The sequence below is a fragment of the Triturus cristatus genome, chromosome 11 (assembly GCF_964204655.1).
Source record: "Triturus cristatus chromosome 11, aTriCri1.1, whole genome shotgun sequence".
Classification (NCBI taxonomy): domain Eukaryota; kingdom Metazoa; phylum Chordata; class Amphibia; order Caudata; family Salamandridae; genus Triturus; species Triturus cristatus.
In genome coordinates, this window is record NC_140594.1 from 1,037,595,509 (window position 1) to 1,037,667,597 (window position 72,089).

General features: G+C 40.7%; 13 non-coding genes and 3 pseudogenes across 13 annotated transcripts; all 16 read right to left on the reverse strand.

Annotated features, from left to right (window-relative positions):
* Positions 1-399: 399 nt before the first annotated feature.
* On the reverse strand, positions 400-457 carry LOC146785881 (U7 small nuclear RNA). Its single transcript, XR_014971317.1, has one exon. It is a non-coding gene; the product is annotated as a U7 small nuclear RNA (small nuclear RNA).
* Positions 458-14,816: 14,359 nt separating this feature from the next.
* On the reverse strand, positions 14,817-14,874 carry LOC146785882 (U7 small nuclear RNA). Its single transcript, XR_014971302.1, has one exon. It is a non-coding gene; the product is annotated as a U7 small nuclear RNA (small nuclear RNA).
* A 3,262-nt stretch (positions 14,875-18,136) lies between these two features.
* LOC146785883 (U7 small nuclear RNA) lies at positions 18,137-18,195 on the reverse strand. The gene has a single exon (XR_014971310.1). It is a non-coding gene; the product is annotated as a U7 small nuclear RNA (small nuclear RNA).
* Positions 18,196-20,829: 2,634 nt separating this feature from the next.
* Positions 20,830-20,887, reverse strand: LOC146785884 (U7 small nuclear RNA). Its single transcript, XR_014971312.1, has one exon. It is a non-coding gene; the product is annotated as a U7 small nuclear RNA (small nuclear RNA).
* Positions 20,888-23,524: 2,637 nt separating this feature from the next.
* On the reverse strand, positions 23,525-23,582 carry LOC146785885 (U7 small nuclear RNA). Its single transcript, XR_014971313.1, has one exon. It is a non-coding gene; the product is annotated as a U7 small nuclear RNA (small nuclear RNA).
* A 2,623-nt stretch (positions 23,583-26,205) lies between these two features.
* Positions 26,206-26,263, reverse strand: LOC146785886 (U7 small nuclear RNA). Its single transcript, XR_014971307.1, has one exon. It is a non-coding gene; the product is annotated as a U7 small nuclear RNA (small nuclear RNA).
* A 2,623-nt stretch (positions 26,264-28,886) lies between these two features.
* On the reverse strand, positions 28,887-28,938 carry LOC146785887 (U7 small nuclear RNA; annotated as a pseudogene).
* Positions 28,939-31,566: 2,628 nt separating this feature from the next.
* Positions 31,567-31,624, reverse strand: LOC146785888 (U7 small nuclear RNA). The gene has a single exon (XR_014971306.1). It is a non-coding gene; the product is annotated as a U7 small nuclear RNA (small nuclear RNA).
* Positions 31,625-34,258: 2,634 nt separating this feature from the next.
* Positions 34,259-34,316, reverse strand: LOC146785889 (U7 small nuclear RNA). Its single transcript, XR_014971315.1, has one exon. It is a non-coding gene; the product is annotated as a U7 small nuclear RNA (small nuclear RNA).
* A 2,633-nt stretch (positions 34,317-36,949) lies between these two features.
* On the reverse strand, positions 36,950-37,007 carry LOC146785890 (U7 small nuclear RNA). The gene has a single exon (XR_014971316.1). It is a non-coding gene; the product is annotated as a U7 small nuclear RNA (small nuclear RNA).
* Positions 37,008-39,640: 2,633 nt separating this feature from the next.
* On the reverse strand, positions 39,641-39,698 carry LOC146785891 (U7 small nuclear RNA). Its single transcript, XR_014971318.1, has one exon. It is a non-coding gene; the product is annotated as a U7 small nuclear RNA (small nuclear RNA).
* Positions 39,699-42,330: 2,632 nt separating this feature from the next.
* Positions 42,331-42,388, reverse strand: LOC146785892 (U7 small nuclear RNA). Its single transcript, XR_014971303.1, has one exon. It is a non-coding gene; the product is annotated as a U7 small nuclear RNA (small nuclear RNA).
* Positions 42,389-45,016: 2,628 nt separating this feature from the next.
* Positions 45,017-45,074, reverse strand: LOC146785893 (U7 small nuclear RNA). The gene has a single exon (XR_014971314.1). It is a non-coding gene; the product is annotated as a U7 small nuclear RNA (small nuclear RNA).
* Positions 45,075-47,704: 2,630 nt separating this feature from the next.
* On the reverse strand, positions 47,705-47,758 carry LOC146785894 (U7 small nuclear RNA; annotated as a pseudogene).
* Positions 47,759-51,052: 3,294 nt separating this feature from the next.
* Positions 51,053-51,106, reverse strand: LOC146785895 (U7 small nuclear RNA; annotated as a pseudogene).
* A 3,294-nt stretch (positions 51,107-54,400) lies between these two features.
* LOC146785896 (U7 small nuclear RNA) lies at positions 54,401-54,458 on the reverse strand. Its single transcript, XR_014971304.1, has one exon. It is a non-coding gene; the product is annotated as a U7 small nuclear RNA (small nuclear RNA).
* Positions 54,459-72,089: the final 17,631 nt, after the last annotated feature.

Here is a 72,089-nt window from a genome sequence, read left to right on the forward strand (position 1 = left end):
AGAAGTCCATGTTCTTGTGTTAACATGGGCTTCTATTGGAATTCTCCAGGGCATATTATCAAGCCCATTCCTGCCGCTAAACCGGCGATAACTTTATCGCCGTCCTTGATAATATGCCCCTTATTTATTTGGTCTGTTCACTTCTTATCATAGTTGGTTGACCTTTTCTCCTAATAGCAGTGGCTTTTATAAAAAAAAAACATATATCTTAACCATGTATAAATAGGTAAGTTGCAAAACAGGAGATCCATGAAGTGAAAGAAAAAACATACACGCACAATAATAACAACAAGAACAAAAACAAGACATACCTTAGTAAAATAAAGAAAAATATTTTAAAATATAATACTAAAAAGCATTTAAAACAAAGTACCACAACATTTGTTATTAACAAATACAATAGGCTCATCAATTAAGAGGAACCTGCTAGACAAATTGCAAAAAAGCTTAGTTATCTAACTAGCCACTTGTCAATCCTATAATCCAATTCCAAGGATTTCCTATCACAATGATGATGGCAATGAACTGATACTGCAATCATATGTAGGATCTCAAGAAATAATCTAGAATAGCCAACATCTGAGAAAAGCATTTGATTTGCCTAATTCTGGCTCGCCAGAGTATAGATAGATCACAAAAATGTACGAGACTTGCATATGCTAATTTAGAGAAAGAGGCTACACCTCACAGCTAGAGTACCTTGAAGAGGATGTACAATGTTATTACTTGCAAGGTAGATGGCATGATCTCTCTTCTAGCACTTTCTAGCAGTGGCTGCTCTTGCTCACCTTATTATTTCAAACTGGTAACACAATTTTGAAAAAACTGTTCCTTCAAAATAGTGATAGCTATGTTATGTATCAGGCACTTGAGCATTTATTGTCACAGTACCAAATGATGATGTCAAGAGAATACAAGCAAGCAAAACATTGAAGGAAGAAATGGTAGTAAACTGTTATGTACCACTTTGTTTAGGAAGGATACTGCAATCTCTTTAAAAATGTATCTATTTCCAATTAACTGTCAACCCATGCACTTCAGTCTCTGTCTTGTACTGAAATGTATTTGTTCTACAACAGTCACTTTGTGTCGTTTGTTCCCTTTGTGAGAATATGTTACTCGCTTTGTTCCCTTGTAATCTCAATTTCTTGTTACTGTCTGCCATTGTTATTTGGAAAACCTTTCACTGATTTTGTTTCGTTCTCTATAATTAGCCAATTCCCAAAACAAGAATCATATCTGTGAGAAGTTGGCCTGATATGTAGTGCTCACTATTCTAGTGATCACTGTGTATCATTCCAAACAACCCTTATTGATGATTGGTTGTAAGTCAACCTTGTAGACCAGCTATCCTAGTAGCGTGGACAAGAGCAGTCTTTAGGGTAAACTCTAGAGGACGTGTTAAGCCAGCTGTTTACCATCACATATACCCCTTGAACACCAAGTGAAAGGACACCACACAAGTTGTTATGAAAATAAAGGATATTTATTTATAACAAGACTACCCTGGCTCTTTATGAGTCAGGGAGCTAAGCACAATACAAAACTCTTGGGAAAATACTTCTAGTTGCACAATTTACACAAATGCCCGAAGGGCACGAAACCATTTACACTGTAAGTGGAATGGGAGAGGTTAGAGAGTCTAAAGTTACTGATTCCGGAGGAATCCGATCAGTTGGACTAACGGAAAAGGAGCTGGACACTTGTAGAGTGAACCTACGATGGAGCACCGAGGTGCTCGAGTTACCTAGCCCAGAGGCTGCGGCTGCGTGGGGTTCAGCAAGATGTCGGGAGTCCTCGTTGTAGTCTCGGGAGCCTGAAAGAAGAAGTTGCTGGCAGGCGACCAGTGTCGATGTTCAGCGAGATCCAAGCCTGGATCGGTGATGAAGGAAACCTGAAAGCAGAGGGGACTCAGTTCTCAACCGCTAGCCAGCGATCGTGTGGGCACCGGGAAGGTACCGGATGAAGTCACCTCGACCAGGTGAGTGGGTGACGTCGGACTCGGCTGTTCCTCGGACCAGGAGGCGCGGCGGCGACCAGGATGGAGGGCGAGCTATCCCACGAAGGTGTCTGCTGTCGATGATGCTGGGCCCAGGAGTGGGGCAGCAGGTTTTGGCAGAGGCAAGCCCACGCGGTGGAGTCAAGATGGCGTCTGGAGTGGACCAGGAGGGTCCGAGGTACTCCTCTGTTGAAGGGGAGCAAGGGCCAGTCTGGAGCAACCAGACCAGTGATAAAAAACTGTCGTGGTGCGTCGTGAAGAGGGCCACTAGCCGACGGCGAGTGGCCGGACAACGCGGTGAGCAGCAAGGAGCAGAAGGGCCCCCACGCAGATCTCGTGGATGCTGGAGACGCAGGCTTTGGTGCTGGAGCTGCTCAGGGTTAGGGCTTCTCAAACCCTAGGTGCACTCACTCGAGGGTCCCTCGGTGGTTGTGCTAGATAAGCGTCGTGCAGGTTCTGAAGATGGCCGGTCCCGCAGGTCTCGTCACACCTATGAATCTCAGCTGGGCTGACGATGTAGGTAGAGGTCAGAGATGGCGGGGAATCCGGGTCTCGTCGAGCTGGGCAGTCTTGATCCGTTGGAGAGACGTACAGCAAACCGCAAGCGCTTAGGTGGTGCCTGCTGGTGCAGGGTGGCTACTCCTTAGCCACAAGGGAGAGTCTTCAGAAGAAGTCAAGAGTTCCTTTCGTGGAAAGTAGTTCAAGATTCAGAATTATCCAATTTGGGAAGGGGACTCGCTCCTACCTTTATACTAGGAAAAGGGGCTGGCCCGTGAATAGGTCCTACCTATGGGTGGGACCAGGAGGGGGGTGGTTACACCCCTATCCTTTGTCCGGCTTCGCCCCAGCTCAGGGGCTGGGGTGCCCCCGAAACTGGTTTGAGCCGGGCTATGCACAGTGAGCACCGGGGTGCCACTTGCAATCACCTTCCTTTCAGCCCTGCCTACCTGGGATACACAAACCCTGTCTGGGATGGTGCTAACACCGCCCTCGACAGGAAACCCTTTGTCCAAGCTCCACTCGCTGGAAGGTCTCCCAGCAGCAGGAGGTCAGACTTGTGTCTGGTGGCAGCATCCATTTTGTGATGCTGAGGCTTGAGTCAACTTTAACCGGGGTTCAAGGTTACTTCCATGTCGTGTCCCTCTAGAAGGGCGGAATGCTAACCCCGCCGCCAGAATTGGCGAGGGGTTCGTATTCCAATTCGTATGACACCTTACTCGACATGTGTGGGTGATGCGATGCCATAGTTAGCAAATAACCGCGAGGATTATAATGCATTTTAAGGTAGATGGCAAGCGTCACTATGGAACAGCTATTAGGACTTGGTTCCGCAAGCCGTCGACGGGCTCAGCTCGCGCCAGAGCACCATCTCACATGATTCCCAGCACTCTGCCTTCAGGATTGATAAGGCCTGCCATAGGAGTGACTGATAGGAATCCATGTGTCCATCTTAGGGTTAGGTATAGGAATACTACACCTACAGCAACGGGCGATTACACCACCTTGCCCCAGCTGTCGTGCAGCCAGTTGTGTCAGATTTGGGTGGCCATCCAGGGGTGGCATAATACATGCTGCAGCCCCTGGTAGGCCCTGTGTACGCCAATGCCCTGGATACCTGTGGTATGCTGATACAGGGACTGATAAGGCGGCCCAGTTCCAATTAGTGGATGCACCTAATGTACATGTGTGTTAATCTGGAGAGAGAACAGCTAGGCTGTGGGTCTGATTGGCAGACCCACAGCCAGGGAAAGTCGTAAACCAATGAAGCAAAAGCAAAAAATCTGGGTGATCATAGGATTGCAGACCCTACTCTCCTACATGACCCCCCCCCAAACTTTGGGACAATAAGCTAACCTTGACCAGGTGAGTCTTCTTGCTCTAAGTGGAAATACCTGGAGAGCCCATCTGCATTGCCATGATCAGTGCCAGGTCTATGCTCCACTGTGAAGTCCATCCCCTGTAGGGAAATGGACCACCTAAGTAGTTTGGGGTTTTCACCCTTCATTTGATTTAGCCACAAGAGGGGCTTATGGTCGGTCTGAATCTTGAAGTGAGTGCCAAACAAGTATGGCCTCAACTTCTTCAGGGCCCAAACCACAGCAAAGGCCTCCCTCTCAATAGCTGACCAATTCTTCTCTCTGGGGGTCAGCCTCCTGCTCATAAAAGCTATGGGCTGGTCATGACCATCAAAATTCAGCTGAGATAGAACAGCTCCCACACCCAACTCCGAAGCGTCTGTTTGGACAATGAATGTTTTGGAGTAGTCTGGACTCTTTAGGATAGGTGCTGTGCACATGGCCTGCTTTAGGTCATCGAATGCCTTTTGACAGCTTGCTGTCCACTGAACTTTTTTTGGCATCTTTTTACTTGTCAGATCGTTTAGCGGGGTCACCATGGATCCATAATTTCTGACAAATTTCCGGTAATAACCAGTCAGGCCCAAGAAAGCTCGAACCTGAGTCTGGGTGGTTGGAGGAGCCCAGTCCTGGATGGCCTGTATCTTGCTCTCCAATGGCTGAACCTGGCCTCCACCTACAAGGTGGCCCAGGTATACAACCTGTGTCTGCCCTATCTGGCACTTAGTGGCCTTGATAGTGAGGCCTGCCTTTTGCAGAGCCTCTAACACTTTCCTCAGGTGGACCAGGTGATCCTCCCAGGTGGAGCTAAAGACAGCGATATCGTCCAGATACGCCGCACAGAAGTCGTCCAACCCAGTGAGAACTTGATTCACCAGCCTTTGGAAGGTGGCAGGTGCATTTTTCAAACCAAAGGGCATTACCACGAACTGATAATGCCCACCCGGGGTACAAAATGCGGTTTTGGGCTTGGCCTCCTCAGCTAACCTGATTTGCCAATACCCAGCTGTCAGGTCAAATGTACTTAAGTAGTTGGCCGAAGCCAACCGGTCTATAAGTTCATCTGCTCTTGGTATCGGGTGGGCGTCAGTCTTAGTGACTGCATTGAGGCCTCTGTAGTCCACGCAAAACCTCATTTCTTTCTTACCGCCCTGGGTGTGAGGTTTTGGCACGAGAACTACTGGACTAGCCCAGGGGCTGTCCGAGGGCTCAATGACTCCCAGCTCCAACATTTTCTGCACCTCTGTCTTGATGCAGTCTCTGACATGATCAGGCTGTCGATAGATTTTACTCTTTACGGGCAGACTGTCCCCAGTGTCGACCTCATGGGTGCACCAATTGGTCTGACTGGGTGTCAGAGAGAACATATGTCGGAAGGATTGAAGAACCTGTTTACAATCCTTTTGTTGATGTCCAGAGAGGCTGCCACAAAAGACAACACCATCTACTGACCCATCGTCAGGGTTCTGAGAGAGCAGGTCCGGGAGAGGGTCACTCTCCTCCTCCTGTCCCTCATCTGTGGCCATGAGCAAGCCCATGCCCTCCCTGTCGACATATGCCTTGAGCCTGTTTACATGGAGCACCCTGTGGGGGCTCCGGGGAGTTCCCAGGTCTACCAAGTAGGTGACCTCTCCCTTTTGCTCAATGATCGCGTGGGGCCCAGACCATTTGTCTTTGAGTGCTGCTGGGGCCACTGGCTCCAGCACCCACACCTTCTGTCCAGGCTGATACACAGTCAGGACAGCCTTTTGGTCGTGCCAAGCTTTTTGTAATTCTTGGCTCGCCTCAAGGTTTTTAGATGCCTTTTCCATGTACTCAGCCATCCGCGAGCGGAGACCGAGCACATAGTCCACAATGTTTGATGCCGGCTTTTTGAGAGGTCTCTCCCATCCTTCCTTTACCAAACAAAGGGGTCCCCTTACAGGATGTCCGAACAGAAGCTCAAAAGGGCTGTAGCCAACCCCCTTCTGCGGGACCTCTCTGTAGGCGAACAAGAGGCAGGGTATCAGGACATCCCATCTCCGCCAAAGCTTTTCAAGTAGTCCATGAATCATCCCTTTCAGGGTCCTGTTGAATCTCTCAACAAGCCCATTGCATTGTGGGTGATAGGGTGTGGTGAACTTATAGTTGACACCACACTCTTTCCACATGGCAGTCAGATATCCCGACATGAAGTTTGCACCTCTGTCAGAGACAACCTCCTTAGGGAAGCCCACTCTGGAGAACACTCCAACTAGGGCTCGTGCCACAACAGGTGCTGTAGTGGTCCTAAGGGGAATAGCTTCAGGATACCTGGTGGCGTGGTCCACCACCACCAGTATAAACTTGTGCCCTGATGCTGTCTGGTGTTCCATTGGTCCGACAATGTCGATCCCCACTCGTTCAAAGGGTACCCCCACCACCGGCAGTGGCATGAGGGGGGCCTTTGTCGTGCCACCTGACTTACCACTGGCTTGGCAAGTGACACAGGAGCGACAAAACTCCTTCGTATCTTCGGACATGTGGGGCCAGTGAAAGTGTGGAACAATTCTGTCCCAAGTCTTATTCTGGCCTAAGTGACCTGCAAGGGGAATCTCGTGGGCCAAGGTAAGAAGGAAACCTCTCAGAGACAAGGGGATGACCAGCCTCCTGGTCGCGCCAGGCTTGGGGTCTCTTGCCTCGGAGTACAGGAGTCCATCGTCCCAGTACACTTTGTGGGTACCTGTGGCGTTCCCTGCAGCCTCAGCAGCAGCCTGCTGTCTGAGGGGTTCAAGTGAGGGGCAGTCTAACTGTGCCTTCCCCAGGTCTTCCCTAGAGGTCCCCCTGAGCCCAGAAACTCAACCTGACTAGGTTCAAGCTCTTTTGGCTCAGTTTCCCTCAGTTCTTTAACCCCTTCCATGCTCATGACGGAACGGTTCCGTCATGAGCCACGGTTGAGCTGTGCTCATGACGGAACCGTTCCGTCATGAGCCCGCCCGCGCTCGAACCCTTCAGCACCGCGGCGGAATTCGCCCAGCGCTGAAGGGGTTAAGGTCAGACTCCTCAGAGACTTGATCCACGACCTGGGGCAAGGGGGAAGGCGAGGCCTTACCCTTACTGCTCCTTTTCTTGGATGGTGTCTGGTCCGTTCTTCCAGGATCCAGCACCTGTTCAGTGGGGCATCTTTTGGCCTGTGACCTGGTCACCGCAAGGACATGTGCTGGCAAGCCTAACATTTCCATGTGAGTCCTCTGCTCCACTTCTGACCATTGTGACGTTTCCAAATCATTGCCCAACAGACATTCTACGGGGAGGTCTGAACTAACCACAACTTTCTTTGGGCCACTTACCCCTCCCCAGGAGAAATCAACAACTGCCATACTGTGATTGGTAGTGACATTGCTGGCATTGGTCACTAGGTAATCGGTACCTAGCATGATCTGTCCAGGGTCCACAAAGTTAGGCGTCACCATTGTGACACTGGCACAAGTGTCCCTGTAGGCCTGAGCCACTTTTCCATTGATCAAAGGCATTTGCCTGTATTTGCCCAAAGTATTGGGACTGGCATCAGGGGACATAGCCATATCCCCTGTACAGACAAGGACGGCCTGAGTGAGCGTGCCAACTAAGTCGTCACACCCCTCAGTTCCCAAGGTTAACCCAACTAATGCCTTGGGAGGCGCACTACCACTGCTGACTGTACTAGGGGGTGCTGTCACGGCTCAGAACTCCTCAGGATCCGGACGATGATATAGGGGTCCACCTCCCGACCACCCCGGACTCCAACCAAAGGTTTACAGAGCCCAGAGGGGATCAGGGGAGGGAAGGATAGGGGAAGGGGTCAGCAGGGATTTAGGCTCTGAAATGACAAAACACCATATTCTATCATTAGTACAGTCTACACTCATTTGGTCTCGCTAAGTATTTAAGCTAGAAACGAGCTAGCAGTATCTCTACACCCATGCAGTCTCACTACAGCACTAGGAAACGTGTACGCAGGACACTCTACACTCCTGCGTTCTCGCTATAGCACTAGGACACGTATAAGCAGTACACTCTACACTCATGCGTTCTCGCTATAGCACTAGGAAACGTGTAAGCAGTACACTCTACACTCATACGTTCTCACTAAAGCACTGTAGGCAAAAACGTGTTGACAGTAAACTCTACACTCATTCGGTCTCACTACATCACTTAGGAAACGTGTACTCTGTACATCCTATTCTCCCTCCGACAGGGGATAGGCGCTCTTTCAGCGCAGGAAGTCTCGAGTATTACGGCTCCTCCGAGCCGATACAACTAATCAGGAAGCGTAATCACCGCCACCGATAATCGGCTGGCGAGTTTACGAGGAAGTCAAATAGCGCTTTAACCGCGCTGAATGCTGGTCTGACCGCTTGCTCCTCTGAGCCGGTCAATGCTCTATAGCGAGTCCTGAAACGGGGACGCGCTCTTATAGCGCGGGAATAATCCGGCTTGTCCAAGCCGATGTGTCCAGAAAACAGGGACCAATACGGAAAGTCAGGGTCCACCCCTTGTACACCGCAGCGTGCTCAGCCGAACACCGCCACGTCTCACCTGCCTCCTCGGCGTACTCCGTAGTTCCCCAGCCGCTCCCCGCCTGGTCGCCAAGCTCCGAGGGACGGGGGCGCGGAATCCTCAGGAAATATCTCCTTCGGTGCTTTTGGAATCCTTAAGCTCGCCGGAACGCCAACTCCGATCGACGAACGGGTTCCTCTGAATCAAAATAACGCACGTCTTCTGACGTGCGTGACGTCCTTATAAGGACGCCCATTTCCTGGGTACAGGGTTGCTGGGATTTGTAGTTTTAGATGCTAGGTAGGCGCCTCAGGGCCCGTTTCCTCACAAGTGCAGGTGCCTTAGGGGCTGCAGTGGCAGGAGTTTGCCCTCCTTTCTTGGTGCACTCACTAAACCAGTGAGTCTTACTTTTACAGTATTGGCACCACCTTTTTGACTGGCCTTCTTGAGTCTTCTTCTTCTGTGAAGCCTGACCCCCACCCTCTTTGGTTTGTTGGGGACCTGTCGAAGACTTCTGGTCATTTTGTTCATTCTTGTTACTACCCTTTTGGTCTGCTTTCTTCTGACCACCCTGGTTCTGAGTCTGGTTCTGCTTGACCCTTGTTCTGACCCATCTGTCTGCCTTCTTTTCCAATTCTTGGGGAGAGGTCAGCTCCGAGTCGACAAGGTGCTGATGCAACAATTGGTTCTGACAGTTGTTTAAAATCTGTTCTCTCATGATAAGATTGTACAATCCTGTGTAATCAGTAACCTTGCTACCCAGCAACCAGCCTTCCAAAGCCTTAGTGGCACAATCGACAAAGTCAGTCCAATCCTGAGACTGAATTTTCTGGGTGTCTCTGAACAGCAACCTGTACTGCTCAGTGGTTAAGCCGAACCCATCAATCAGTGTATTTTTCAGGACTTGGTAGTTGTTAGCATCCTCAGCTCTCATAGTGAGGAGCTTGTCCCGTCCTTTACCTTCAAAGGAGAGCCACAGTATAGCTGCCCACTGACTTGGGGGGACGCACTGGACAGTGCAGGCCCTCTCCAAAGCAGTTATCTACTTGTGGATGTCGTCCCCTTGTTTAAAGGGGGGCACTATTTTACTCAGGTGTCTAGTGTCTATACCCCTGTCTTTCTCTCTAATGAGAATGCTGCCACCAGTGGGGTCTAACCCACTCAATTTCTGCTCTCGGGCCAAGGCAAGTCTTTCTTTGGCGAGGGCAAGTTCTTCCTGCTCGATCCTCAGATTGACTTCCCTCATCTTCGCTTCGTGCTCCCTTCTCTGAGGGGACGTCATTCCTCTCTGAGAAGATGCCTGAGAGACATGTGTTCGAACAGATCTGTTAGAGCCTCTCGAGAGAGACCTAGCTCGTCCGTTCCCAAGGTTAAGCCTGCTTGAGCGTGGGCCCGGGGCTCCCCCAGTTCCATTCTCATGCCTGCTTAAGTTGGTCCTCGTGAGCCTGCCGACTACTACTGGACCTTTGTCTGCCTCGTCTCCTGATAATTCCTCCTCTTCCTCCTCTGTATGGAGGCCGAGGTCTGGGTCACCAAGGGTTCCCTCTAAGGGGGGCATGCTCCCATCTGGGTTAGAGGGGCCTACGTTAAGAGCCCTTCTAGCATCATAAGTCTCTAAGAGACCTATCAGGAATGGGACGGTAGGGTTAGAACCCTGTTTTAACTTCCTGGAGGCACACAGTTGTCTCATCTCCGTGAAGCTAAGAGCTGCATATCGTGACATGACCTGTGGAGGGTCAATGACCACTAAGGGAGTCTCTGCAGACTCTCCGCGGACCGACATGCTTTCTAGTGAGGTGTAAGTGATGCACCTACCTACACTATGTGTTTCCCTACTGATCCCTTGCTAAGAGTTATAGTCAAGGTGTGCTAGTCCCTGTTTCACTATAACAGCTGGTTCAGTAGAACTCCGAGTATTCTAAGTTAAGTTATATGTACCTGGGTACTTATGTGATCTTTAAACTTGATATTCTTAGGATACGTGTGTGGTAAAACAACAGCAAGCTCAAATCCCGACCGCTGCTCACCAATGTGAGAAGTTGGCCTGATATGTAGTGCTCACTATTCTAGTGATCACTGTGTATCATTCCAAACGACCCTTATTGATGATTGGTTGTAAGTCAACCTTGTAGACCAGCTATCCTAGTAGCGTGGACAAGAGCAGTCTTTAGGCTAAACTCTAGAGGGCGTGTTAAGCCAGCTGTTTACCATCACATATACCCCTTGAACACCAAGTGAAAGGACACCACACAAGTTGTTATGAAAATAAAGGATATTTATTTATAACAAGACTACCCTGGCTCTTTATGAGTCAGGGAGCTAAGCACAATACAAAACTCTTGGGAAAATACTTCTAGTTGCACAATTTACACAAATGCCCGAAGGGCACGAAACCATTTACACTGCAAGTGGAATGGGAGAGGTTAGAGAGTCTAAAGTTACTGATTCCGGAGGAATCCGATCAGTTGGACTAACGGAAAAGGAGCTGGACACTTGTAGAGTGAACCTACGATGGAGCACCGAGGTGCTCGAGTTACCTAGCCCAGAGGCTGCGGCTGCGTGGGATTCAGCAAGATGTCGGGAGTCCTCGTTGTAGTCTCGGGAGCCTGAAAGAAGAAGTTGCTGGCAGGCGACCAGTGTCGATGTTCAGCGAGATCCAAGCCTGGATCGGTGATGAAGGAAACCTGAAAGCAGAGGGGACTCAGTTCTCAACCGCTAGCCAGCGATCGTGTGGGCACCGGGAAGGTACCGGATGAAGTCACCTCGACCAGGTGAGTGGGTGACGTCGGACTCGGCTGTTCCTCGGACCAGGAGGCGCGGTGGCGACCAGGATGGAGGTCGAGCTGTCCCACGAAGGTGTCTGCTGTCGATGATGCTGGGCCCAGGAGTGGGGCAGCAGGTTTTGGCAGAGGCAAGCCCACGCGGTGGAGTCAAGATGGCGTCTGGAGTGGACCAGGAGGGTCCGAGGTACTCCTCTGTTGAAGGGGAGCAAGGGCCAGTCTGGAACAACCAGACCAGTGATAAAAAACTGTCGTGGTGCGTCGTGAAGAGGGCCACTCGCCGACGGCGAGTGGCCGGACTACGCGGTGAGCAGCAAGGAGGAGAAGGGCCCCCACGCAGATCTCGTGGATGCTGGGGAGGCAGGCTTCGGTGCTGGAGCTGCTCAGGGTTAGGGCTTCTCAAACCCTAGGTGCACTCACTCGAGGGTCCCTCGGTGGTTGTGCTAGATAAGCGTCGTGCAGGTTCTGAAGATGGCCGGTCCCGCAGGTCTCGTCACACCTATGAATCTCAGCTGGGCTGACGAAGTAGGTAGATGTAAGAGATGGCGGGGAATCCGGGTCTCGTCGAGCTGGGCAGTCTTGATCCGTAGGAGAGACGTACAGCAAACCGCAAGCGCTTAGGTGGTGCCTGCTGGTGCAGGGTGGCTACTCCTTAGCCACAAGGGAGAGTCTTCAGAAGAAGTCAAGAGTTCCTTTCGTGGAAAGTAGTTCAAGATTCAGAATTATCCAATTTGGGAAGGGGACTCGCTCCTACCTTTATACTAGGAAAAGGGGCTGGCCCGTGACTAGGTCCTACCTATGGGTGGGACCAGGAGGGGGGTGGTTACACCCCTATCCTTTGTCCGGCTTCGCCCCAGCTCAGGGGCTGGGGTGCCCCCGAAACTGGTTTGAGCCGGGCTATGCACAGTGAGCACCGGGGTGCCACTTGCAATCACCTTCCTTTCAGCCCTGCCTACCTGGGATACACAAACCCTGTCTGGGATGGTGCTAACACCGCCCTCGACAGGAAACCCTTTGTCCAAGCTCCCCTCGCTGGAAGGTCTCCCAGCAGCAGGAGGTCAGACTTGTGTCTGGTGGCAGCATCCATTTTGTGATGCTGAGGCTTGAGTCAACTTTAACCGGGGTTCAAGGTTACTTCCATGTCGTGTCCCTCTAGAAGGGCGGAATGCTAACCCCGCCGCCAGAATTGGCGAGGGGTTCGTATTCCAATTCGTATGACACCTTACTCGACATGTGTGGGTGATGCGATGCCATAGTTAGCAAATAACCGCGAGGATTATAATGCATTTTAAGGCAGAAGGCACGCGTCACCATGGAACAGCTATTAGGACTTGGTTCCGCAAGCCGTCGACGGGCTCAGCTCGCGCCAGAGCACCATCTCACATGATTCCCAGCACTCTGCCTTCAGGATTGATAAGGCCTGCCATAGGAGTGACTGATAGGAATCCATGTGTCCATCTTAGGGTTAGGTATAGGAATACTACACCTACAGCAACGGGCGATTACACCACCTTGCCCCAGCTGTCGTGCAGACAGTTGTGTCAGATTTGGGTGGCCATCCAGGGGTGGCATAATACATGCTGCAGCCCCTGGTAGGCCCTGGGTACGCCAATGCCCTGGATACCTGTGGTATGCTGATACAGGGACTGATAAGGCGGCCCAGTTCCAATTAGTGGATGCACCTAATGTACAGGTGTGTTAATCTGGAGAGAGAACAGCTAGGCTGTGGGTCTGATTGGCAGACCCACAGCCAGGGAAAGTCGTAAACCAATGAAGCAAAAGCAAAAAATCTGGGTGATCATAGGATTGCAGACCCTACTCTCCTACAATATCTTGTGATTAAAAACGTGTATATATACAATTATAACACTAGTAAATAAAAAGTTACAACCAGACTAAAGAAAAATAAATCATTATAAACTAATGCAGATTGAACGTTTTTGATAATTGTACTCCAAACATAATTTATTTCTAAACAGATCAAAATAGTTCCTCGGTTTAGAGGAACCTGAAGGACAAACTGCTACATACATGTCTAATAAACTATGCTATGCATTTTTGGGGGAAAGACCCTGCACTCATTTAAGAAATGTATCTCTTTTCCAGTTCACGTATTCCCATTTTTGCCATCTCCGTCTTGTTGTCATCTTTACACCCTGTGATTCAGTCAATTACTTTGTCTCTTTATGTCCCTTTGCGAGAATTGGGCACTTGTTTGTTTATTTCTGAGGTGAATTGCTTGACTCTCACTGGTAACATTAGCCATAAACATTTTTATTTTATTTTCTTGAGTTTCTGTTAAAATGAAAAAAATGTAAACGAAAAGGTTTTCAACAAAACAAAGAAAGAGAGTACATAAGACAAAATGTTTACATCTGTTGAAAATTAGCATAAGAAAACAAAAAATAAGGTTCATTTTGTATATAAAGCCAATACACATCAAAAACTCACACAAAAATAACAAAAGACATAATCATGAATTAACAAATGAGATAAAGCACTACATTAAGAAAAATCTGCTTTTCAAAATAACAAAGACCTGTGGAAATTATATAATTCATCTGCAACCATATAATCGAATTGCAGCGATCTCTCATCATTGTGATGCTGGCAATGAATAGATGCTGCAATCTGTAACTGGGCGTGAAGAACATCTGTAGAACAGTGACCGATCACTAAAAAAAAATAGTTTAATTGCTTCATGTCAATAGATTTTAGGAAGACATCACAGATGTTGCAGAATTCAATATGCTAATTTATAGAGAGAGGGGATGCCTTTTGAAAACAACTTTAAAGAGCAAGCGAACTGATATTACAGGTAAGTAACATGGGATGGCCTCTATTACAAAGACATTTACTACTGTACATATTCTTATTTCATAGGAGGATCAAAAAGGTGAAAATAGCATTTCCTAGGAAATATGAGAGCTCTGGAATAAAACTTGCAATTGGTCAAGACAGTCAGTTTGCCAATGCAAAGGCCACCAAGATTATGTTATAAGAAAACCCAAAAGGAAGAAAAGGTAATAATCCACACTCTGCCACGTTCCTTTGGAAGGAGATTTGCCTTTCTACTATTCTCTCTGTTCACATTTACGCCAGTCTCTGTCTTTATCTCGACTTTACTCCTTCTGTATCAGTTAATCAATTCATCTCTCTAGCTCACTTTGATAGACTCTGGGGCATATTATCAAGGACGGTGTTAAAAATTATCACCGGTTTAGCGGCTGAAAACTGCAGCTAAAGCGGCGATAATGGGCTTGATAATATGCCCTTGAGAATTCCAATAGAAGTCCATGTTCTTGTGTTAACATGGGCTTCTATTGGAATTCTCCAGGGCATATTATCAAGCCCATTCCTGCCGCTAAACCGGCGATAACTTTAACGCCGTCCTTGATAATATGCCCCTTATTTATTTGGTCTGTTCACTTCTTATCATAGTTGGTTGACCTTTTCTCCTAATAGCAGTGTCTTTTATTAAAAACAAAATATCTTAACTATGTATAAATAGCTAAGTTGCAAAACAGGAGATCCATGAAGTGAAAGAAAAAACATACACGCACAATAATAACAACAAGAACAAAAACAAGACATACCTTAGTAAAATAAATAAAAATATTTTATAATATATAACAAAAAAGCATTTAGAACAAAGAACAACAAAATCTGTGATTAACAAATACAATGGGCTCCTCAATTAAGAGGAACCTGCTAGACAAATTGCAAAAAAGCTAAAGTATTTAACTAGCCACTTGTCAATCCTTTAACCCAATTCCAAGGGTTTCCTATCACAATGATGGTGGCAATGCACTGATATTGCAATCATATGTAGGATCTCAAGAAATAATCTAGAATAGCCAACATCTGAGAAAAGCATTTGATTTGCCTAATTCTGGCCCGCCAGAGTATGGATAGATCACAAAAATGTACGAGACTTGCATATGCTAATTTACAGAAAGAGGCTACACCTCAAACCCAGAGTACCTCGAAGAGGATGTACAATGTTATTACTGGCAAGGTAGATGGCATGTTTTCTCTTCTAGCACTTTCTAGCAGTGGCTGCTCTTGCTCACCTTATTATTTCAAACTGGTAACAGAATTCTGAAAAAACTGTTCCTTCAAAATAGTGATAGCTATGTTATGTTTCAGGCAATTGAGCATTTATTGTCACAGTATCAAATGATGATGTCAGGAGAATACAAGCAAGCTAAACATTGAAGGAAGAAATGGTAATAAACTGTTATGTACCACTTTGTTTAGGAAGGATACTGCAATCTCTTTAAAAATGTATCTATTTCCAATTAACTGTCAACCCATGCACTTCAGTCTCTGTCTTGTACTGAAATGTATTTGTTCTACAACAGTCACTTTGTGTCATTTATTCCCTTTGTGAGAATATGTTACTCGCTTTGTTCCCTTGTAATCTTAATTTCTTGTTACTGTCTGCCATTGTTATTTGGAAAACCTTTCACTTATTTTGTTTAGTTCTCTATAATTAGCCAACTCACAAAACAAGAATTATATCTTGTGATTAAAAAGGCGTATATATACAATTATAACACTAGTAAATAAAAAGTTACAACCAGACTAAAGAAAAATAAATCATTTTAAACTAATGCAGATTGAACGTTTTTGATAATTGTACTCCAAACATAATTTATTTCTAAACAGATCAAAATAGTTCCTCGGTTTGGAGGAACCTGAAGGACAAACTGCTACATACATGTCTAATAAACTATGCTATGCATTTTTTGGGGAAAGACCCTGCACTCAGTTAAGAAATGTATCTCTTTTCCAGTTCACGTATTCCCATTTTTGCCATCTCCGTCTTGTTGTCATCTTTACACCCTGTGATTCAGTCAATTACTTTGTCTCTTTATGTCCCTTTGCGAGAATTGGGCACTTGTTTGTTTATTTCTGAGCTGAATTGCTTGACTCTCACTGGTAACATTAGCCATAAACATTTTTATTTTATTTTCTTGAGTTTCTGTTAAAATGAAAAAAAAAATAACGAAAAGGTTTTCAATAAAACAAAGAAAAAGAGTACATAAGACAACATGTTTACATCTGTTGAAAATTAGCATAAGAAAACAAAATAAAAGGTTCATTTTGTATATAAAGCCAATGCACATCAAAAACTCACACACAAACTAACAAAAGACATAATCATGAATTAGCAAATGAGATAAAGCACTACATTAAGAAAAAACTGCTTTTCAAAATAACAAAGACCTGTGAAAATTACATAATTTATCTGCAACCATATAACCCAAATGCAGCGATCTCTCATCATTGTGATGCTGGCAATGAATAGATGCTGCAATCTGTAACTGGGAGTGAAGAACATCTGTAGAACAGTGACCAATCACTAAAAAAAAATAGTTTAATTGCTTCATGTCAATAGATTTTAGGAAGACATCACAGATGTTGCAGAATTCAATATGGTAATTTATAGAGAGAGGGGATGCCTTTTGAAAACAACTTTGAAGAGCAAGCAATCTGATATTACAGGTAAGTAACAAGGGATGGCCTCTATTACAAAGACAAATGTACATATTCTTATTTCATAGGAGGATCAAAAAGGTGAAAATAGCATTTCCTAGGAAATATGAGAGCTCTGGAATAAAACTTGCAATTGGTCAAGACAGTCAGTTTGCCAATGCAAAGGCCACCAAGACTATGTTATAAGAAAACCCAAAAGGAAGAAAAGGTAATAATCCACACTCTGCCACGTTCCTTTGGAAGGAGATTTGCCTTTCTACCATTCTCTCTGTTCACATTTACGCCAGTCTCTGTCTTTATCTCGACTTTACTCCTTCTGTATCAGTTAATCAATTCATCTCTCTAGCTCACTTTGAGAGAATCTGGGGCATATTATCAAGGACGGTGTTAAAAATTATCACCGGTTTAGCGGCAGAAAACTGCAGCTAAAGCGGCGATAATGGGCGTGATAATATGCCCTTGAGAATTCCAATAGAAGTCCATGGGACAGATTTATGAGGCCCGTTGCGCCATCGGAACGTCACTTTTTGTGACGTTCCGTGGTGCAGAAGCCTGCGTGATATTTATCAGGCAGCACTGAGCCACTTTTTTTGGCCTAATGCTGCCTCATAAATATCAGCGTTAAAGGGGCGTGCAATGGGTGTTGCTGGGGGCGTTCCCAGCAACATCCATGGCCTTTTGACACTGCCCCAGATTTACGAGAAATCATAAATCTGAGGCAGCGCCAAAAGCTTCTGCCTCCCCAGTGGAGGCGTAAGGGAGGCGCAACGGGGAGAAATATCTTTATTTCTCCTCGTTTTTCCTTTTTCTATGTGTGCTGCATTCTGCAGCACCCATACAAAGAGGAAAAACCTCTTGTGATTAGTTTTGTACAGAAAGGTTTCCCTTCCTGTACAAAAATATTAATCTCCGCAACGCAGGCATCCTTGCACCATGGTGCAGAGGGGCCTGCGTTGGCGCAGGCAGCCCATTGTGCGCCGGCGCAGGGAAAAAGGACAGGAATGCGCCGCATTTTATAGATACGGCGCATCCCTGCCCTTTTCTTCTGCCGTAGGGAAGCGCAGCAGGAAGGCCTGCTGCGCTTCCCTACGGCAAAACCTCATAAATCTGCCCCCTAGTTCTTGTGTTAACATGGGCTTCTATTGGAATTCTCCAGGGCATATTATCAAGCCCATTCCTGCCGCTAAACCGGCGATAACTTTAACGCCGTCCTTGATAATATGCCCCTTATTTATTTGGTCTGTTCACTTCTTATCATAGTTGGTTGACCTTTTCTCCTAATAGCAGTGGCTTTTTAAAAAAAAAAGATATCCTAACTATGTATAAATAGCTAAATTGCAAAACAGGAGATCCATGAAGTGAAAGAAAAAACAATCACACACAATAATAACAACAAGAACAAAAACAAGACATACCTTAGTAAAATAAATAAAAACATTTTGAAAGATATAATTAAAAAGAATTTAGAACAAAGAAGAACAAAATCTGTTATTAACAAATACAATGGCCTCCTCAATTAAGAGGAACCTGCTAGACAAATTGCAAAAAAGCTAAAGTATTTAACTAGCCACTTGTCAATCCTTTAACCCAATTCCAAGGGTTTCCTATCACAATGATGGTGGCAATGCACTGATATTGCAATCATATGTAGGATCTCAAGAAATAATCTAGAATAGCCAACATCTGAGAAAAGCATTTGATTTGCCTAATTCTGGCTCGCCAGAGTATGGATAGATCACAAAAATGTACGAGACTTGCATATGCTAATTTACAGAAAGAGGCTACACCTCAAAGCTAGAGTACCTCGAAGAGGATGTACAATGTTATTACTGGCAAGGTAGATGGCATGTTTTCTCTTCTAGCACTTTCTAGCAGTGGCTGCTCTTGCTCACCTTAATATTTCAAACTGGTAACAGAATTTTGAAAAACCTGTTCCTTCAAAATAGTGATAGCTATGTTATGTTTCAGGCAATTGAGCATTTATTGTCACAGTATCAAATGATGATGTCAGGAGAATACAAGCAAGCTAAACATTGAAGGAAGAAATGGTAATAAACTGTTATGTACCACTTTGTTTAGGAAGGATACTGCAATCTCTTTAAAAATGTATCTATTTCCAATTAACTGTCAACCCATGCACTTCAGTCTCTGTCTTGTACTGAAATGTATTTGTTCTACAACAGTCACTTTGTGTCATTTGTTCCCTTTGTGAGAATATGTTACTCGCTTTGTTCCCTTGTAATCTTAATTTCTTGTTACTGTCTGCCATTGTTATTTGGAAAACCTTTCACTTATTTTGTTTCGTTCTCTATAATTAGCCAACTCACAAAACAAGAATTATATCTTGTGATTAAAAACGCGTATATATACAATTATAACACTGGTAAATAAAAAGTTACAACCAGACTAAAGAAAAATAAATCATTTTAAACTAATGCAGATTGAACGTTTTTGATAATGGTACTCCAAACATAATTTATTTCTAAACAGATCAAAATAGTTCCTCGGTTTGGAGGAACCTGAAGGACAAACTGCTACATACATGTCTAATAAACTATGCTATGCATTTTTTGGGGAAAGACCCTGCACTCAGTTGAGAAATGTATCTCTTTTCCAGATCACGTATTCCCATTTTTGCCATCTCCGTCTTGTTGTCATCTTTACACCCTGTGATTCAGTCAATTACTTTGTCTCTTTATGTCCCTTTGCGAGAATTGGGCACTTGTTTGTTTATTTCTGAGCTGAATTGCTTGACTCTCACTGGTAACATTAGCCATAAACATTTTTATTTTATTTTCTTGAGTTTCTGTTAAAATGAAAAAAAAATTAACGAAAAGGTTTTCAATAAAACAAAGAAAAAGAGTACATAAGACAACATGTTTACATCTGTTGAAAATTAGCATAAGAAAACAAAAAAAAAGGTTCATTTTGTATATAAAGCCAATGCACATCAAAAACTCACACACAAACTAACAAAAGACATAATCATGAATTAGCAAATGAGATAAAGCACTACATTAAGAAAAAACTGCTTTTCAAAATAACAAAGACCTGTGAAAATTACATAATTTATCTGCAACCATATAACCCAATTGCAGCGATCTCTCATCATTGTGATGCTGGCAATGAATAGATGCTGCAATCTGTAACTGGGAGTGAAGAACATCTGTAGAACAGTGACCAATCACTAAAACAAAATAGTTTAATTGCTTCATGTCAATAGATTTTAGGAAGACATCACAGATGTTGCAGAATTCAATATGCTAATTTATAGAGAGAGGGGATGCCTTTTGAAAACAACTTAAAGAGCAAGCGAACTGATATTACAGGTAAGTAACATGGGATGGCCTCTATTACAAAGACATTTACTACTGTACATATTCTTATTTCATAGGAGGATCAAAAAGGTGAAAATAGCATTTCTTAGGAAATATGAGAGCTCTGGAATAAAACTTGCAATTGGTCAAGACAGTCAGTTTGCCAATGCAAAGGCCACCAAGATTATGTTATAAGAAAACCCAAAAGGAAGAAAAGGTAATAATTCACACTCTGCCACATTCCTTTGGAAGAAGATTTGCCTTTCTACTATTCTCTCTGTTCACTTTTACGCCAGTCTCTGTCTTTATCTCGACTTTACTCCTTCTGTATCAGTTAATCAATTCATCTCTCTAGCTCACTTTGATAGACTCTGGGGCATATTATCAAGGACGGTGTTAAAAATTATCACCGGTTTAGCGGCTGAAAACTGCAGCTAAAGCGGCGATAATGGGCTTGATAATATGCCCTTGAGAATTCCAATAGAAGTCCATGTTCTTGTGTTAACATGGGCTTCTATTGGAATTCTCCAGGGCATATTATCAAGCCCATTCCTGCCGCTAAACCGGCGATAACTTTAACGCCGTCCTTGATAATATGCCCCTTATTTATTTGGTCTGTTCACTTCTTATCATAGTTGGTTGACCTTTTCTCCTAATAGCAGTGTCTTTTATTAAAAACAAAATATCTTAACTATGTATAAATAGCTAAGTTGCAAAACAGGAGATCCATGAAGTGAAAGGAAAAACATACACGCACAATAATAACAACAAGAACAAAAACAAGACATACCTTAGTAAAATAAATAAAAATATTTTATAATATATAACAAAAAAGCATTTAGAACAAAGAACAACAAAATCTGTGATTAACAAATACAATGGGCTCCTCAATTAAGAGGAACCTGCTAAACAAATAGCAAAAAAGCTTATTTATCTAACTAGCCACTTGTCAATCCTTTAACCGAATTCCAAGGATTTTCTATCACAATGATGGTGGCAATGCACTGATACTGCAATCATATGTAGGATCTCAAGAAATAATCTAGAATAGCCAACATCTGAGAAAAGCATTTGATTTGCCTAATTCTAGCCCGCCAGAGTATAGATAGATCACAAAAATGTACGAGACTTGCATATGCTAATTTAGAGAAAGAGGCTACACCTCACAGCTAGAGTACCTTGAAGAGGATGTACAATGTTATTACTGGCAAGGTAGATGGCATGTTCTCTCTTCTAGCCCTTTCTAGCAGTGGCTGCTCTTGCTCACCTTATTATTTCAAACTGGTAACAGAATTTTGAAAAAACTGTTCCTTCAAAATAGTGATAGCTATGTTATGTATCAGGCACTTGAGCATTTATTGTCACAGTACCAAATGATGATGTCAAGAGAATACAAGCAAGCTAAACATTGAAGGGCGAAATGGTAATAAACTGTTATGTACCACTTTGTTTAGGAAGGATACTGCAATCTCTTTAAAAATGTATCTATTTCCAATTAACTGTCAACCCATGCACTTCAGTCTCTGTCTTGTACTGAAATGCATTTGTTCAAAAACAGTCACTTTGTGTCGTTTGTTCCCTTTGTGAGAATATATTACTCGCTTTGTTCCCTTGTAATCTTAGTTTCTTGTTACTGTCTGCCATTGTTATTTGGAAAAACCTTTCACTGATTTTGTTTAGTTCTCTATAATTAGCCAACTCACAAAACAAGAATCATATCTTGTGATTAAAAACGCGTATATATACAATTATAACACTAGTAAATAAAAAGTTACAACCAGACTAAAAAAAAAAAAATCATTATAAACTAATGCAGATTGAAAGTTTTTGATAATTGTACTCCAAACATAATTTATTTCTAAACAGATCAAAATAGTTCCTCGGTTTAGAGGAACCTGAAGGACAAACTGCTACATACATGTCTAATGAACTATGCTATGCATTTTTGGGGGAAAGACCCTGCACTCAGTTAAGAAATGTATCTCTTTTCCAGTTCATGTATTCCCATTTATGCCATCTCCGTCTTGTTGTCATCTTTACACCCTGTGATTCAGTCAATTACTTTGTCTCTTTATGTCCCTTTGCGAGAATTGGGCACTTGTTTGTTTATTTCTGAGGTGAATTGCTTGACTCTCACTGGTAACATTAGCCATAAACATTTTTCTTTTCTTTTCTTGAGTTTCTGTTAAAATGAAAAAAAATTTAACGAAAAGGTTTTCAATAAAACAAAGTAAAAGAGTACATAAGACAACATGTTTACATCTGTTGAAAATTAGCATAAGAAAACAAAAAATAAGGTTCATTTTGTATATAAAGCCAATGCACGTCAAAAACTCACACAAAAATAACAAAAGACATAATCATGAATTAACAAATGAGGAAAAGCACTACATTAGGAAAAAACTGCTTTTCAAAATAACAAAAACCTGTGGAAATTATATAATTCATCTGCAACCATATAATCCAATTGCAGCGATGTCTCATCATTGTGATGCTGGCAATGAATAGATGCTGCAATCTGTAACTGGGCGGGAAGAACATCTGTAGAACAGTGACCGATCAGTAAAAAAAAATAGTTTAATTGCTTCATGTCAATAGATTTTAGGAAGACATCACAGATGTTGCAGAATTCAATATGCTAATTTATAGAGAGAGGGGATGCCTTTTGAAAACAACTTTGAAGAGCAAGCGATCTGATATTACAGGTAAGTAACATGGGATGGCCTCTATTACAAAGACATTTACTCCTGTACATATTCTTATTTCATAGGAGGATCAAAAAGGTTAACATAGCATTTCCTAGGAAATACGAGAGCTCTGGAATAAAACTTGCAATTGGTCAAGACAGTCAGTTTGTCAATGCAAAGGCCACCAAGATTATGTTATAAGAAAACCCAAAAGGAAGAAAAGGTAATAATCCACACTCTGCCACGTTCCTTTGGAAGGAGATTTGCCTTTTTACCATTCTCTCTGTTCACATTTTCGCCAGTCTCTGTCTTTATCTCGACTTTACTCCTTCTGTATCAGTTAATCAATTCATCTCTCTAGCTCACTTTGATAGACTCTGGGGCATATTATCAAGGACGGTGTTAAAAATTATCACCGGTTTAGCGGCAGAAAACTGCAGCTAAAGCGGCGATAATGGGCTTGATAATATGCCCTTGAGAATTCCAATAGAAGTCCATGTTCTTGTGTTAACATGGGCTTCTATTGGAATTCTCCAGGGCATATTATCAAGCCCATTCCTGCCGCTAAACCGGCGATAACTTTAATGCCTTCCTTGATAATATGCCCCTTATTTATTTGGTCTGTTCACTTCTTATCATAGTTGGTTGACCTTTTCTCCTAATAGCAGTGTCTTTTATTAAAAAAAAAAAACATCTTAACTATGTATAAATAGCTAAGTTGCAAAACAGGAGATCCATGAAGTAAAAGAAAAAACATACACGCACAATAATAACAACAAGAACAAAAACAAGACATACCTTAGTAAAATAAATAAAAATATTTTAAAATATATAACTAAAAAGCATTTAGAACAAAGAACAACAAAATCTGTTATTAACAAATACAATGGGCTCCTCAATTAAGAGGAACCTAATAGACAAATTGCAAAAAAGCTTAGTTATCTAACTAGCCACTTGTCAATCCTATAACCCAATTCCAAGAATTTCCTATCACAATGATGGTGGCAATGAACTGATACTGCAATCATATGTAGGATCTCAAGAAATTATCTAGAATAGCCAACATCTGAGAAAAGCATTTGATTTGCCTAATTCTGGCCCGCCAGAGTATAGATAGATCACAAAAATGTACGAGACTTGCATATGCTAATTTAGAGAAAGAGGCTACACCTCACAGCTAGAGTACCTTGAAGAGGATGTACAATGTTATTACTGGCAAGGTAGATGGCATGTTCTCTCTTCTAGCACTTTCTAACAGTGGCTGCTCTTGCTCACCTTATTATTTCAAACTGGTAACAGAATTTTGAAAAAACTGTTCCTTCAAAATAGTGATAGCTATGTTATGTATCAGGCACTTGAGCATTTATTGTCACAGTACCAAATGATGATGTCAAGAGAATACAAGCAAGCTAAACATTGAAGGGCGAAATGGTAATAAACTGTTATGTACCACTTTGTTTAGGAAGGATACTGCAATCTCTCTAAAACTGTACCTATTTCCAATTAACTGTCAACCCATGCCCTTCAGTGTCTGTCTTGTACTGAAATGTATTTGTTCTACAACAGTCACTTTGTGTCGTTTGTTCCCTTTGTGAGAATATGTTGCTCGCTTTGTTCCCTTGTAATCTTAATTTCTTGTTACTGTCTGCCATTGTTATTTGGAAAACCTTTCACTGATTTTGTTTCGTTCTCTATAATTAGCCAACTCACAAAACAAGAATCATATCTTGTGATTAAAAACGCGTGTATATACAATTATAACACTAGTAAATAAAAAGTTACAACCAGACTAAAGAAAAATAAATCATTATAAACTAATGCAGATTGAACGTTTTTGATAATTGTACTCCAAACATAATTTTTTTCTAAACAGATTAAAATAGTTCCTCGGTTTAGAGGAACCTGAAGGACAAACTGCTACATACATGTCTAATAAACTATGCTATGCATTTTTGGGGGAAAGACCCTGCACTCAGTTAAGAAATGTATCTCTTTTCCAGTTCACGTATTCCAATTTTTGCCATCTCCGTCTTGTTGTCATCTTTACACCTTGTGATTCAGTCAATTACTTTGTCTCTTTATGTCCCTTTGCGAGAATTGGGCACTTGTTTGTTTATTTCTGAGGTGAATTGCTTGACTCTCACTGGTAACATTAGCCATAAACATTTTTATTTTATTTTCTTGAGTTTCTGTTAAAATGAAAAAAATGTAAATGAAAAGTTTTCAATAAAACAAAGAAAAAGAGTACATAAGACAACATGTTTACATCTGTTGAAAATTAGCATGAGAAAACAAAAAAAAGGTTCATTTTGTATATAAACCAATGCACATCAAAAACTCACACAAAAATAACAAAAGACATAATCATGAATTAACAAATGAGATAAAGCACAACATTAAGAAAAAACTGCTTTTCATATTAACAAAGACCTGTGGAAATTATATAATTCATCTGCAACCATATAATCCAATTGCAGCTATCTCTCATCATTGTGATGCTGGCAATGAATAGATGCTGCAATCTGTAACTGGGCATGAAGAACATCTGCAGAACAGTGACCGATCACTAAAAAAAGAAATAGTTTAATTGCTTCATGTCAATAGATTTTAGGAAGACATCACAGATGTTGCAGAATTCAATATGCTAATTTATAGAGAGAGGGGATGCCTTTTGAAAACAACTTTGAAGAGCAAGCGATCTGATATTACAGGTAAGTAACATGGGATGGCCTCTATTACAAAGACATTTACTCCTGTACATATTCTTATTTCATAGGAGGATCAAAAAGGTGAAAATAGCATTTCCTAGGAAATACGAGAGCTCTGGAATAAAACTTGCAATTGGTCAAGACAGTCAGTCTGCCAATGCAAAGGCCACCAAGATTATATTATAAGAAAACCCAAAAGGAAGAAAAGGTAATAATCCACACTCTGCCACGTTCCTTTGGAAGGAGATTTGCCTTTCTACCATTCTCTCTGTTCACATTTACGCCAGTCTCTGTCTTTATCTCGACTTTACTCCTTCTGTATCAGTTAATCAATTCATCTCTCTAGCTCACTTTGATAGACTCTGGGGCATATTATCAAGGACGGTGCTAAAAATTATCACCGGTTTAGCGGCAGAAAACTGCAGCTAAAGCGGCGATAATGGGCTTGATAATATGCCCTTGAGAATTCCAATAGAAGTCCATGTTCTTGTGTTAACATGGGCTTCTATTTGAATTCGCCAGGGCATATTATCAAGCCCATTCCTGCCGCTAAACCGGCGATAACTTTAACGCCGTCCTTGATAATATGCCCCTTATTTATTTGGTCTGTTCACTTCTTATCATAGTTGGTTGACCTTTTCTCCTAATAGCAGTGTCTTTTATTAAAAAAAAAATATCTTAACTATGTATAAATAGCTAAGTTGCAAAACAGGAGATCCATGAAGTGAAAGAAAAAACATACACGCACAATAATAACAACAAGAACAAAAACAAGACATACCTTAGTAAAATAAATAAAAATATATAACTAAAAAGCATTTAGAACAAAGAACAACAAAATCTGTTATTAACAAATACAATGGGCTCCTCAATTAAGAGGAACCTGCTAGACAAATAGCAAAAAAGCTTAGTTATCTAACTAGCCACTTGTCAATCCTTTAACCGAATTCCAAGGATTTCCTATCACAATGATGGTGGCAATGCACTGATACTGCAATCATATGTAGGATCTCAAGAAATAATCTAGAATAGCCAACATCTGAGAAAAGCATTTGATTTGCCTAATTCTGGCCCGCCAGAGTATAGATAGATCACAAAAATGTACGAGACTTGCATATGCTAATTTAGAGAAAGGGCTACACCTCACAGCTAGAGTACCTTGAAGAGGATGTACAATGTTATTACTGGCAAGGTAGATGGCATGTTCTCTCTTCTAGCACTTTCTAGCAGTGGCTGCTCTTGCTCACCTTATTATTTCAAACTGGTAACACAATTTTGAAAAAACTGTTCCTTCAAAATAGTGATAGCTATGTTATGTATCAGGCACTTGAGCATTTATTGTCACAGTACCAAATGATGATGTCAAGAGAATACAAGCAAGCAAAACATTGAAGGAAGAAATGGTAGTAAACTGTTATGTACCACTTTGTTTAGGAAGGATACTGCAATCTCTTTAAAAATGTATCTATTTCCAATTAACTGTCAACCCATGCACTTCAGTCTCTGTCTTGTACTGAAATGTATTTGTTCTACAACAGTCACTTTGTGTCGTTTGTTCCCTTTGTGAGAATATGTTAACCGCTTTGTTCCCTTGTAATCTTAATTTCTTGTTACTGTCTGCCATTGTTATTTGGAAAACCTTTCACTGATTTTGTTTCGTTCTCTATAATTAGCCAACTCCCAAAACAAGAATCATATCTTGTGATTAAAAACGTGTATATATACAATTATAACACTAGTAAATAAAAAGTTACAACCAGACTAAAGAAAAGTAAATCATTATAAACTAATGCAGATTGAAAGTTTTTGATAATTGTACTCCAAACATAATTTATTTCTAAACAGATCAAAATAGTTCCTCGGTTTAGAGGAACCTGAAGGACAAACTGCTACATACATGTCTAATAAACTATGCTATGCATTTTTGGGGGAAAGACCCTGCACTCATTTAAGAAATGTATCTCTTTTCCAGTTCACGTATTCCCATTTATGCCATCTCCGTCTTGTTGTCATCTTTACACCCTGTGATTCAGTCAATTACTTTGTCTCTTTATGTCCCTTTGCGAGAATTGGGCACTTGTTTGTTTATTTCTGAGGTGAATTGCTTGACTCTCACTGGTAACATTAGCCATAAACATTTTTCTTTTCTTTTCTTGAGTTTCTGTTAAAATGAAAAAAAAATTAACAAAAAGGTTTTCAATAAAACAAAGAAAAAGAGTACATAAGACAACATGTTTACATCTGTTGAAAATTAGCATAAGAAAACAAAAAATAAGGTTAATTTTGTATATAAAGCCAATGCACGTCAAAAACTCACACAAAAATAACAAAAGACATAATCATGAATTAACAAATGAGGAAAAGCACTACATTAAGAAAAAACTGCTTTTCAAAATAACAAAAACCTGTGGAAATTATATAATTAATCTGCAACCATATAATCCAATTGCAGCGATCTCTCATCATTGTGATGCTGGCAATGAATAGATGCTGCAATCTGTAACTGGGCGGGAAGAACATCTGTAGAACAGTGACCGATCAGTAAAAAAAAATAGTTTAATTGCTTCATGTCAATAGATTTTAGGAAGACATCACAGATGTTGCAGAATTCAATATGCTAATTTATAGAGAGAGGGGATGCCTTTTGAAAACAACTTTGAAGAGCAAGCGATCTGATATTACAGGTAAGTAACATGGGATGGCCTCTATTACAAAGACATTTACTCCTGTACATATTCTTATTTCATAGGAGGATCAAAAAGGTGAACATAGCATTTCCTAGGAAATACGAGAGCTCTGGAATAAAACTTGCAATTGGTCAAGACAGTCAGTTTGCCAATGCAAAGGCCACCAAGATTATATTATAAGAAAACACAAAAGGAAGAAAAGGTAATAATCCACACTCTGCCACGTTCCTTTGGAAGGAGATTTGCCTTTCTACCATTCTCTCTGTTCATATTTACACCAGTCTCTGTCTTTATCTCGACTTTACTCCTTCTGTATCAGTTAATCAATTCATCTCTCTAGCTCACTTTGATAGACTCTGGGGCATATTATCAAGGACGGTGTTAAAAATTATCACCGGTTTAGCGGCAGAAAACTGCAGCTAAAGCGGCGATAATGGGCTTGATAATATGCCCTTGAGAATTCCAATAGAAGTCCATGTTCTTGTGTTAACATGGGCTTCTATTTGAATTCTCCAGGGCATATTATCAAGCCCATTCCTGCCGCTAAACCGGCGATAACTTTAACGCCGTCCTTGATAATATGCCCCTTATTTATTTGGTCTGTTCACTTCTTATCATAGTTGGTTGACCTTTTCTCCTAATAGCAGTGTCTTTTATTAAAAAAAAAATATCTTAACTATGTATAAATAGCTAAGTTGCAAAACAGGAGATCCATGAAGTGAAAGAAAAAACATACACGCACAATAATAACAACAAGAACAAAAACAAGACATACCTTAGTAAAATAAATAAAAATATATAACTAAAAAGCATTTAAAACAAAGAACAACAACATCTGTTATTAACAAATACAATGGGCTCCTCAATTAAGAGGAACCTGCTAGACAAATAGCAAAAAAAAGCTTAGTTATCTAACTAGCCACTTGTTAATCCTTTAACCGAATTCCAAGGATTTCCTATCACAATGATGGTGGCAATGCACTGTTACCGCAATCATATGTAGGATCTCAAGAAATAATCTAGAATAGCCAACATCTGAGAAAAGCATTTGATTTGCCTAATTCTGGCCCGCCAGAGTATAGATAGATCACAAAAATGTACGAGACTTGCATATGCTAATTTAGAGAAAGGGCTACACCTCACAGCTAGAGTACCTTGAAGAGGATGTACAATGTTATTACTGGCAAGGTAGATGGCATGTTCTCTCTTCTAGCACTTTCTAGCAGTGGCTGCTCTTGCTCACCTTATTATTTCAAACTGGTAACAGAATTTTGAAAAAACTGTTCCTTCAAAATAGTGATAGCTATGTTATGTATCAGGCACTTGAGCATTTATTGTCACAGTACCAAATGATGATGTCAAGAGAATACAAGCAAGCTAAACATTGAAGGGCGAAATGGTAATAAACTGTTATGTACCACTTTGTTTAGGAAGGATACTGCAATCTCTTTAAAAATGTACCTATTTCCAATTAACTGTCAACCCATGCACTTCAGTCTCTGTCTTGTACTGAAATGTATTTGTTCTACAACAGTCACTTTGTGTCGTTTGTTCCCTTTGTGAGAATATGTTACTCGCTTTGTTCCCTTGTAATCTTAATTTCTTGTTACTGTCTGCCATTGTTATTTGGAAAACCTTTCACTGATTTTGTTTCGTTCTCTATAATTAGCCAACTCCCAAAACAAGAATCATATCTTGTGATTAAAAACGCGTGTATATACAATTATAACACTAGTAAATAAAAAGTTACAACCAGACCAAAGAAAAATAAATCATTATAAACTAATGCAGATTGAACGTTTTTGATAGTTGTACTCCAAACATAATTTATTTCTAAACAGATCAAAATAGTTCCTCGGTTTAGAGGAACCTGAAGGACAAACTGCTACATACATGTCTAATAAACTATGCTATGCATTTTTGGGGGAAAGACCCTGCACTCAGTTAAGAAATGTATCTCTTTTCCAGTTCACGTATTCCAATTTTTGCCATCTCCGTCTTGTTATCATCTTTACACCCTGTGATTCAGTCAATTACTTTGTCTCTTTATGTCCCTTTGCGAGAATTGGGCACTTGTTTGTTTATTTCTGAGGTGAATTGCTTGACTCTCACTGGTAACATTAGCCATAAACATTTTTATTTTATTTTCTTGAGTTTCTGTTAAAATGAAAAAATTTAAATGAAACGTTTTCAATAAAACAAAGAAAAAGAGTACATAAGACAACATGTTTACATCTGTTGAAAATTAGCATAAGAAAACAAAAAAAAGGTTCATTTTGTATATAAACCAATGCACATCAAAAACTAACACAAAAATAACAAAAGACATAATCATGAATTAACAAATGAGATAAAGCACTACATTAAGAAAAAACTGCTTTTCAAAATAACAAAAACCTGTGGAAATTAAATAATTCATCTGCAACCATATAATCCAATTGCAGCTATCTCTCATCATTGTGATGCTGGCAATGAATAGATGCTGCAATCTGTAACTGGGCGTGAAGAACATCTGTAGAACAGTGACCGATCACTAAAAAAAAATAGTTTAATTGCTTCATGTCAATAGATTTTAGGAAGACATCACAGATGTTGCATAATTCAATATGCTAATTTATAGAGAGAGGGGATGCCTTTTGAAAACAACTTTGAAGAGCAAGCGATCTGATATTACAGGTAAGTAACATGGGATGGCCTCTATTACAAAGACATTTACTCCTGTACATATTCTTATTTCATAGGAGGATCAAAAAGGTGAAAATAGCATTTCCTAGGAAATACGAGAGCTCTGGAATAAAACTTGCAATTGGTCAAGACAGTCAGTTTGTCAATGCAAAGGCCACCAAGATTATATTATAAGAAAACCCAAAAGGAAGAAAAGGTAATAATCCACACTCTGCCACGTTCCTTTGGAAGGAGATTTGCCTTTCTACCATTCTCTCTGTTCACATTTACGCCAGTCTCTGTCTTTATCTCGACTTTACTCCTTCTGTATCTGTTAATCAATTCATCTCTCTAGCTCACTTTGATAGACTCTGGGGCATATTATCAAGGACGGTGTTAAAAATTATCACCGGTTTAGCGGATGAAAACTGCAGCTAAAGCGGCGATAATGGGCTTGATAATATGCCCTTGAGAATTCCAATAGAAGTCCATGTTCTTGTGTTAACATGGGCTTCTATTGGAATTCTCCAGGGCATATTATCAAGCCCATTCCTGCCGCTAAACCGGCGATAACTTTAACGCCGTCCTTGATAATATGCCCCTTATTTATTTGGTCTGTTCACTTCTTATCATAGTTGGTTGACCTTTTCTCCTAATAGCAGTGTCTTTTATTAAAAACAAAATATCTTAACTATGTATAAATAGCTAAGTTGCAAAACAGGAGATCCATGAAGTGAAAGAAAAAACATACACGCACAATAATAACAAAAACAAGACATACAATAGTAAAATAAATAAAAACATTTTATAATATATAACAAAAAAGCATTTAGAACAAAGAACAACAAAATCTGTGATTAACAAATACAATGGGCTCCTCAATTAAGAGGAACCTGCTAGACAAATAGCAAAAAAGCTTATTTATCTAACTAGCCACTTGTCAATCCTTTAACCGAATTCCAAGGATTTCCTATCACAATGATGGGGCAATGCACTGATACTGCAATCATATGTAGGATCTCAAGAAATAATCTAGAATAGCCAACATCTGAGAAAAGCATTTGATTTGCCTAATTCTAGCCCGCCAGAGTATAGATAGATCACAAAAATGTACGAGACTTGCATATGCTAATTTAGAGAAAGAGGCTACACCTCACAGCTAGAGTACCTTGAAGAGGATGTACAATGTTATTACTGGCAAGGTAGATGGCATGTTCTCTCTTCTAGCACTTTCTAGCAGTGGCTGCTCTTGCTCACCTTATTATTTCAAACTGGTAACAGAATTTTGAAAAAACTGTTCCTTCAAAATAGTGATAGCTATGTTATGTATCAGGCACTTGAGCATTTATTGTCACAGTACCAAATGATGATGTCAAGAGAATACAAGCAAGCTAAACATTGAAGGGCGAAATGGTAATAAACTGTTATGTACCACTTTGTTTAGGAAGGATACTGCAATCTCTTTAAAAATGTATCTATTTCCAATTAACTGTCAACCCATGCACTTCAGTCTCTGTCTTGTACTGAAATGTATTTGTTCTACAACAGTCACTTTGTGTCGTTTGTTCCCTTTGTGAGAATATATTACTCGCTTTGTTCCCTTGTAATCTTAGTTTCTTGTTACTGTCTGCCATTGTTATTTGGAAAAACCTTTCACTGATTTTGTTTCGTTCTCTATAATTAGCCAACTCACAAAACAAGAATCATATCTTGTGATTAAAAACGCGTATATATACAATTATAACACTAGTAAATAAAAAGTTACAACCAGACTAAAAAAAAAAAATCATTATAAACTAATGCAGATTGAAAGTTTTTGATAATTGTACTCCAAACATAATTTATTTCTAAACAGATCAAAATAGTTCCTCGGTTTAGAGGAACCTGAAGGACAAACTGCTACATACATGTCTAATAAACTATGCTATGCATTTTTGGGGGAAAGACCCTGCACTCAGTTAAGAAATGTATCTCTTTTCCAGTTCATGTATTCCCATTTATGCCATCTCCGTCTTGTTGTCATCTTTACACCCTGTGATTCAGTCAATTACTTTGTCTCTTTATGTCCCTTTGCGAGAATTGGGCACTTGTTTGTTTATTTCTGAGGTGAATTGCTTGACTCTCACTGGTAACATTAGCCATAAACATTTTTCTTTTCTTTTCTTGAGTTTCTGTTAAAATGAAAAAAAATTTAACGAAAAGGTTTTCAATAAAACAAAGAAAAAGAGTACATAAGACAACATGTTTACATCTGTTGAAAATTAGCATAAGAAAACAAAAAATAAGGTTCATTTTGTATATAAAGCCAATGCACGTCAAGAACTCACACAAAAATAACAAAAGACATAATCATGAATTAACAAATGAGGAAAAGCACTACATTAAGAAAAAAACTGCTTTTCAAAATAACAAAAACCTGTGGAAATTATATAATTCATCTGCAACCATATAATCCAATTGCAGCTATCTCTCATCATTGTGATGCTGGCAATGAATAGATGCTGCAATCTGTAACTGGGCATGAAGAACATCTGTATTACAGTGACCGATCACTAAAAAAAAATAGTTTAATTGCTTCATGTCAATAGATTTTAGGAAGACATCACAGATGTTGCAGAATTCAATATGCTAATTTATAGAGAGAGGGGATGCCTTTTGAAAACAACTTTGAAGAGCAAGCGATCTGATATTACAGGTAAGTAACATGGGATGGCCTCTATTACAAAGACATTTACTCCTGTACATATTCTTATTTCATAGGAGGATCAAAAAGGTGAAAATAGCATTTCCTAGGAAATACGAGAGCTCTGGAATAAAACTTGCAATTGGTCAAGACAGTCAGTTTGCCAATGCAAAGGCCACCAAGATTATATTATAAGAAAACCCAAAAGGAAGAAAAGGTAATAATCCACACTCTGCCACGTTCCTTTGGAAGGAGATTTGCCTTTCTACCATTCTCTCTGTTCACATTTACGCCAGTCTCTGTCTTTATCTCGACTTTACTCCTTCTGTATCAGTTAATCAATTCATCTCTCTAGCTCACTTTGATAGACTCTGGGGCATTTTATCAAGGACGGTGTTAAAAATTATCACTGGTTTAGCGGCAGAAAACTGCAGCTAAAGCGGCGATAATGGGCTTGATAATATGCCCTTGAGAATTCCAATAGAAGTCCATGTTCTTGTGTTAACATGGGCTTCTATTTGAATTCTCCAGGGCATATTATCAAGCCCATTCCTGCCGCTAAACCGGCGATAACTTTAACGCCGTCCTTGATAATATGCCCCTTATTTATTTGGTCTGTTCACTTCTTATCATAGTTGGTTGACCTTTTCTTCTAATAGCAGTGTCTTTTATTAAAAAAAAAATATCTTAACTATGTATAAATAGGTAAGTTGCAAAACAGAAGATCCATGAAGTGAAAGAAAAAACATACACGCACAATAATAACAACAAGAACAAAAACAAGACATACCTTATTAAAATAAATAAAAATATTTTAAAATATATAACTAAAAAGCATTTAGAACAAAGAACAACAACATCTGTTATTAACAAATACAATGGGCTCCTCAATTAAGAGGAACCTGCTAAACAAATAGCAAAAAAGCTTAGTTATCTAACTAGCCACTTGTCAATCCTTTAACCGAATTCCAAGGATTTCCTATCACAATGATGGTGGCAATGCACTGATACTGCAATCATATGTAGGATCTCAAGAAATAATCTAGAATAGCCAACATCTGAGAAAAGCATTTGATTTGCCTAATTCTGGCCCGCCAGAGTATAGATAGATAACAAAAATGTACGAGACTTGCATATGCTAATTTAGAGAAAGGGCTACACCTCACAGCTAGAGTACCTTGAAGAGGATGTACAATGTTATTACTTGCAAGGTAGATGGCATGTTCTCTCTTCTAGCACTTTCTAGCAGTGGCTGCTCTTGCTCACCTTATTATTTCAAACTGGTAACACAATTTTGAAAAAACTGTTCCTTCAAAATAGTGATAGCTATGTTATGTATCAGGCACTTGAGCATTTATTGTCACAGTACCAAATGATGATGTCAAGAGAATACAAGCAAGCAAAACATTGAAGGAAGAAATGGTAGTAAACTGTTATGTACCACTTTGTTTAGGAAGGATACTGCAATCTCTTTAAAAATGTATCTATTTCCAATTAACTGTCAACCCATGCACTTCAGTCTATGTCTTGTACTGAAATTTATTTGTTCTACAACAGTCACTTTGTGTCGTTTGTTCCCATAGTGAGCATATGTTACTCGCTTTGTTCCCTTGTAATCTTAATTTCTTGTTACTGTCTGCCATTGTTATTTGGAAAACCTTTCACTGATTTTGTTTCGTTCTCTATAATTAGCCAACTCCCAAAACAAGAATCATATCTTGTGATTAAAAACGTGTATATATACAATTATAACACTAGTAAATAAAAAGTTACAACCAGACTAAAGAAAAATAAATCATTATAAACTAATGCAGATTGAACGTTTTTGATAATTGTACTCCAAACATAATTTATTTCTAAACAGATCAAAATAGTTCCTCGGTTTAGAGGAACCTGAAGGACAAACTGCTACATACATGTCTAATAAACTATGCTATGCATTTTTGGGGGAAAGACCCTGCACTCATTTAAGAAATGTATCTCTTTTCCAGTTCACGTATTCCCATTTATGCCATCTCCGTCTTGTTGTCATCTTTACACCCTGTGATTCAGTCAATTACTTTGCCTCTTTATGTCCCTTTGCGAGAATTGGGCACTTGTTTGTTTATTTCTGAGGTGAATTGCTTGACTCTCACTGGTAACATTAGCCATAAACATTTTTCTTTTCTTTTCTTGAGTTTCTGTTTAAATGAAAAAAATTTTAACGAAAAGGTTTTCAATAAAACAAAGAAAAAGAGTACATAAGACAACATGTTTACATCTGTTGAAAATTAGCATAAGAAAACAAAAAATAAGGTTAATTTTGTATATAAAGCCAATGCACGTCAAAAACTCACACAAAAATAACAAAAGACATAATCATGAATTAACAAATGAGGAAAAGCACTACATTAAGAAAAAACTGCTTTTCAAAATAACAAAAACCTTTGGAAATTATATAATTCATCTGCAACCATATAATCCAATTGCAGCGATCTCTCATCATTGTGATGCTGGCAATGAATAGATGCTGCAATCTGTAACTGGGCGGGAAGAACATCTGTAGAACAGTGACCGATCACTAAAAAAAAATAGTTTAATTGCTTCATGTCAATAGATTTTAGGAAGACATCACAGATGTTGCAGAATTCAATATGCTAATTTATAGAGAGAGGGGATGCCTTTTGAAAACAACTTTGAAGAGCAAGCGATCTGATATTACAGGTAAGTAACATGGGATGGCCTCTATTACAAAGACATTTACTCCTGTACATATTCTTATTTCATAGGAGGATCAAAAAGGTGAAAATAGCATTTCCTAGGAAATACGAGAGCTCTGGAATAAAACTTGCAATTGGTCAAGACAGTCAGTTTGCCAATGCAAAGGCCACCAAGATTATATTATAAGAAAACCCAAAAGGAAGAAAAGGTAATAATCCACACTCTGCCACGTTCCTTTGGAAGGAGATTTGCCTTTCTACCATTCTCTCTGTTCACATTTACGCCAGTCTCTGTCTTTATCTCGACTTTACTCCTTCTGTATCAGTTAATCAATTCATCTCTCTAGCTCACTTTGATAGACTCTGGGGCATTTTATCAAGGACGGTGTTAAAAATTATCACTGGTTTAGCGGCAGAAAACTGCAGCTAAAGCGGCGATAATGGGCTTGATAATATGCCCTTGAGAATTCCAATAGAAGTCCATGTTCTTGTGTTAACATGGGCTTCTATTTGAATTCTCCAGGGCATATTATCAAGCCCATTCCTGCCGCTAAACCGGCGATAACTTTAACGCCGTCCTTGATAATATGCCCCTTATTTATTTGGTCTGTTCACTTCTTATCATAGTTGGTTGACCTTTTCTCCTAATAGCAGTGTCTTTTATTAAAAAAAAAATATCTTAACTATGTATAAATAGCTAAGTTGCAAAACAGGAGATCCATGAAGTGAAAGAAAAAACATACACGCACAATAATAACAACAAGAACAAAAACAAGACATACCTTATTAAAATAAATAAAAATATTTTAAAATATATAACTAAAAAGCATTTAGAACAAAGAACAACAAAATCTGTTATTAACAAATACAATGGGCTCCTCAATTAAGAGGAACCTGCTAAACAAATAGCAAAAAAGCTTAGTTATCTAACTAGCCACTTGTCAATCCTTTAACCGAATTCCAAGGATTTCCTATCACAATGATGGTGGCAATGCACTGATACTGCAATCATATGTAGGATCTCAAGAAATAATCTAGAATAGCCAACATCTGAGAAAAGCATTTGATTTGCCTAATTCTGGCCCGCCAGAGTATAGATAGATCACAAAAATGTACGAGACTTGCATATGCTAATTTAGAGAAAGGGCTACACCTCACAGCTAGAGTACCTTGAAGAGGATGTACAATGTTATTACTTGCAAGGTAGATGGCATGTTCTCTCTTCTAGCACTTTCTAGCAGTGGCTGCTCTTGCTCACCTTATTATTTCAAACTGGTAACACAAGTTTGAAAAAACTGTTCCTTCAAAATAGTGATAGCTATGTTATGTATCAGGCACTTGAGCATTTATTGTCACAGTACCAAATGATGATGTCAAGAGAATACAAGCAAGCAAAACATTGAAGGAAGAAATGGTAGTAAACTGTTATGTACCACTTTGTTTAGGAAGGATACTGCAATCTCTTTAAAAATGTATCTATTTCCAATTAACTGTCAACCCATGCACTTCAGTCTCTGTCTTGTACTGAAATTTATTTGTTCTACAACAGTCACTTTGTGTCGTTTGTTCCCTTTGTGAGCATATGTTACTCGCTTTGTTCCCTTGTAATCTTAATTTCTTGTTACTGTCTGCCATTGTTATTTGGAAAACCTTTCACTGATTTTGTTTCGTTCTCTATAATTAGCCAACTCCCAAAACAAGAATCATATCTTGTGATTAAAAACGTGTATATATACAATTATAACACTAGTAAATAAAAATTTACAACCAGACTAAAGAAAAATAAATCATTATAAACTAATGCAGATTGAACGTTTTTGATAATTGTACTCCAAACATAATTTATTTCTAAACAGATCAAAATAGTTCCTCGGTTTAGAGGAACCTGAAGGACAAGTTCCTACATACATGTCTAATAAACTATGCTATGCATTTTTGGGGGAAAGACCCTGCACTCATTTAAGAAATGTATCTCTTTTCCAGTTCACGTATTCCCATTTATGCCATCTCCGTCTTGTTGTCATCTTTATACCCTGTGATTCAGTCAATTACTTTGTCTCTTTATGTCCCTTTGCGAGAATTGGGCACTTGTTTGTTTATTTCTGAGGTGAATTGCTTGACTCTCACTGGTAACATTAGCCATAAATATTTTTCTTTTCTTTTCTTTTCTTTTCTGTTTAAATGAAAAAAATTTTAACGAAAAGGTTTTCAATAAAACAAAGAAAAAGAGTACATAAGACAACATGTTTACATCTGTTGAAAATTAGCATAAGAAAACAAAAAATAAGGTTAATTTTGTATATAAAGCCAATGCACGTCAAAAACTCACACAAAAATAACAAAAGACATAATCATGAATTAACAAATGAGGAAAAGCACTACATTAAGAAAAAACTGCTTTTCAAAATAACAAAAACCTTTGGAAATTATATAATTCATCTGCAACCATATAATCCAATTGCAGCGATCTCTCATCATTGTGATGCTGGCAATGAATAGATGCTGCAATCTGTAACTGGGCGGGAAGAACATCTGTAGAACAGTGACCGATCACTAAAAAAAAATAGTTTAATTGCTTCATGTCAATAGATTTTAGGAAGACATCACAGATGTTGCAGAATTCAATATGCTAATTTATAGAGAGAGGGGATGCCTTTTGAAAACAACTTTGAAGAGCAAGCGATCTGATATTACAGGTAAGTAAAATGGGATGGCCTCTATTACAAAGACATTTACTCCTGTACATATTCTTATTTCATAGGAGGATCAAAAAGGTGAAAATAGCATTTCCTAGGAAATACGAGAGCTCTGGAATAAAACTTGCAATTGGTCAAGACAGTCAGTTTGCCAATGCAAAGGCCACCAAGATTATATTATAAGAAAACCCAAAAGGAAGAAAAGGTAATAATCCACACTCTGCCACGTTCCTTTGGAAGGAGATTTGCCTTTCTACCATTCTCTCTGTTCACATTTACGCCAGTCTCTGTCTTTATCTCGACTTTACTCCTTCTGTATCAGTTAATCAATTCATCTCTCTAGCTCACTTTGATAGACTCTGGGGCATATTATCAAGGACGGTGTTAAAAATTATCACCGGTTTAGCGGCAGAAAACTGCAGCTAAAGCGGCGATAATGGGCTTGATAATATGCCCTTGAGAATTCCAATAGAAGTCCATGTTCTTGTGTTAACATGGGCTTCTATTTGAATTCTCCAGGGCATATTATCAAGCCCATTCCTGCCGCTAAACCGGCGATAACTTTAACGCCGTCCTTGATAATATGCCCCTTATTTATTTGGTCTGTTCACTTCTTATCATAGTTGGTTGACCTTTTCTCCTAATAGCAGTGGCTTTTATTAAAAAAAAAAACATCTTAACTATGTATAAATAGCTAAGTTGCAAAACAGGAAATCCATGAAGTGAAAGAAAACATACACGCACAATAATAACAACAAAAACAAAAACAAGACATACCTTAGTAAAATAAATAAAAATATTTTAAAATATATAACTAAAAAGCATTTAGAACAAAGAACAACAAAATCTGTTATTAACAAATACAATGGGCTCCTCAATTAATAGGAACCTGCTAAACAAATAGCAAAAAAGCTTAGTTATCTAACTAGCCACTTGTCAATCCTTTAACCGAATTCCAAGGATTTCCTATCACAATGATGGTGGCAATGCACTGATACTGCAATCATATGTAGGATCTCAAGAAATAATCTAGAATAGCCAACATCTGAGAAAAGCATTTGATTTGCCTAATTCTGGCCCGCCAGAGTATAGATAGATCACAAAAATGTACGAGACTTGCATATGCTAATTTAGAGAAAGGGCTACACCTCACAGCTAGAGTACCTTGAAGAGGATGTACAATGTTATTACTTGCAAGGTAGATGGCATGTTCTCTCTTCTAGCACTTTCTAGCAGTGGCTGCTCTTGCTCACCTTATTATTTCAAACTGGTAACACAATTTTGAAAAAACTGTTCCTTCAAAATAGTGATAGCTATGTTATGTATCAGGCACTTGAGCATTTATTGTCACAGTACCAAATGATGATGTCAAGAGAATACAAGCAAGCAAAACATTGAAGGAAGAAATGGTAGTAAACTGTTATGTACCACTTTGTTTAGGAAGGATACTGCAATCTCTTTAAAAATGTATCTATTTCCAATTAACTGTCAACCCATGCACTTCAGTCTCTGTCTTGTACTGAAATTTATTTGTTCTACAACAGTCACTTTGTGTCGTTTGTTCCCTTTGTGAGCATATGTTACTCGCTTTGTTCCCTTGTAATCTTAATTTCTTGTTACTGTCTGCCATTGTTATTTGGAAAACCTTTCACTGATTTTGTTTCGTTCTCTATAATTAGCCAACTCCCAAAACAAGAATCATATCTTGTGATTAAAAACGTGTATATATACAATTATAACACTAGTAAATAAAAATTTACAACCAGACTAAAGAAAAATAAATCATTATAAACTAATGCAGATTGAACGTTTTTGATAATTGTACTCCAAACATAATTTATTTCTAAACAGATCAAAATAGTTCCTCGGTTTAGAGGAACCTGAAGGACAAACTCCTACATACATGTCTAATAAACTATGCTATGCATTTTTGGGGGAAAGACCCTGCACTCATTTAAGAAATGTATCTCTTTTCCAGTTCACGTATTCCCATTTATGCCATCTCCGTCTTGTTGTCATCTTTACACCCTGTGATTCAGTCAATTACTTTGTCTCTTTATGTCCCTTTGCGAGAATTGGGCACTTGTTTGTTTATTTCTGAGGTGAATTGCTTGACTCTCACTGGTAACATTAGCCATAAATATTTTTCTTTTCTTTTCTTGAGTTTCTGTTTAAATGAAAAAAATTTTAACGAAAAGGTTTTCAATAAAACAAAGAAAAAGAGTACATAAGACAACATGTTTACATCTGTTGAAAATTAGCATAAGAAAACAAAAAATAAGGTTAATTTTGTATATAAAGCCAATGCACGTCAAAAACTCACACAAAAATAACAAAAGACATAATCATGAATTAACAAATGAGGAAAAGCACTACATTAAGAAAAAACTGCTTTTCAAAATAACAAAAACCTTTGGAAATTATATAATTCATCTGCAACCATATAATCCAATTGCAGCGATCTCTCATCATTGTGATGCTGGCAATGAATAGATGCTGCAATCTGTAACTGGGCGGGAAGAACATCTGTAGAACAGTGACCGATCACTAAAAAAAAATAGTTTAATTGCTTCATGTCAATAGATTTTAGGAAGACATCACAGATGTTGCAGAATTCAATATGCTAATTTATAGAGAGAGGGGATGCCTTTTGAAAACAACTTTGAAGAGCAAGCGATCTGATATTACAGGTAAGTAACATGGGATGGCCTCTATTACAAAGACATTTACTCCTGTACATATTCTTATTTCATAGGAGGATCAAAAAGGTGAAAATAGCATTTCCTAGGAAATACGAGAGCTCTGGAATAAAACTTGCAATTGGTCAGGACAGTCAGTTTGCCAATGCAAAGGCCACCAAGATTATATTATAAGAAAACCCAAAAGGAAGAAAAGGTAATAATCCACACTCTGCCACGTTCCTTTGGAAGGAGATTTGCCTTTCTACCATTCTCTCTGTTCACATTTACGCCAGTCTCTGTCTTTATCTCGACTTTACTCCTTCTGTATCAGTTAATCAATTCATCTCTCTAGCTCACTTTGATAGACTCTGGGGCATATTATCAAGGACGGTGTTAAAAATTATCACTGGTTTAGCGGCAGAAAACTGCAGCTAAAGCGGCGATAATGGGCTTGATAATATGCCCTTGAGAATTCCAATAGAAGTCCATGTTCTTGTGTTAACATGGGCTTCTATTTGAATTCTCCAGGGCATATTATCAAGCCCATTCCTGCCGCTAAACCGGCGATAACTTTAACGCCGTCCTTGATAATATGCCCCTTATTTATTTGGTCTGTTCACTTCTTATCATAGTTGGTTGACCTTTTCTCCTAATAGCAGTGGCTTTTATTAAAAAAAAAAACATCTTAACTATGTATAAATAGCTAAGTTGCAAAACAGTAGATCCATGAAGTGAAAGAAAACATACACGCACAATAATAACAACAAAAACAAAAACAAGACATACCTTAGTAAAATAAATAAAAATATTTTAAAATATATAACTAAAAAGCATTTAGAACAAAGAACAACAAAATCTGTCATTAACAAATACAATGGGCTCCTCAATTAAGAGGAACCTGCTAGACAAATTGCAAAAAAGCTAAAGTATCTAACTAGCCACTTGTCAATCCTTTAACCCAATTCCAAGGATTTCCTATCACAATGATGGTGGCAATGCACTGATACTGCAATCATATGTAGGATCTCAAGAAATAATCTAGAATAGCCAACATCTGAGAAAAGCATTTGATATGCCTAATTCTGGCCCGCCAGAGTATAGATAGATCATAAAAATGTACGAGACTTGCATATGCTAATTTAGAGAAAGAGGCTACACCTCAAAGCTAGAGTACCTCGAAGAGCATGTACAATGTTATTACTGGAAAGGTAGATGGCATGTTCTCTCTTCTAGCACTTTCTAGCAGTGGTTGCTCTTGCTCACCTTATTATTTCAAACTGGTAACAGAATTTTGAAAAAACTGTTCCTTCAAAAAAGTGATAGCTATGTTATGTTTCAGGCAATTGAGAATTTATTGTCACAGTACCAAATGATGATGTCAAGAGAATACAAGCAAGCTAAACATTGAAGGAAGAAATGGTAATAAACTGTTATGTACCACTTTGTTTAGGAAGGGTACTGCAATCTCTTTAAAAATGTATCTATTTCCAATTAACTGTCAACCCATGCACTTCAGTCTCTGTCTTGTACTGAAATGTATTTGTTCTACAACAGTCACTTTGTGTCATTTGTTCCCTTTGTGAGAATATGTTACTCGCTTTGTTCCCTTGTAATCTTAATTTCTTGTTACTGTCTGCCATTGTTATTTGGAAAACCTTTCACTTATTTTGTTTTGTTCTCTATAATTAGCCAACTCACAAAACAAGAATTATATCTTGTGGTTAAAAACGCGTATATATACAATTATAACACTAGTAAATAAAAAGTTACAACCAGACTAAAGAAAAATAAATCATTTTAAACTAATGCAGATTGAACGTTTTTGATAATTGTACTCCAAACATAATTTATTTCTAAACAGATCAAAATAGTTCCTTGGTTCAGAGGAACCTGAAGGACAAACTGCTACATACATGTCTAATAAACTATGCTATGCATTTTTGGGGGAGGGACCCTGCACTCAGTTAAGAAATGTATCTCTTTTCCAGTTCACGTATTCCCATTTTTGCCATCTCCGTCTTGTTTTCATCTTTACACTCTGTGATTCAGTCAATTACTTTGTCTCTTTATGTCCCTTTGCAAGAATTGGGCACTTGTTTGTTTATTTCTGAGGTGAATTGCTTGACTCTCACTGGTAACATTAGCCATAAACATTTTTATTTTATTAAGTTTCTGTTAAAATGAAAAAAATTTAAACGAAAAGGTTTTCAATAAAACAAAGAAAAAGAGTACATAAGACAACATGATTACATCTGTTGAAAATTAGCATAAGAAAAAAAAAACGGTTCATTATATACATAAAACCAATGCACGTCAAAAACTCACACAAAAATAAGAAAAGTCATAATCATGAATTACCAAATGAGATAAAGCACTACATTAAGAAAAACTGCTTTTCAAAATAACAAAGACCTGTGGAAATTATATAATTCACCTGCAACCATATAATCCAATTGCAGCGATCTCTCATCATTGTGATGCTGGCAATGAATAGTTGCTGCAATCTGTAACTGGGCGTGAAGAACATCTGTAGAACAGTGACCGATCACTAAAAAAAGAATTGTTTAATTGCTTCAGGTCAATAGATTTTAGGAAGACATCACAGATGTTGCAGAATTCAATATGCTAATTTATAGAGAGAGGGGATGCCTTTTGAAAACAACTTTGAAGAGCAAGCGATCTGATATTACAGGTAAGTAACATGGGATGGCCTCTATTACAAAGACATTTACTCCTGTACATATTCTTATTTCATAGGAGGATCAAAAAGGTGAACATAGCATTTCCTAGGAAATACGAGAGCTCTGGAATAAAACTTGCAATTGGTCAAGACAGTCAGTTTGCCAATGCAAAGGCCACCAAGATTATGTTGTAAGAAAACCCAAAAGGAAGAAAAGGTAATAATCCACACTCTGCCACGTTCCTTTGGAAGGAGATTTGCCTTTTTACCATTCTCTCTGTTCACATTTTCGCCAGTCTCTGTCTTTATCTCGACTTTACTCCTTCTGTATCAGTTAATCAATTCATCTCTCTAGCTCACTTTGATAGACTCTGGGGCATATTATCAAGGACGGTGTTAAAAATTATCACCGGTTTAGCGGCAGAAAACTGCAGCTAAAGTGGCGATAATGGGCTTGATAATATGCCCTTGAGAATTCCAATAGAAGTCCATGTTCTTGTGTTAACATGGGCTTCTATTGGAATTCTCCAGGGCATATTATCAAGCCCATTGCTGCCGCTAAACCGGCGATAACTTTAATGCCGTCCTTGATAATATGCCCCTTATTTATTTGGTCTGTTCACTTCTTATCATAGTTGGTTGACCTTTTCTCCTAATAGCAGTGTCTTTTATTAAAAAACAAAAACATCTTAACTATGTATAAATAGCTAAGTTGCAAAACCGGAGATCCATGAAGTAAAAGAAAAAACATACACGCACAATGATAACAACAAGAAAAAAAACAAGACATACCTTAGTAAAATAAATAAAAATATTTTAAAATATATAACTAAAAAGCATTTAAAACAAAGAACAACAAAATCTGTTATTAACAAATACAATGGGCTCCTCAATTAAGAGGAACCTAATAGACAAATTGCAAAAAAGCTTAGTTATCTAACTAGCCACTTGTCAATCCTATAACCAAATTCCAAGAATTTCCTATCACTATGATGGTGGCAATGAATTGATACTGCAATCATATGTAGGATCTCAAGAAATAATCTAGAATAGCCAACATCTGAGAAAAGCATTTGATTTGCCTAATTCTGGCCCGCCAGAGTATAGATAGATCACAAAAATGTACGAGACTTGCATATGCTAATTTAGAGAAAGAGGCTACACCTCACAGCTAGAGTACCTCGAAGAGGATGTACAATGTTATTACTGGCAAGGTAGATGGCATGTTCTCTCTTCTAGCACTTTCTAGCAGTGGCTGCTCTTGCTCACCTTATTATTTCAAACTGGTAACAGAATTTTGAAAAAACTGTTCCTTCAAAATAGTGATAGCTATGTTATGTATCAGGCACTTGAGCATTTATTGTCACAGTACCAAATGATGATGTCAAGAGAATACAAGCAAGCTAAACATTGAAGGGCGAAATGGTAATAAACTGTTATGTACCACTTTGTTTAGGAAGGATACTGCAATCTCTTTAAAAATGTACCTATTTCCAATTAACTGTCAACCCATGCACTTCAGTCTCTGTCTTGTACTGAAATGTATTTGTTCTACAACAGTCACTTTGTGTCGTTTGTTCCCTTTGTGAGAATGTTACTCGCTTTGTTCCCTTGTAATCTTAATTTCTTGTTACTGTCTGCCATTGTTATTTGGAAAACCTTTCACTGATTTTGTTTCGTTCTCTATAATTAGCCAACTCACAAAACAAGAATCATATCTTGTGATTAAAAACGCGTGTATATACAATTATAACACTAGTAAATAAAAAGTTACAACCAGACTAAAGAAAAATAAATCATTATAAACTAATGCAGATTGAACGTTTTTGATAATTGTACTCCAAACATAATTTATTTCTAAACAGATCAAAATAGTTCCTCGATTAGAGGAACCTGAAGGACAAACTGCTACATACATGTCTAATAAACTATGCTATGCATTTTTGGGGGAAAGACCCTGCACTCAGTTAAGAAATGTATCTCTTTTCCAGTTCACGTATTCCAATTTTTGCCATCTCCGTCTTGTTGTCATCTTTACACCCTGTGATTCAGTCAATTACTTTGTCTCTTTATGTCCCTTTGCGAGAATTGGGCACTTGTTTGTTTATTTCTGAGGTGAATTGCTTGACTCTCACTGGTAACATTAGCCATAAACATTTTTATTTTATTTTCTTGAGTTTCTGTTAAAATGAAAAAAATTTAAATGAAAAGTTTTCAATAAAACAAAGAAAAAGAGTACATAAGACAACATGTTTACATCTGTTGAAAATTAGCATAAGAAAACAAAAAAAAAGGTTCATTTTGTATATAAACCAATGCACATCAAAAACTAACACAAAAATAACAAAAGACATAATCATGAATTAACAAATGAGATAAAGTACTACATTAAGAAAAAACAGCTTTTCATATTAACAGAGACCTGTGGAAATTATATAATTCATCTGCAACCATATAATCCAATTGCAGCTATCTCTCATCATTGTGATGCTGGCAATGAATAGATGCTGCAATCTGTAACTGGGCATGAAGAACATCTGTAGAACAGTGACCGATCACTAAAAAAAAATAGTTTAATTGCTTCATGTCAATAGATTTTAGGAAGACATCACAGATGTTGCAGAATTCAATATGCTAATTTATAGAGAGAGGGGATGCCTTTTGAAAACAACTTTGAAGAGCAAGCGATCTGATATTACAGGTAAGTAACATGGGATGGCCTCTATTACAAAGACATTTACTCCTGTACATATTCTTATTTCATAGGAGGATCAAAAAGGTGAAAATAGCATTTCCTAGGAAATACGAGAGCTCTGGAATAAAACTTGCAATTGGTCAAGACAGTCAGTTTGCCAATGCAAAGGCCACCAAGAATATGTTATGAGAAAACCCAAAAGGAAGAAAAGGTAATAATCCACACTCTGCCACGTTCCTTTGGAAGGAGATTTGCCTTTCTACCATTCTCTCTGTTCACATTTACGCCAGTCTCTGTCTTTATCTCGACTTTACTCCTTCTGTATCAGTTAATCAATTCATCTCTCTAGCTCACTTTGATAGACTCTGGGGCATATTATCAAGGACGGTGTTAAAAATTATCACCGGTTTAGCGGCAGAAAACTGCAGCTAAAGCGGCGATAATGGGCTTGATAATATGCCCTTGAGAATTCCAATAGAAGTCCATGTTCTTGTGTTAACATGGGCTTCTATTGGAATTCTCCAGGGCATATTATCAAGCCCATTCCTGCCGCTAAACCGGCGATAACTTTAACGCCGTCCTTGATAATATGCCCCTTATTTATTTGGTCTGTTCACTTCTTATCATAGTTGGTTGACCTTTTCTCCTAATAGCAGTGGCTTTTATTAAAAAAATAAATATCTTAACTATGTATAAATAGCTAAGTTGCAAAACAGGAGATCCATGAAGTGAAAGAAAAAACATACACGCACGATAATAACAACAAGAACAAAAACAAGACATACCTTAGTAAAATAAATACAAATATTTTAAAATATATAACTAAAAAGCATTTAGAACAAAGAACAAGAAAATCTGTCATTAACAAATACAATGGGCTCCTCAATTAAGAGGAACCTGCTAGACAAATTGCAAAAAAAAAAGCTTAGTTATCTAACTATCCACTTGTCAATCCTTTAACCCAATTCTAAGGATTTCCTATCACAATGATGGTGGCAATGCACTGATACTGCAATCATATGTAGGATCTCAAGAAATAATCTAGAATACCCAACATCTGAGAAAAGCATTTGATTTGCCTAATTCTGGCCTGCCAGAGTATAGATAGATCACAAAAATGTACGAGACTTGCATATGATAATTTAGAGAAAGAGGCTACACCTCACAGCTAGAGTACCTCGAAGAGGATGTACAATGTTATTACTGGCAAGGTAGATGGCATGTTCTCTCTTCTAGCACTTTCTAGCAGTGGCTGCTCTTGCTCACCTTATTATTTCAAACTGGTAACAGAATTCTGAAAAAACTGTTCCTTCAAAATAGTGATAGCTATGTTATGTTTCAGGCAATTGAGCATTTATTGTCACAGTACCAAATGATGATGTCAGGAGAATACAAGCAAGCTAAACATTGAAGGAAGAAATGGTAGTAAACTGTTATGTACCACTTTGTTTAGGAAGTATACTGCAATCTCTTTAAAAATGTATCTATTTCCAATTAACTGTCAACCCATGCACTTCAGTCTCTGTCTTGTACTGAAATGTATTTGTTCTACAACAGTCACTTTGTGTCATTTATTCCCTTTGTGAGAATATGTTACTCGCTTTGTTCCCTTGTAATCTTAATTTCTTGTTACTGTCTGCCATTGTTATTTGGAAAACCTTTCACTTATTTTGTTTAGTTCTCTATAATTAGCCAACTCACAGAACAAGAATTATATATTGTGATTAAAAAGGCGTATATATACAATTATAACACTAGTAAATAAAAAGTTACAACCAGACTAAAGAAAAATAAATCATTTTAAACTAATGCAGATTGAACGTTTTTGAAAATTGTACTCCAAACATAATTTATTTCTAAACAGATCAAAATAGTTCCTCGGTTTAGAGGAACCTGAAGGACAAACTGCTACATACATGTCTAATAAACTATGCTATGCATTTTTTGGGGAAAGACCCTGCACTCAGTTAAGAAATGTATCTCTTTTACAGTTCACGTATTCCCATTTTTGCCATCTCCGTCTTGTTGTCATCTTTACACCCTGTGATTCAGTCAATTACTTTGTCTCTTTATGTCCCTTTGCAAGAATTGGGCACCTGTTTGTTTATTTCTGAGCTGAATTGCTTGACTCTCACTGGTAACATTAGCCATAAACATTTTTATTTTATTTACTTGAGTTTCTGTTAAAATGAAAAAAAAATTAACGAAAAGGTTTTCAATAAAACAAAGAAAAAGAGTACATAAGACAACATGTTTACATCTGTTGAAAATTAGCATAAGAAAACAAAAAAAGAAGGTTCATTTTGTATATAAAGCCAATGCACATCAAAAACTCACACACAAACTAACAAAAGACATAATCATGAATTAGCAAATGAGATAAAGCACTACATTAAGAAAAAACTGCTTTTCAAAATAACAAAGACCTGTGAAAATTACATAATTTATCTGCAACCATATAATCCAATTGCAGCGATCTCTCATCATTGTGATGCTGGCAATGAATAGATGCTGCAATCTGTAACTGGGAGTGAAGAACATCTGTAGAACAGTGACCAATCACTAAAAAAAAATAGTTTAATTGCGTCATGTCAATAGATTTTAGGAAGACATCACAGATGTTGCAGAATTCAATATGCTAATTTATAGAGAGAGGGGATGCCTTTTGAAAACAACTTTGAAGAGCAAGCGATCTGATATTACAGGTAAGTAACAAGGGATGGCCTCTATTACAAAGACAAATGTACATATTCTTATTTCATAGGAGGATCAAAGAGGTGAAAATAGCATTTCCTAGGAAATATGAGAGCTCTGGAATAAAACTTGCAATTGGTCAAGACAGTCAGTTTGCCAATGCAAAGGCCACCAAGATTATGTTATAAGAAAACCCAAAAGGAAGAAAAGGTAATAATCCACACTCTGCCACGTTCCTTTGGAAGGAGATTTGCCTTTCTACCATTCTCTCTGTTCACATTTACGCCAGTCTCTGTCTTTATCTCGACTTTACTCCTTCTGTATCAGTTAATCAATTCATCTCTCTAGCTCACTTTGAGAGACTCTGGGGCATATTATCAAGGATGGTGTTGAAAATTATCACCGGTTTAGCGGCAGAAAACTGCAGCTAAAGCGGCGATAATGGGCGTGATAATATGCCCTTGAGAATTCCAATAGAAGTCCATGGGGCAGATTTATGAGGCCCGTTTCGCCATCGGAACGTCACTTTTTGTGACGTTCCGTGGCGCAGAAGCCTGCGTGATATTTATCAGGCAGCACTGAGCCACTTTTTTTGGCTTAATGCTGCCTCATAAATATCAGTCCCTTTAACGCAGTGTTCTGTGTTAAAGGGGCGTGCAATGGTTGTTGCTGGGGGCGTTCCCAGCAACATCCATTGCCTTTTGACACTGCCCCAGATTTACGAGAAATCGTAAATCTGAGGCAGTGCCAAAAGCTTCCGCCTCCCCAGTGGAGGTGTAAGGGAGGCGCAACGGGGAGAAATATCTTTATTTCTCCTCGTTTTTCCTTTTTCTATATGTGCTGCATTCTGCAGCACCCATACAAAGAGGAAAAACCTCTTGTGATTAGTTTTGTACAGAAAGGTTTCCCTTCCTGTACAAAAATATTCATCTCCGCAACGCAGGCATCCTTGCACCATGGTGCAGAGGTGCCTGCGTTGGCGCAGGCAGCCCATTGTGCGCCGGCGCAGGGAAAAAGGACAGGAATGCGCCGCATTTTATAGATACGGCGCATCCCTGCCCTTTTCTTCTGCCGTAGGGAAGCGCAGCAGGAAGGCCTGCTGCGCTTCCCTACGGCAAAACCTCATAAATCTGCCCCCTAGTTCTTGTGTTAACATGGGCTTCTATTTGAATTCTCCAGGGCATATTATCAAGCCCATTCCTGCCGCTAAACCGGCGATAACTTTAACGCCGTCCTTGATAATATGCCCCTTATTTATTTGGTCTGTTCACTTCTTATCATAGTTGGTTGACCTTTTCTCCTAATAGCAGTGGCTTTTATTAAAAAAAAAAATATCTTATCTATGTATAAATAGCTAAGTTGCAAAACAGGAGATCCATGAAGTGAAAGAAAAAACATACACGCACAATAATAACAACAAGAACAAAAACAAGACATACCTTAGTAAAATAAATAAAAATATTTTAAAATATATAACTAATAAGCATTTAGAACAAAGAAAAACAAAATCTGTTATTAACAAATACAATAGGCTCCTCAATTAAGAGGAACCTTCTAGACAAATTGCAAAAAAAAAAGCTTAGTTATCTAACTATCCACTTGTCAATCCTTTAACCCAATTCTAAGGATTTCCTATCACAATGATGGTGGCAATGCACTGATACTGCAATCATATCTAGGATCTCAAGAAATAATCTAGAATACCCAACATCTGAGAAAAGCATTTGATTTGCCTAATTCTGGCCTGCCAGAGTATAGATAGATCACAAAAATGTACGAGACTTGCATATGCTAATTTAGAGAAAGAGGCTACACCTCACAGCTAGAGTACCTCGAAGAGGATGTACAATGTTATTACTGGCAAGGTAGATGGCATGTTCTCTCTTCTAGCACTTTCTTGCAGTGGCTGCTCTTGCTCTCCTTATTATTTCAAACTGGTAACAGAATTTTGAAAAAACTGTTCCTTCAAAATAGTGATAGCTATGTTATGTTTCAGGCAATTGAGCATTTATTGTCACAGTACCAAATGATGATGTCAGGAGAATACAAGCAAGCTAAACATTGAAGGAAGAAATGGTAGTAAACTGTTATGTACCACTTTGTTTAGGAAGTATACTGCAATCTCTTTAAAAATGTATCTATTTCCAATTAACTGTCAACCCATGCACTTCAGTCTCTGTCTTGTACTGAAATGTATTTGTTCTACAACAGTCACTTTGTGTCATTTATTCCCTTTGTGAGAATATGTTACTCGCTTTGTTCCCTTGTAATCTTAATTTCTTGTTACTGTCTGCCATTGTTATTTGGAAAAACTTTCACTTATTTTGTTTAGTTCTCTATAATTAGCCAACTCACAAAACAAGAATTATATCTTGTGATTAAAAAGGCGTATATATACAATTATAACACTAGTAAATAAAAAGTTACTACCAGACTAAAGAAAAATATATCATTTTAAACTAATGCAGATTGAACGTTTTTGATAATTGTACTCCAAACATAATTTGTTTCTAAACAGATCAAAATAGTTCCTCGGTTTAGAGGAACCTGAAGGACAAACTGCTACATACATGTCTAATAAACTATGCTATGCATTTTTTGGGGAAAGACCCTGCACTCAGTTAAGAAATGTATCTCTTTTCCAGTTCATGTATTCCCATTTTTGCCATCTCCGTCTTGTTGTCATCTTTACACCCTGTGATTCAGTCAATTGCTTTGTCTCTTTATGTCCCTTTGCGAGAATTGGGCACTTGTTTGTTTATTTCTGAGCTGAATTGCTTGACTCTCACTCGTAACATTAGCCATAAACATTTTTATTTTATTTACTTGAGTTTCTGTTAAAATGAAAAAAAAATTAACGAAAAGGTTTTCAATAAAACAAAGAAAAAGAGTACATAAGACAACATGTTTACATCTGTTGAAAATTAGCATAAGAAAACAAAAAAAAGGTTCATTTTGTATATAAAGCCAATGCACATCAAAAACTCACACACAAACTAACAAAAGACATAATCATGAATTAGCAAATGAGATAAAGCACTACATTAAGAAAAAACTGCTTTTCAAAATAACAAAGACCTGTGAAAATTACATAATTTATCTGCAACCATATAATCCAATTGCAGCGATCTCTCATCATTGTGATGCTGGCAATGAATAGATGCTGCAATCTGTAACTGGGAGTGAAGGACATCTGTAGAACAGTGACCAATCACTAAAAAAAAATAGTTTAATTGCTTCATGTCAATAGATTTTAGGAAGACATCACAGATGTTGCAGAATTCAATATGCTAATTTATAGAGAGAGGGGATGTCTTTTGAAAACAACTTTGAAGAGCAAGCGATCTGATATTACAGGTAAGTAACAAGGGATGGCCTCTATTACAAAGACAAATGTACATATTGTTATTTCATAGGAGGATCAAAAAGGTGAAAATAGCATTTCCTAGGAAATATGAGAGCTCTGGAATAAAACTTGCAATTGGTCAAGACAGTCAGTTTGCCAATGCAAAGGCCACCAAGATTATGTTATAAGAAAACCCAAAAGGAACAAAAGGTAATAATCCACACTCTGCCACGTTCCTTTGGAAGGAGATTTGCCTTTCTACCATTCTCTCTGTTCACATTTACGCCAGTCTCTGTCTTTATCTCGACTTTACTCCTTCTGTATCAGTTAATCAATTCATCTCTCTAGCTCACTTTGAGAGACTCTGGGGCATATTATCAAGGACGGTGTTAAAAATTATCACCGGTTTAGCGGCAGAAAACTGCAGCTAAAGCGGCGATAATGGGCGTGATAATATGCCCTTGAGAATTCCAATAGAAGTCCATGGGGCAGATTTATGAGGCCCGTTGCGCCATCGGACCGTCATTTTTTGTGACGTTCCGTGGCGCAGAAGCCTGCGTGATATTTATCAGGCAGCACTGAGCCACTTTTTTTGGCTTAATGCTGCCTCATAAATATCAGTCCCTTTAACGCAGTGTTCTGCGTTAAAGGGGCGTGCAATTGGTGTTGCTGGGGGCGTTCCCAGCAACATCCATGGCCTTTTGACACTGCCCCAGATTTATGAGAAATCGTAAATCTGAGGCAGTGCCAAAAGCTTCCGCCTCCCCAGTGGAGGCGTAAGGGAGGCGCAACGGGGAGCAATATCTTTATTTCTCCTCGTTTTTCCTTTTTCTATGTGTGCTGCATTCTGCAGCACCCATACAAAGAGGAAAAACCTCTTGTGATTAGTTTTGTACAGAAAGGTTTCCCTTCCTGTACAAAAATATTCATCTCCGCAACGCAGGCATCCTTGCACCATGGTGCAGAGGTGCCTGCGATGGCGCAGGCAGCCCATTGTGCGCCGGCGCAGGGAAAAAGGACAGGAATGCGCCGCATTTTATAGATACGGCGCATCCCTGCCCTTTTCTTCTGCCGTAGGGAAGCGCAGCAGGAAGGCCTGCTGCGCTTCCCTACGGCAAAACCTCATAAATCTGCCCCCTAGTTCTTGTGTTAACATGGGCTTCTATTGGAATTCTCCAGGGCATATTATCAAGCCCATTCCTGCCGCTAAACCGGCGATAACTTTAACGCCGTCCTTGATAATATGCCCCTTATTTATTTGGTCTGTTCACTTGTTATCATAGTTGGTTGACCTTTTCTCCTAATAGCAGTGGCTTTTATTAAAAAAAAAAAGATATCTTAACTATGTCTAAATAGCTAAGTTGCAAAACAGGAGATCCATGAAGTGAAAGAAAAAACATACACGCACAATAATAACAACAAGGACAAAATCAAGGCATACCTTAGTAAAATAAATAAAAATATTTTAAAAGATATAATTAAAAATCATTTAGAACAAATAACAACAAAATCTGTTATTAACAAATACAATGGGCTCCTCAATTAGGAGGAACCTGCTAGACAAATTGCAAAAAAGCTAAAGTATCTAACTAGCCACTTGTCAATCCTTTAACCCAATTCCAAGGATTTCCTATCACAATGATGGTGGCAATGCACTGATACTGCAATCATATGTAGGATCTCAAGAAATATTCTAGAATAGCCAACATCTGAGAAAAGTATTTGATTTGCCTAAATCTGGTCCGCCAGAGTATAGATAGATCATAAAAATGTGCGAGACTTGCATATGCTAATTTAGAGAAAGAGGCTACACCTCAAAGCTAGAGTACCTCGAAGAGGATGTACAATGTTATTACTGGCAAGGTAGATGGCATGTTCTCTCTTCTAGCACTTTCTAGCAGTGGCTGCTCTTGCTCACCTTATTATTTCAAACTGGTAACAGAATTTTGAAAAAACTGTTCCTTCAAAATAGTGATAGCTATGTAATGTATCAGGCAATTGAGCATTTATTGTCACAGTACCAAATGATGATGTCAAGAGAATACAAGCGAGCTAAGCATTGAAGGAAGTAATGGTAATAAGCTGTTATGTACCACTTTGTTTTAGGAAGGATCCTGCAATCTCTTTTAAAAAGTATCTATTTCCTATTAACTGTGAACCGATGCACTTCAGTCTCTGTCTTGTACTGAAATGTGTTTGTTCTACAACAGTCACTTTGTGTCGTTTGTTCCCTTTGTGAGAATATGTTTCTCGCTTTGTTCCCTTGTAATCTTAATTTCTTGTTCCTGTCTGCCATTGTTATTTGGAAAACCTTTCACTTATTTTGTTTGGTTCTCTATAATTAGCCAACTCACAATACAAGAATTATATTTTGTGATTAAAAACGCGTATATATACAATTATAACACTAGTAAATAAAAAGTTACAACCAAACTAAAGAAAAATAAGTCATTTTAAACTAATGCAGATTGAACGTTTTTGATAATTGTACTCCAAACATAATTTATTTCTAAACAGATCAAAATAGGTCCTCGGTTTAGAGGAACCTGAAGGACAAACTGCTACATACATGTCTAATAAACTATGCTATGCATTTTTGGGGGAAAGACCCTGCACTCAGTTAAGAAATGTATCTCTTTTCCAGTTCACGTGTTCCCATTTTTGCCATCTCCGTCTTGTTGTCATCTTTACACCCTGTGATTCAGTCAATTACTTTGTCTCTTTATGTCCCTTTGCGAGAATTGGGCACTTGTTTGTTTATTTCTGAGGTGAATTGCTTGACTCTCACTGGTAACATTAGCCATAAACATTTTTCTTTTCTTTTCTTGAGTTTCTGTTAAAATGAAAAAAATTTAAATGAAAAGTTTTCAATAAAACAAAGAAAAAGAGTGCATAAGACAACATGTTTACATCTGTTGAAAATTAGCATAAGAAAACAAAAAATAAGGTTCATTTTGTATATAAAGCCAATGCACGTCAAAAACTCACACAAAGATAACAAAAGACATAATCATGAATTAACAAATGAGATAAAGCACTACATTAAGAAAAAACTGCTTTTCAAAATAACAAAGAACTGTGGAAATTATATAATTCACCTGCAACCATATAATCCAATTGCAGCGATTTCTCATCATTGTGATCCTGGCAATGAATAGTTGCTGCAATCTGTAACTGCGTTACAACAAACAAATGATGGACGGAATGCTGACAATGCAGACATTCTCCCCCAGTCAAGAGATCTGGGTTAAATCCATCGTTCTTTTGCCCACTACACCACCCCAGTTTGGACATGGCCATATGCAAATCAGTCTTGACCCTGTGCCTCATGGGAACAGTCCAGCCCGAACTGCCAAGCCATGTCTTCCCTGGACCGGAATCAAGCATCCTAGGACCGGTTTCTGGCTATCAGCCGTCATCAGCCAGGATAGCTTGTCTCCAGTGGCGTAGTGAGCACGGGTCCCACGTCTGGGAATACCCATCCCACTTAGGGCGAAAAGCGTTACAACAAACAAATGATGGACGGAATGCTGACAATGCAGACATTCTCCCCCAGTCAAGAGATCTGGGTTAAATCCATCGTTCTTTTGCCCACTACACCACCCCAGTTTGGACATGGCCATATGCAAATCAGTCTTGACCCTGTGCCTCATGGGAACAGTCCAGCCCGAACTGCCAAGCCATGTCTTCCCTGGACCGGAATCAAGCATCCTAGGACCGGTTTCTGTCTATCAGCCGTCATCAGCCAGGATAGCTTGACTCCAGTGGCGTAGTGAGCACGGGTCCCACGTCTGGGAATACCCATCCCACTTAGGGCAAAAAGCGTTACAACAAACAAATGATGGACGGAATGCTGACAATGCAGACATTCTCCCCCAGTCAAGAGATCTGGGTTAAATCCATCGTTCTTTTGCCCACTACACCACCCCAGTTTGGACATGGCCATATGCAAATCAGTCTTGACCCTGTGCCTCATGGGAACAGTCCAGCCCGAACTGCCAAGCCATGTCTTCCCTGGACCGGAATCAAGCATCCTAGTACCGGTTTCTGGCTATCAGCCGTCATCAGCCAGGATAGCTTGACTCCAGTGGCGTAGTGAGCACGGGTCCCACTTCTAGTTATACCCATCCCACTTAGGGCGAAAAGCGTTACAACAAACAAATGATGGACGGAATGCTGACAATGCAGACATTCTCCCCCAGTCAAGAGATCTGGGTTAAATCCATCGTTCTTTTGCCCACTACACCACCCCAGTTTGGACATGGCCAGATGCAAATCAGTCTTGACCCTGTGCCTCATGGGAACAGTCCAGCCCGAACTGCCAAGCCATGTCTTCCCTGGACCGGAATCAAGCATCCTAGGACCGGTTTCTGGCTATCAGCCGTCATCAGCCAGGATAGCTTGACTCCAGTGGCGTAGTGAGCACGGGTCCCACGTCTGGGAATACCCATCCCACTTAGGGCGAAAAGCGTTACAACAAACAAATGATGGACGGAATGCTGACAATGCAGACATTCTCCCCCAGTAAAGAGATCTGGGTTAAATCCATCGTTCTTTTGCCCACTACACCACCCCAGTTGGGACATGGCCATATGCAAATCAGTCTTGACCCTGTGCCTCATGGGAACAGTCCAGCCTGAACTGCCAAGCCATGTCTTCCCTGGACCGGATTCAAGCATCCTAGGACCGGTTTCTGGCTATCAGCCGTCATCAGCCAGGATAGCTTGACTCCAGTGGCGTAGTGAGCACGGGTCCCACGTCTGGGAATACCCATCCCACTTAGGGCGAAAAGCGTTACAACAAACAAATGATGGACGGAATGCTGACAATGCAGACATTCTCCCCCAGTCAAGAGATCTGGGTTAAATCCATCGTTCTTTTGCCCACTACACCACCCCAGTTTGGACATGGCCATATGCAAATCAGTCTTGACCCTGTGCCTCATGGGAACAGTCCAGCCCGAACTGCCAAGCCATGTCTTCCCTGGACCGGAATCAAGCATCCTAGGACCGGTTTTTGGCTATCAGCCGTCATCAGCCAGGATAGCTTGACTCCAGTGGCGTAGTGAGCACGGGTCCCACGTCTGGGAATACCCATCCCACTTAGGGCGAAAAGCGTTACAACAAACAAATGATGGACGGAATGCTGACAATGCAGACATTCTGCCCCAGTCAAGAGATCTGGGTTAAATCCATCGTTCTTTTGCCCACTACACCACCCCAGTTTGGACATGGCCATATGCAAATCAGTCTTGACCCTGTGCCTCATGGGAACAGTCCAGCCCGAACTGCCAAGCCATGTCTTCCCTGGACCGGAATCAAGCATCCTAGGACCGGTTTCTGGCTATCAGCTGTCATCAGCCAGGATAGCTTGACTCCAGTGGCGTAGTGAGCACGGGTCCCACGTCTGGGAATACCCATCCCACTTAGGGCGAAAAGCGTTACAACAAACAAATGATGGACGGAATGCTGACAATGCAGACATTCTCCCCCAGTCAAGAGATCTGGGTTAAATCCATCGTTCTTTTGCCCATTACACCACCCCAGTTTGGACATGGCCATATGCAAATCAGTCTTGACCCTGTGCCTCATGGGAACAGTCCAGCCCGAACTGCCAAGCCATGTCTTCCCTGGACCGGAATCAAGCATCCTAGGACCGGTTTCTGGCTCTCAGCCGTCATCAGCCAGGATAGCTTGACTCCAGTGGCGTAGTGAGCACGGGTCCCACGTCTGGGAATACCCATCCCACTTAGGGCGAAAAGCGTTACAACAAACAAATGATGGACGGAATGCTGACAATGCAGACATTCTCCCACAGTCAAGAGATCTGGGTTAAATCCATCGTTCTTTTGCCAACTACACCACCCCAGTTTGGACATGGCCATATGCAAATCAGTCTTGACCCTGTGCCTCATGGGAACAGTCCAGCCCGAACTGCCAAGCCATGTCTTCCCTGGACCGGAATCAAGCATCCTAGGACCGGTTTCTGGCTATCAGCCGTCATCAGCCAGGATAGCTTGACTCCAGTGGCGTAGTGAGCACGGGTCCCACGTCTGGGAATACCCATCCCACTTAGGGCGAAAAGCGTTACAACAAACAAATGATGGACGGAATGCTGACAATGCAGACATTCTCCCCCAGTCAAGAGATCTGGGTTAAATCCATCGTTCTTTTGCCCACTACACCACCCCAGTTTGGACATGGCCATATGCAAATCAGTCTTGACCCTGTGCCTCATGGGAACAGTCCAGCCCGAACTGCCAAGCCATGTCTTCCCTGGACCGGAATCAAGCATCCTAGTACCGGTTTCTGGCTATCAGCCGTCATCAGCCAGGATAGCTTGACTCCAGTGGCGTAGTGAGCACGGGTCCCACTTCTGGGAATACCCATCCCACTTAGGGCGAAAAGCGTTACAACAAACAAATGATGGACGGAATGCTGACAATGCAGACATTCTCCCCCAGTCAAGAGATCTGGGTTAAATCCATCGTTCTTTTGCCCACTACAGGTCCAGGGAAGACATGGCCAGATGCAAATCAGTCTTGACCCTGTGCCTCATGGGAACAGTCCAGCCCGAACTGCCAAGCCATGTCTTCCCTGGACCGGAATCAAGCATCCTAGGACCGGTTTCTGGCTATCAGCCGTCATCAGCCAGGATAGCTTGACTCCAGTGGCGTAGTGAGCACGGGTCCCACGTCTGGGAATACCCATCCCACTTAGGGCGAAAAGCGTTACAACAAACAAATGATGGACGGAATGCTGACAATGCAGACATTCTCCCCCAGTAAAGAGATCTGGGTTAAATCCATCGTTCTTTTGCCCACTACACCACCCCAGTTGGGAGATGGCCATATGCAAATCAGTCTTGACCCTGTGCCTCATGGGAACAGTCCAGCCTGAACTGCCAAGCCATGTCTTCCCTGGACCGGAATCAAGCATCCTAGGACCGGTTTCTGGCTATCAGCCGTCATCAGCCAGGATAGCTTGACTCCAGTGGCGTAGTGAGCACGGGTCCCACGTCTGGGAATACCCATCCCACTTAGGGCGAAAAGCGTTACAACAAACAAATGATGGACGGAATGCTGACAATGCAGACATTCTCCCCCAGTCAAGAGATCTGGGTTAAATCCATCGTTCTTTTGCCCACTACACCACCCCAGTTTGGACATGGCCATATGCAAATCAGTCTTGACCCTGTGCCTCATGGGAACAGTCCAGCCCGAACTGCCAAGCCATGTCTTCCCTGGACCGGAATCAAGCATCCTAGGACCGGTTTCTGGCTATCAGCCGTCATCAGCCAGGATAGCTTGACTCCAGTGGCGTAGTGAGCACGGGTCCCACGTCTGGGAATACCCATCCCACTTAGGGCGAAAAGTGTTACAACAAACAAATGATGGACGGAATGCTGACAATGCAGACATTCTCCCCCAGTCAAGAGATCTGGGTTAAATCCATCGTTCTTTTGCCCACTACACCACCCCAGTTTGGACATGGCCATATGCAAATCAGTCTTGACCCTGTGCCTCATGGGAACAGTCCAGCCCGAACTGCCAAGCCATGTCTTCCCTGGACCGGAATCAAGCATCCTAGGACCGGTTTCTGGCTATCAGCTGTCATCAGCCAGGATAGCTTGACTCCAGTGGCGTAGTGAGCACGGGTCCCACGTCTGGGAATACCCATCCCACTTAGGGCGAAAAGCGTTACAACAAACAAATGATGGACGGAATGCTGACAATGCAGACATTCTCCCCCAGTCAAGAGATCTGGGTTAAATCCATCGTTCTTTTGCCCATTACACCACCCCAGTTTGGACATGGCCATATGCAAATCAGTCTTGACCCTGTGCCTCATGGGAACAGTCCAGCCCGAACTGCCAAGCCATGTCTTCCCTGGACCGGAATCAAGCATCCTAGGACCGGTTTCTGGCTCTCAGCCGTCATCAGCCAGGATAGCTTGACTCCAGTGGCGTAGTGAGCACGGGTCCCACGTCTGGGAATACCCATCCCACTTAGGGCGAAAAGCGTTACAACAAACAAATGATGGACGGAATGCTGACAATGCAGACATTCTCCCACAGTCAAGAGATCTGGGTTAAATCCATCGTTCTTTTGCCCACTACACCACCCCAGTTTGGACATGGCCATATGCAAATCAGTCTTGACCCTGTGCCTCATGGGAACAGTCCAGCCCGAACTGCCAAGCCATGTCTTCCCTGGACCGGAATCAAGCATTCTAGGACCGGTTTCTTGCTATCAGCGGTCATCAGCCAGGATAGCTTGACTCCAGTGGCGTAGTGAGCACGGGTCCCACGTCTTGGAATACCCATCCCACTTAGGGCGAAAAGCGTTACAACAAACAAATGATGGACGGAATGCTGACAATGCAGACATTCTCCCCCAGTCAAGAGATCTGGGTTAAATCCATCGTTCTTTTGCCCACTACACCACCCCAGTTTGGACATGGCCATATGCAAATCAGTCTTGACCCTGTGCCTCATGGGAACAGTGCAGCCCGAACTGCCAAGCCATGTCTTCCCTGGACCGGAATCAAGCATCCTAGGACCGGTTTCTGGCTATCAGCTGTCATCAGCCAGGATAGCTTGACTTCAGTGGCGTAGTGAGCACGGGTCCCACGTCTGGGAATACCCATCCCACTTAGGGCGAAAAGCGTTACAACAAACAAATGATGGACGGAATGCTGACAATGCAGACATTCTCCCCCAGTCAAGAGATCTGGGTTAAATCCATCGTTCTTTTGCCCACTACAGGTCCAGGGAAGACATGGCTTGGCAGTTCGGGCTGGACTGTTCCCATGAGGCACAGGGTCAAGACTGATTTGCATATGGCCATGTCTAAACTGGGGTGGTGTAGTGGGCAAAAGAACGATGGATTTAACCCAGATCTCTTGACTGGGGGAGAATGTCTGCATTGTCCCCCAGTCAGTGTGTGAGAAGAAGATATGATGTCTTAATGCTGACCCAAGACCGTGACACTGTAACATCGTGGTTAATGCAATGCGACTTGCTAAAAATACTTGTGCATGATGGCCTTGACCTTGGATTTGCATGACTCACTCTTCCCACTACAGTGTGTGCAACAGTACAGAAGGTGTTGGGATAGTCAATCAAAATACCCATTATTGATGTGCACCATGCAGTGCAAGGTGGAGTGACGATTGGCTTTGCAATGACCGCGTAGATTACGTTTGCCACTGGAAATACCACATAGGAATGGAGATCCCCGGTGTTAAACATCCCAAAATACACATGCCTAATGTGAGCGTATACTCAGCAGGAAGGGTTGCAGGAGCGTGGCGGTGTATGCATGTTGAAGTATAGCAAGGGGTGTGCCTGTTGAAGAGCAATGTTCAGAGTTAGTGCTTGGAGATGGTGAGCAACGTTGCCTGTCAGAGGTGTAGCGAAAGTTTGCCACAGGACATATCTGCAAGGTAGGAAAAGGAGCAGACTCACATCTGGTCTCTCTGGGGTGGGGCAACATGGCATAGGCCAGCTGGTCTTATCGTCGGGTCCTTTGATGTGCCATGGAAAGAGAGTTGCACGTTAAGGTATGTTCGCCCAGTGTTGTGGATGGCTGTGTGAGCCTGGGTGCACATCTTGAATGTGACTCTAGCTTTGATGTGGAGACAGTGGAGTGTGCGCGGGTGGTGAGAGGTGTGACAGGGTCCTGGCAGTGTGAGGATCAGTCCTGTGGTTGGATTTGAGATATCCTGCAGCTTGCGGATGTGGTTCATGTAAATTCTGTCATGGACTGTGGTGCCGTAGTAGGGTGAGCTATTGCACAGGGCATGAGTGAGTGTCTATGTGTGTTTGAGTAGGAGTCATTTGAGTGTCTGACATAGGAGGCAGAGTGTGTGGAAGCACGATGATGAGACCGGATAGATCTTGCAATTATCTTGGACATCGGAGTCCATGATGGATTACATGTTGCGTGCCTTGGCCATGTTGGGGTGTGGGTTCCCCATGCCGTGTGAGGACCCTGTGTAATTCCATGTGTGGAGGTTTTGGTGCATGATGGGTACTAACCTTTTGTTGTTGCTCACTTGTATGCAGCTCTTTGACATCCATCTAGCAAGCTCTGCCATGGCTTCGCAATACTTGTGTTTGCTGGAGTTGTATTGGTTGGATGTGTTGAGGAGGAGTTGCCAGTCGTATGCCTATGATACAATGTGGAGTCCATAGCTAATCCCGATTGTGGCGTGCAGAGACATGTAGATGTGAAAGATTGTAGGGCTGAATGAGGATCTCTGGGGGACTCCACGGCTGGTTGTTGTAGGCTCCAAGACAACAGAAGGTGTCTGACCCACACCGTATGTACGTTGAGGAAGGAGCAGATCCAGTTGAGGGCTTTGTCTTGGATCCCTTTGTTTTTTTTTTTTTTTTTAAACCTTTATTTAACACAAGAATATGTACAGACATGGGCCTACAACCACAGGGGCCAGCCGCTAGTGTAAAAAAGATTACCAATGACACAAATTACATATCAAGTTCACTAATGAAGACATGGGCGGGTCATACATGAACAGGGTACGAACTTCCCCAATACCCATCAGATCAACAAGAAGGTTTCGTTTTCTGTTTGATAAAGCGAAATAAACAAAACGAAACAAAAACAAGGCAAAGATTCCGCTATCGCAGGCATGTGCCCTCGCAGGCGGGGTACAGTAACAGTGATGCAATTTACTATACCCCAACTCACGTCGAGGAAATCGGGGGGGGGCAGGAAGAAGGCCAACTACCATTCGTATAGTTCAGTAAGAACCGGGAACATCACAGCTAGGGGGACAATGGTATGTCTAAAGTGACCTCCAAGTGGGGGGTGCAAATGTCCCCGCGATAGGAGTTCCACGGGCCCCACATCCTGCTCCATGCCTTAGGTTTGCCTCTGGCCACATACACCGTCTTCTCTCTGAACATACACCAGTCCATATTTTCCTTCCATTTCGACACCGTGGGTGGCCTATGGGAGCCCCACAACTGTGCAATGTCCCTCTTGGCAATCATGTTGCCCAGAGTAACCCAGCGCTCTTCCTCCACCCTGCAATCAGTCGGCTCCCATACATTCAACACACATCGCCGAGCCTCGGGATACAACGCCACCCCCATCACCTCTTCCATTACTGCATGCACCGCAGCCCAGAAACGCGCCACCATTGGGCACTCCCAGAGAATGTGAAGAAAAGTACCGAGAAGACCACAGCCGCGTCTACACAAACCATCAACGGAATACCCCATATTGAGCAATCGAGGGCCAGTAACATAGACCCTGTGTAGTATCTTCAACTGTACAAATCGAAGGCGAGCCGGTATGGCCACCTCCCTCGGTGAAGCTATAGCGGCGGTCCAATCCTCGTCGTCTAGTTCCAGACCATCGGCGATCCAGACCTCTCTCAGATGCGTGAGGAGGTCCGCACGAGTGTTGATCAGTTTTTTATAAATCAGGGCGATGGTACTATCAGGGAGATAACCATCGAGTATGCGGTCCTCTAACGGAGAGGATTCAGGAATAGCCCCCGGAGTCGGGAAAGCCGAGCGCAATGCATGACGAATCTGCGCATAACGAAAGAATTTCCTGTCATGCAGCTTGTACTCCACCTTAAGCTCTTCAAACGTCTTAAAAGCACCCCTCGCCCAAAGATCACTCACCCGAGAAATACCAATCATATCCCATTTCTCAAAACCTTTCGTCCTCCACAGGCCGCCCAGTCTGTCCGAAGCATATAGTGGAGTCGCGCGAGACAGACGGGCCTTCCAGCCAGTAGCGGCAGTGGCACAGTGCCAGGCACGTACCGTTGAGTTCGTGGGACCCGTCAACTTGACACCGCCAGACGCGGAATAAAGCGCTCTATTGTAATCACCGCCTGGCAACAGTAGTTTATCCATCTCGTAGGCAGGATTCACAGCCGGGCCGTACGTCCCATGATTCACCGCCACCAGCTGGGACGCCCAGTAGTACCTCTGGATGTCTGGGAGAGCTATACCCCCGTCATACCACGGGAGGGTCAATTTAGCGAGAGCAATCCGCGATCTTCCACCCCAGATCAGCTGTCTCTGTAGACTCTCTACCTCACTAAAATACTGCGCAGGCACCACATCTAACGTATTCTGTAAGGCATACAAGAAACGCGGAAGAGACATCATCTTGAATAAGGCCGCCCGGCCGAGCGGCGAAAGTGGAAGCTTCCACCAGCGAGCAACATCGGCCTTCAGCCGTTGGAGCGGGGGCAATAGATTCCGAGCATAACGAACCGCGGGGTTCAATGACATATAGACGCCCAAATATCTGAATCCGGAATGCGATATCGGGATTGGACACCCGCGGGGGAGAAGAGGGGGATCGCTGACAAGCACGTAAACGCAGGATTTCAACCAGTTAATAATGAGCCCAGAATTGCGACCGAAGGAGTTTAACACATCAAACAATACAATCAAGGACCTCCGCGGGGATGTAAGATAGAGCAGAATGTGGTCTGCATAGAGTGACACGCGATCCTCAAAGGTCGGTGTCCATTGACTACCTTTCAAAGAGGGTTCCCACCGCAACCATGCTGCCAGGGGTTCCAACGCGAGAGCAAAAAGAAGTGGGGACAAGGGGCAGCCCTGTCGTGTGCCTCTACCAAGCACAAAGGAGTGAGACACTCTACCGTTCACCACCACCTGCGCCAGCGGATCCTCATATAGCAACTTCACCCATCCGATGAATCCAGGCCCGAAACCAAACTTAGCCAGTGCCGCCCAAAGATAAGACCATTCTATCGTGTCAAACGCCATTGTGGCGTCCAAAGACGCCAAAATGGTAGGCTCCTGTAAAGAATCCACTCTCGCTAAAACTCCGTGGAGGCGCCGCAAGTTCAGAGCGGTGTTACGATGTGGAATGAAACCAGACTGATCTGGGTGAACCAGGTCTCCGATAACTTTAATCAGGCGGTTAGCCAACACCTTGGCGAGTATCTTTGGTTCAGCGTTCAGAAGCGATATAGGTCTATATGGCGCACAGCGATCGCGTGGCTTTCCCTCTTTATGAATCACCACAATAGTGGCAAGGCGTTGGTCATGGGGAAGGGAGCCGACATCACGGGACGCAATAAACATCTCCCGGAGATACGGCGCCAACTTATCAGGCCGAAGCTTATAAAGTTCGATCGGAAGGCCATTGGGACCAAGAGCCTTACCGGAGCGAACAGAGCGAATCGCCAAAGCTATCTCATCACTTGTCAATGCGGCATCCATCAAACCCCTATCCTCGTCAGAGAGACACGGCAACGCGATATCTCGCAGCAGTAGGTGAGAGTCCTCTTCAGGTCTATCAGAGACCCGAGAGTACACCCCACGAAGGTGCTCCGCAAAACAATTCACAATCTCCGCAGGTTCCGTCTCACTCACACCATCGGCACGCACAACCACCGGAACCACTCGGTTAGCACTCTCCCTTCTGTCCAGCCACGCAATCAACTGTTCGGCCTTGTCGCCAACATCATACAGGCGTCCCTGTTGTTCGCGGCTCATGTGTTTAGCAGCATCAGTAACCAGCGCCCTATAGTTCGACTGCTTAAGGCGAAGGGCATGGAGCTTGTCACGCGTGACACCCCGTCCCAGATCCTCCTCCAACTCAGCTATGTCAGACTCAAGGCGCACCACCTCCTCATTTTTACGTTTCTTGGCTAAAGAAATCAAAGAGAGGGCCACTCACCGCTATTTGGTTTCTTTGATCTGCTGTTACTCCCTGAGCTGCTGTGCCTGAGCTGACGCTGTGTCTGTGTGTTGTTCCGTGGCGCGCCCCCCCTTGACTCGCTGGTGTGAGCGTGAGCTGCAATCGGCACGCTCTGCCTGTCGCTCCCAGCTGGAGTCAGAAGGGTTGAGGCTGGGCGAAGTACTACAGCGCGCCTATCCTGGGGGACTGCGAGGACCAGAATTCTAAGCTGGGATCAGCTGGTTCCTCTTCCCCCAGGCGACACGCCCACGGACACGCCCACTGACGAGGCAGGACAAATATTCGTGACACCCGCTTCGCGGGCGCCACTCACCGCTATTTGGTTTCTTTGATCTGCTGTTACTCCCTGAGCTGCTGTGCCTGAGCTGACGCTGTGTCTGTGTGTTGTTCCGTGGCGCGCCCCCCCTTGACTCGCTGGTGTGAGCGTGAGCTGCAATCGGCACGCTCTGCCTGTCGCTCCCAGCTGGAGTCAGAAGGGTTGAGGCTGGGCGAAGTACTACAGCGCGCCTATCCTGGGGGACTGCGAGGACCAGAATTCTAAGCTGGGATCAGCTGGTTCCTCTTCCCCCAGGCGACACGCCCACGGACACGCCCACTGACGAGACGTAGAAATACCGATCACCCTCCCGCGACGCGGGACGCGCGCGGGACCAAGCGCGGAACGAAGCCCGGACAAAGGGCGGGCCGTCTGTGGCCGTCCGAGGACGGGACGGGCCATCCCACTAACGTTGCGTACACAAGGTCATTACTCAACCTAATTTCGGAATCGACGTTAAAAAAGCCCCCCATTACCTACTGATCATCTGAGATTGTGAGACAAAGAAAAATTATTACAAATATACAAATCCTGCTGCCACTACCATAAGCTACAAAGTAGATTTCCGGTTCTGAATATGAGGGCTCTAAAAAAACTACGCTCACGGACAATCTACATGAGACGTATGGGGACAGACGCAGCTGTAAGAAAATCTGTTGACAAATCACTAAAACCTGGTCAAATATCAAGTACCCCAGCTATAAGACAATATTTCTCTACCCTCTCTAAGAAAAAGTATCTTTCTCCATATTCTACTGATGATCAAAATAAGCTGGATCCTTTAATAAATAAGGTTGATCATGATTCGTTACATTTCTCAGATCAGAAACAAGGTCAAATAACAACTGAAAGTAATTTGGCAAATTTCTCTCTTTCGGAAGAATGTCAAAAATCACTCCCTGATACGTCTCAAATAACATCTATAACACCTATAAAAAACCAGGGCAACGATTTATTCTTCGATGTATCTGTAAATCATAACACGAAATCCAAAGAAGAAAAATCTGAAATATCGCTAAGTCAAAAACATCCACTAACCAGTTCACCAGAAAAATCGCCTAACCTTTATTCTAATCTGGCCAGCCTATCAGACCCTAATTTTATAAATCCAAATTTTGAAAACACTGCCTCTCCCCTGTCAAAAGCACTTTTTTCATTGCAAGAAATTTTGGAATCAGTACTAACTCATCTTGGTCAAATTTTAGCTAACTCGGATGATACTTTAGATGTACAAATAGGAATACTTAAATTCCTGGTTGAAGAAAAAAAGAAAAAAGATCTAACTAAAGTTTCACCAAAACAACCCAGAGTAGTCAAACCACAACAAATAGATGATTTTCACAAAAATGGAAGTGCGACCCCAAAACAACAGGAAGCAAGCACGCAAACGAACGACGTACTAATAATTAAGACCAAAACTAAGGGACTAAGAAATAAGGAAAAACCTCTTTCTACATATTCACTTAAAAAACTGTTCAAAGAAGAATCAGAAACCATTACCGAAAATAAAACTAAACATTACCCTATCTTTTTGAATAAAGTATCCGATAATAATTGTGATCAGATTATCGGGGAAAATAAAGCAGAAATATCAGGAGTTACTGCCGAACAGGATTTCAGCCAAGGAGGACATGCTGAAAAAAGTAACACTAGTGAAAAAGTAAGGGGGAAGAAGAAGAGAAAACCCTTGAGGAGAATACAGAGAAAAAAAGGGAATAAGCTTAAATTCCAAAAATTCACTCCCGTAAACTTGGTGATCTCTCCAGAAATTCAAAAAATACCATCAGGAAAAACCTTAAACCCAAAAGTAGACGTATTTTGTCCTTCGATAGAAAATAGATCAACAACGCAAAATATCGCGGATATAAAAGAATTACATGATAATAAATCTCAATCATGGGAAGTAATTCCATCTAAACACATAATTATCGAAGAGTTATTCCCCTCAGATAAGGAGCCGTTTAATCGTGGTAGAATAATCAATCTCTTACAAGAAATACCATCCTTGAACTCTCTGACAAGTAAAGAAATCGACCTAGTACTCTTTCCAATAAAAGAAAATAACAAACTAGTACAGGTATCCTTTTATTCCCCAGTTTTGCCTGGAATAATAATCAGAGAGAAGGAAATTCTTCACAAAAACGGCTATGATGTAATCTCGGTGGAAGATCTTAGAATCAACAACTTAAACAAAGGTACATCAGGACAAACCAATAGAAGAAAAGAAAACAATAGCTTTAATTGGGGAGACCCAGCATCAAATATCATGAGGAAAGATTCACTTAAAGTACAAGTAATTCAGGGTGAGAGGTCAGTATGGTCCCGGAATTCTAGCTCAAGTAACACTGAGAACTCAATAAAATCGTGGGCATGGTTATCAGAAACCTTAAACAGCAAAAAAACGGCGAATTCACAACAACACCAAGTTTAGCAAAGGTCTGACGTTATTGTCCTGGAACCTGGCAGGGAAAACTGAATTAAAAATGAAACATGCTATCAAAAACTCCCCGGATATCATTGCCCTCCAGGAAACATGGTTAATTAATACCTTTACTCAAAAAGGATACTATGTATATGAAACGTTGGCAAAAAGATCTCGAAGGGGACATGCTAAGGGTGGTCTGGCAATATTATTAAAAGAAGATCACTCTTGGTCACAGGAAATAATCGATACAAACACAGACAACCTACAATGTTTAAAAGTATCCCTTAGAACTCAAGCGTCAGCCAAACTTGAAAAAATATTACTTTTCAATATCTACGCACCTCCCAGTAATAATAAAGATTTGCTGTTTGATCGCCTAATGGAGATTATCACCCATATCATTGAAGATCAATCTCACTTGCCATATCTTATAATGGGGGATTTGAACGCTAAAATTTCAAACTGTGAAATAAAGAAATGGGCTCGTCTTTTCAAAGAGGAATCTTTGGAAACATCACTCCCTGAATTCCCAAAAGGATCTAAATCAGATAAGAGAGGACGCGTACTATTATCTTTTCTCTTCAGCATTAATGGGACTATATTAAACGGTAACATCAACGGTGACATACCAGCAACATACACACGGCAAGGAAATGGATCTCCTTCTACCCTGGATTACTTTATATGCGGGATCGAAGCAAAAGAACAAATGACTCAACTCTCAATAATATTCAATGCAGAAAGTGATCATGCTCTTCTACACCTTTCAACCCATTGGATTGCACAGTCCTCTTCTTATAATCAGCCAATATTTCCTACAACAAAAACAGAAGTAAACATAACAAGGCGTCGCATTTATTGGGGGATAGAAAATCTGGACTATCTGAGGTTGTTAATTTCCGAAACCAAGATATTGACTAACATATATTCAGATGACCCTATAAAGAATTTCGAACAATTAACGAATAATCTCAAACAAGCTTTACAAACTAAGTTAGAACATAGCAGATCAGTAAAAAGTAAATGGAGAAATAAGAATAAAAACTGGAACCAACCAGTCGTAAAACAACTCAATAAGCTGATACGCGCACAGTATCTGAACTTCTCGTCAGCAAACAAAAAGGAAATCAATAGATTAAAGAATCAAATACGACGAGAAAAAACTAAACAGAAAAAACTGAAACAGGACTTCAACTGGATTGAAATCCAACAAGCAGCTAAACAAAACAACCAGCGCAAATATTGGTCACTGATTGCACTAATGACGGGATCCAAAAAAAAGCTGGAGGCAACTCCTGTTTCAGAGGAAAACTGGGATATTTACCTCCGTGAGCTATATAAAGAGAATAAGTCTATTAATAATGAAGAGGCGGAAGAACAAATTGTGGAAACTAAAGATATTAAGATCAATAATACATCGGCAGTATCAGTCTCTATGAATATCAGGAAGGCAAGGAGCACGGGTGCATCTGGCCCCGATCAGATACCTATCAAGGTCTACCAAACTGAACATAAAGATTGGGGACTGGTGCTTTCGCCGCTATTTAACTATATATTCGACAGTGGTCAAATGCCAAACTCCTGGAAAGGAAGCATTATAATCCCGATCTATAAAAAAGGAAAAAGAAATATACCGGGAAATTATAGGCAAATTGCCCTCATGGATGCTGCCGGTAAGATTTTTGCAGCAGAAATCCTGGATAGGCTGAAAAATTGGGCCTTTTCATCGGGTCTAATCCCAAAGTTTCAGTCCGGATTTCGCTCAAACCACTCAGTCACTGATAATGTAGCAATCTTCCAAACCATTTTAGATAAGTACGCAACAGGGAAAAAACAAACTATTTACGCAGCGTTCATCGATTACTCGACAGCTTTCGATCGAGTGGACAGACCGACCCTGTGGTCAAAGTTAAGAAGAATGGGCATTCCGGAGCAGCTATTGCATTTGATAGTAAACCTACACAGTGACACCTGGTGCCGTGTCCAAATGGGGAGTGACAAGGGCCTATCGAAGATAATACGAACTTCAAATGGCCTGAAACAAGGGTGCCTCTTGGCTCCAATTTTATTCTCACTGTATTTAAGTGACTTACCTTCCCAACTGCAGCAAGGGATATGCACCCCTCCTAAGATAGCCACTGAATATATTCATTCCCTGCTATACGCAGACGATATAGTCATGTTTGATCTAACACCATTCGGACTACAAAATCTTTTAGATATTCTATACAAGTATTCTATAAAAAAATTTTTAATCCCAAATACAAACAAAACCAAAGTGGTTGCTTTTTCAAACCAGAAGAAAAGGGTAAGGTACGAATGGAAGTTGGGTGGTGAGAAGTTAGAACAAGTAACGGAGTATACATATTTGGGCAGAATTTTCTCACAAAATATGAGTAACATCAACCAAATCAACCACCTGAAAAGGAAAAGTGACCTACATGCTGGGGCTTTGTCTCGCTTATACTCAGCTACTGGACAAAGGCATTTCTCTGCACTAATTCAAGTCTATCGAGCCAAAATCACACCGGTCTTGTCTTACGCCTCGGAATATATTCCTTTTAAACAATGGACTTATATGGACTCAGTAGAAGGTAAAATATTGAAAAAACTACTGAGGATTTCTACACCTACCCCAGTACAAGCTTTGAGACTTGAATGTAACATCACGAGTGCATATGCTGTAGCCACAGCTAGTATTATAAGGTGGGCCTATAACCTTCTTCATTCAAAAGAAGGCACTCTAAGAAA